This window comes from Sorex araneus, chromosome 1 (genome assembly GCF_027595985.1).
Source record: "Sorex araneus isolate mSorAra2 chromosome 1, mSorAra2.pri, whole genome shotgun sequence".
Taxonomy (NCBI): domain Eukaryota; kingdom Metazoa; phylum Chordata; class Mammalia; order Eulipotyphla; family Soricidae; genus Sorex; species Sorex araneus.
The window spans coordinates 45599139-45671227 of record NC_073302.1 but is presented as its reverse complement, the minus strand read 5'-3'; the positions used below and the strand labels follow the sequence as shown (position 1 = coordinate 45671227).

The window sequence follows — 72089 nt, the reverse complement described above, 5'->3', positions numbered from 1 at the left end:
CACACAGATGTCTCCAAGCTCATGGAGAGTTGATATTAAGTTGAAAGGAATCTTGAGACCCCTTTTCCCTCAGCAAGTAGTACAACTCCATAGTGTTCATAGGAGATAAGAGGACAGAGAATTCACATTTATGGAATGTCTATTATGTATTTGGAACTGTGCAGGACAGGTTTTTTTTTTTTTTTTTGCGTCACACTCGGCAATGCACAGGGGTTACTCCTGGCTCTGCACTCAGGAATCACCTCTGGCAGTGCTCAGAGGACCATATGGGATGCTGGGAATCAAACCCGGGTTGGCCGTGTGCAAGGTAAATGCCCTACCCGCTGTGCTATTGCGCCAGCCCTGTGCAGGACATTTTCACTTAATCCCCACCTTGACCTTGGACTAGCATGATGACTCCCATTTTTGAGACTTAGAAACCAAGGTTCACAGAAGTTCTTTGATACTCTCATTCCCAACTGTATGGGAATTGAAACCATCAGCCCTACACAAACTGAGACTAATGTTTAGAGACTAGATCTGGTATCATAGACATCCATGCTGTCTCTGGTCACACCTCTCATTTCAGTGCACTGATGGTAGCTCATTTCCCAGATCTCAAGCATGCACTAGGGATTATTCTGCTGTTTGTTTCAGACTGTGTCCTCAGCTGCAGGAGGAAGCAAAGCAGTATCTATGCTGCTGGGAGGGGACAAGATAATGCCCCTGGAGGATGAAAGGCCATACATAAATGATCCATACTCTCATCTCTGTGGTGGACAATGATGGGAGGCATTCTTTGGTTTCTTAGAAATCCAAGCCTGCAGTAGCCACTTGACAATTCATCCCTCTAGTCTTTTAGTCAGCCTGCTCTCTCACTAGCTGAAAACATCTCCTATATAAATTCACTGCACTCTAGTCTTTGTCTCAGGCTGATTTTGCAAGAACCCAAACCAATATGCCTCATAGGAATTGGAATCTTCAATTTTTCACAGCCTGGGAATAAAGATCACCTTGGTGCTAACTCATAGGAGGAAAGTTTATTGTTGTGAGGTCCATAGGAAAATAAGTTCAGACTAAATGAAAAAGGGATCTTGAAACAGAAAAAGTAAAAATGGTAATTCCAAATCGGGAACTTGATTAGGAAATTTTATTCTAAGTAGAATTACATTTGAGAAGATAGGCTTACTCTTCGAGCCTGTTTTCCCTTGAACATGTATCTTGCTTGATTGTATTTTCCCCCCCTTGCCTATTTCCACTCTGGAAATGCCTGCATTCTCTCTTGAACACACACACCTTCTTTCCTTTCCCTTCACACAAAAACCAAAAAAAAACAAACAAACAAACAAACAAAAAACAAAACAAAACCAAAAAACCAAAAAAAAAATACTCACAATGCTCATTAAACATCACCTAAATGAAATAAAGGTATTTATTAACTGCTTTTCTTTAATGAATTAAATCTTCAGCAGAAGTCTTTCTGATTTTTTCTTCTGTTTTCTGTCATTAGAGATAATGACTCTCATTTCCTTATAGTAAATATGAGGAGAACTATGAGGATCTCATAAGAGAAGTTATCACTCTCTACCTAGAAGATACAGAGCATAGGATGCCAGTTCATAATATGGTATGGGCAATGGAGTTGTAGTACAGTCAGTTTAGTTTGAGATTAAGTTCTACTCAATTGGTCTATCAGAAAAGTTTTGCTAAAAAAAAAAAAACCCTAAAAATCCAGTGACTTAAAACTGGAAAGGTCAATCAATGTCTCACTCATTTAACATGCTCATCTTGGATTGATGGTGATGGGGAAGAGGGCTATTCCCCATTTTAGCTCCCACTGCAGGAGTTATGTGGTGGATGAGCCACTTACCAAGTGTTAACGTCATTACGGCAGAGTGAAATGTAGGCAGAGCTCTTACTGGGTGTCTAAGCTTCTCTCTCAAAGTGATCTTTGCTCAGATTTCATTGATTTTAGAAAGTGGTGTGGTCATGGTTGAGTTCCACTGAAAGGGAAAATAAAGTCTCAGTTCCGGATGAGAAAAGAGAAGAAAAAAACTAAGCAGCATATTTGTGAAATTGCCTATTTCGTATTTCATTCTCTTTGTTTATTGTGAAAGTTTAGTGAAAAATTGTTCCTAAGGGCTGGAGAGATAGAACAATGGACTGGGTGCATGTTTTGCATGCAAGAATCCTGAGTTTAATCTCCATCATCTCATTTCCAAAACACCATTGTGAGTGACCTTCAGCACTAAGTCATAAGTAGTCCCTGAGCACCTCCAGATGTGACCACCAAACATAAAACAAATTCAAACAAATCGCCTCTAGAATGTCTGTTATATAGCCTTTCCTCAATAAATATTTCTAATTTGATCAGTGGACTGGAGCGATAGCACAGAGAATATGCCACCACAGGGCAGAGCCTGGCAAGTTACCAGTGGCTTATTCAAGATGCCAAAACCAATAACAACAAGTCTCACAATGTAGACATTACTGGTGCCCGCTCGAGCAAATCCATGAACAACGGGACGACAGTGCTATAGTGCTACAGTGCTAATTTGATCATGATTCTCTGTATACTGAAAAAAGATTCAATAGTGCCTAACTCTAGGGATAAAAATAATAGCAAAATTTTTAATACTTTGACCTAATAGGCATTTTCTGGATTCAGAGTTCAGAGTGCTAACCATTACACCATGGAACCTCACATGGCATTTTCTGGCCTAATGGTTCCTGTGTCATTTCTTAGTTTCTCCAAGTTGTATTTATTCTAAAGTCTAGATCAGCATTTCCTAACTGGGGTGTGTGTGGGCAAATGGCCTCCTATGAGCCCTTAGGATATTCCAAGGTGTCCATAGATGAAAATCACATAAATTTGATAGGGGGTGGAGTATAGCATGAGACTAAAGGCCACAGAATGGAAATGATATCAGAAGGGGGCCAAGATGGGAAAACATTTGTGAAAACTGGTTTACATCATTGCAGTGAACCTCGTAAATGTCCTGACTACTGTGGAATAAGGAAACCCTTCATCTTGAAGTATTATAGACATATAAAATGATGACTTTATTATAGCAAACATTATTTTGGTGTATAGATACACTTAGCATAAGCTCATTAGAAAGGACACATTATTAAGCTTGAATGACAAGGTTTGGATAAGAAGTCACTATAATAGTATGGGCTGCAGTTTCAAAGAAACCATCATCTTGTTCACAGAACACATAGTAAAACCTTTAAGGCTTCCTCTAACTTCCTGAGTGGATACTGAAGTTTCCCAAGAAAAACTCAGGTTGTCAGACCCTACACTCTCTCTACCCCATCTGCCTAACTTTAAGTTTGGAAAACTGACATTTCGCATGTCTAACCAGGGGACTCTAGAGCACTGTTCTTGAGTTGCATTATACCCCTTCCCACTTGTTCTCACATGATGGTCATCAGTTTCCTAAAATGTTCTTTATTCCCACAGAATTTGGGCCAGGAAGCTTTTCTGTTTAGCAAGTAGCTCAGTCATGTGGACCCTGGGGTTGTTTACATTTCCAGGGCCTGCTGTTGCGAAACTCTAAAGTTTATTTTACATAGCTGGGTTGCTTTTGCCAGCATGAATTCATTTGCTCAAGTTATTTTTAAAATGTTTTTTTTCCCCCTTAGCTTCTTAGAGAAGCTCTAAGCTCTAGTCTGCTCTTGCTCATATGGGTCTAGGATAGATTTTAAAAAAAAAAAGTTACAAATATCTGTAGAAGTCAGAAAAAAATGTCTAGCCAAAGTGGAAAAAAGTTCTCAGCTTTGAACAGGAAGCTTCAACTACTGTCTGGTGGTTCTAATCGCGGATATCCTGGAGTCTTCTAGAATCAGGATGGTTATGCAAATGAGCCTCACTTCTACAGGTGTGTGGGGAGATAGCACAAAAGGATATTCGCTGCTCTCTGCCCAGACGAGATCCGGAGCAACCACACATGAAACGGCTCCTCTGCTCTTTAAAGACTATGATCCTGGAGGGCTTCTAATCACTTTGAGCACCCAGTGACTTCTTATAGAAATGCATCTAGACTGTGAATTGAGCTACAACCCCATGCTGCCCTGGGAGGGGAAAGGTTTTTCTCTTTCGACCGTTTCTTTCGACAGGGGTGGTGGCAGTGCCCACGTGGCGACCCGCCATCTTCTAGAACCCACTACCCAGAGGTACGAGTTTGCAGTGAGGTGTTGCGCAGGAGATCTTGGGATGGGGGTCTTACCGGCACGCTCTCCACCCAGACGAGATCCGGAACAGCCGCACACGAAACTGTGAACTGAGATAAAATATGAGAAATCCAAAACCGCGCAGCCACTGTGGCAGCCACACGAGCTCATATATTCTTCATTCTCAGCAATGAAAGACAAATGATCAAATGATACCTTTTCAGCAGGTTTGATTGTTGGGGGGAAATTATAAATAATAATAGTATTCTGTTGAAATATTCTGTTGAAATTATAAATAATAATAGTATTCTGTTTGAATGTATTCAAAGCATAGAGAGAATAAAGTGAAGATCATTAGCCACAGAGGTGGGGGGATGGGAAGGGGGCATACTGGGGCTCTTGGTGGTGGAACATGTGCACTGGTGTAGGGATGGGGATCTGATCATTGAGTGACTGAGACTTGAAACTGAAAGCTTTGTAACATTTTTTTCATGGTGACTCAATTTAAAAAAAAACAGGATATTCACTTCATTGTAGTCATTTGGAACAGTTCAGTCACTGCAGTATAGACACTAAGGCAGAAACCCTCTAACTTATCAAATGGGCAAATGGGCTACATTTATCTAGGTACCTTGCAATCCTTTTTACAACTGTTTTTTCTTAAATTTGTAAGTTTACAAATGTTATTACATAGCTTAGTGAACATGACTACAATAGTGTCAACATTGATGGTTTTGATATACAAAGTTACTGCAGTTTTACCACCACCAAAATGCCCAAGACTCCCCACCACCATCCTTACATGGTCTCTAGTCCCTCTTCCTTCCCCCTCTGCCCAACTCACGTTGCTTGGTAATCTCAGTTCTATAATGCAAGGTCAACGGTATTTGTCATCATTTGATACTGTCAGTTTATTTGTTTTCACAACTGACTTAAAAATAACCTTCCATTGTCAATTGGGACATAGTTTCCTACCTTTTGAGGGAGACAGAACTCCCTTTGAGAACCTTATGGGTGATGGCAGGAAAAGATAGAGAGGTCTGCTGAGGTCCCTATGGGTCCCCTTGCTTTACCATGGACTGCCAGAATCATATTTTGTCAACTGTATCCAGGAGTAATTTTTAATTAATTAATTGATTGACTGTTTTAATTAAATCACTGTGAGATACACAGGTACAAAGTTGTTCATAATTGGGTTTACGTCATACAATGTTCCAACACCCATCCCTTCACGAGTGTATATTTTCCACCACCAATGTCCCCAGTTTCCCTCCTTCTACTCCCAACCTCCAGTTTGCCTCTACAGCAGGCATTTAGGTACTTTTCTTCTCTCCCCCCAACTCTTCTCCACCCCCTTTGACCATTATGATTTGTAATACTGTCACTGTCACTGTCATCCCGTTGCTCATCGATTTGTTCAAGTGAGCACCAGTAACGTCTCTCATTGTGAGACTTATTGTTACTGTTTTTGGCATATCGAATACGCCATGGTAGCTTGCCAGGCTCTGCCATGTGGGCGGGATATTCTCGGTAGTTTGCCAGGCTCTCCGAGAGGGGCGGAGGAATGGAACACGGGTCGGCTGCATGAAAGGCGAATGCCCTTCCGCTGTGCTATCGCTCTAGCCCTGAAAAGTTATTATGTTTTACCTAGTTTCAGCACTCAATTCTTTTCCAGACTGACCATGTCCAACAATTACTGTCTTAGTGGTCCCTTCTTTATCCTAACTCCCAAACTTGTTTCAAGCTACCAACCCTGGACCGGTCCTCCTGGCCCTCTTCTCTACTGTCCTTGGGTAATAGTCTCAAAACGTGCAACTTTTATATGCCACAAATGAGTGCAATCATTCTGTCTTCCCTCTCCTTCTGACTCACTTCATTCAGCATAATAATGAGTACTTTTTTTAAAGTTAAAAAAAACAAAAAAATAAAAACAAAAATTATAAATTAATGGATCAGGGAAGATCTTTGGGTAAAACCATAAAGACCAGCAGGGAGAAGCAGTTGAGTTAACCTGCATGGGGATTGGTGAGCTTATAGTATGAGAAGCTGAGGTATTTTGATAGCAGCATGAGGGCTCTGGATAGCACCTCACATGTACATCCCGTCATCCCCAGAAATGATTTTCCTCTAAGAAAGGTCTCCTGCTTTGTGCAACGAAGTAATGAGAGTTGGTTAAAGATAATAAAATCCTGCTACCTAGACGGAATTACCTAGAACTGTGGCTAGAGAATTTCTGTGGTTTAAAATCAGAAATGGAAATTCCAAAGTTAGTTGCTTAATGATGATAATAACCGCAATAAGAGCCCACGACTAAACTTTATGGCTTATTTACTCTGTACCAGTTACTTTGCCAAACATTCAGTATGTGCTCACCTACTTAAAATTTTGTTGGGCGGAGAGCTGGGAGGCACCAGGGTTACATCTGGTGGTGCTCTGGAAGCATTTGGTGCTGGGGGACCAAACGTGGGGTACCTGAATGCACGGTATGTCCTTTAGCTCTTGAGCTATCTTTCCAACCCCACCTACTTATTCCTTAAACAATCCTACAGTGGTTCTATTCTTAATCCTATTGAAGCCATGAGGATGTCCAGGCAGTACAGAGAGGATGAATACCTTGCTCAAGGTCACCCAGCTAAGAATAAGAGACAAGACCTTGAGCCTTGGAAACCTGGCTCTCGGATCTATATTCTTATAATCCCTACTGGTGACAGGAATAAGACTCTTCTAAAAAAAGATTCAGCATGATCACAGAAACAAACTTTTTCAATTTGCTCTAAATACTTAGGGCAATCATAATAGAAAGTTTCCACATCACTCATTTCTCTAGAAGTGCATTAGGAGAGGTACATGAAGCAAAATGCAGGGCGTGAATGTTTTTGCAGATTCAGGCTCCAAAGAGCAGAAAAGCAGAAAAAACAAACAATGGTGTTTTAAAACAATGAACGTTATTTTCCTTTAGCCACAAGGGAGTTTTAAAATTTGACAAATCCATTCAGCTTTCAAAGCATTCCACATTCTCCACCCACCAGCAAATGCCAGCAGATGCCAGTTTGAGCCAACTCTTGAGTTCAGGAATGATTTTTCTCAATACTGGATTTGGTTTCTTGAGTGTCCACACTTAACAGATGGATACTTACCATTTCCTAATTGGACTGATGAAAACTGCTTTGCAATTCATCAAGCTGTTAATTTAGAAAGAACATCAGAGCAAGAGATAAGATAGTTAGGCACAAAAGCAGGAAAAAGATAGTGAGAAAACTTCCAAAAAAAATTGAAAATCATTGACTTCAAGTCTGAAAATTTAGAGCTAATTTACATAGGTTCTGTGTTAATGAAGGACTTTCAGGGAAGAACAAAACAACTTTCTGATTACATAAAGAGAACAGCTTCCTTACTTGAGTCTTTTTGGTGAGAAGAAAGAAAATAATGTTTAGTATAATCATTCTATTCATTCAATTAATGTTTTCTTGGAAGTGCGTGCTGCGTCTAGCACGATGTTAGGCATTGAGAGAGAAAAATGAGGGGCCTGGACGTACCACAGTAGTTAGCAACATAGATGCACCATCTGTGGCACCACATGGCCTCTTGACAAGCGCTGAGTGACAGAAGCCTTGAGCACCGCCCTTGAGTACCTGGTACCTGGTGTTCCCTGGCCTCAGCACTGCAGGAAGGGCTGGAGTAGCACTACATCTCGTTTGGGCACTGAACCCGTACTTGGCCTTGTTGGCTCACTATCACCAGTGAGAGGCCCTTGGTCTTCCAGAGCACTCTCCGTCCGCTGTCCCCCTTTTGTCCCCGACCCTCATGCTCCCCACAAAAGAAAAATAAAAAAAACATGGATCTTGTTCTTTTTTTTTTAAGATTGATTCAATTTATTTTTTTTATTACTATTTTTTTCTTTTTGGGTCATACCCAGCGATGCTCAGGGGTTACTCCTGGCTCTGCACTCAGGAATTACTCCTGGCAGTGCTCAGGGAACCATATGGGATGCTGGGAATCGAATCTGGGTTGGCCGCGTGCAAGGCGAACGCCCTACCCGCTGTGCTATTGCTCCAGCCCCAGGATCTTGTTCTTTAGTCCAGCAATGAGGTAGGGAAGCAAAAAAAAAAAAAAAATGTGCAATGAAAGCAACAAAGGTTGGGCTGGAGTGATAATACAGCAGGTAGGGCACTTACTTTGCAAGCACCGACCTGGGTTCAAAGCCTGGCATGCCATATCGTTCTCTGAGCACTGCCACAGGGATTCCTGAATGCAGGGCCAGAAATAAGCCCTGAGCATTGTTGGTGTGGACCCCAAACCAAAAAGTAAAAAAAAAAAAATTAAAGCCACAAGAGTATGAAGTATGAGGAAGCCAAGAAATGAGAAAATGGTAAGTGAAGTTAGAAGGATGAAAAGCTGTGCCACAAAGATTTTGGACTTGACTCTGTAAATGATAAGCAACAAATGAAAATGATAATCAAAAATATTAAAATTAATATTTTAACATTATTTGGGCAAAGAGATTTTGTGGGGACACATTGAAGGCAGGAGGCATTCTAGTTTTCATAGTAATCAGTCCAGAAAACCAATACCTCCCTTATGTTTCCTCTTCTCTAAATACACATTATTTCAAAATTACGTTTTTTGGGGGGGGACCGGAGCTTATCCTGTGATGCTCTGCACTTTCTCCTGGCTTTGCATTCAGCGATCACTCCTAGTGGTGATGGGGACCATGCAGGTGCTGGGAATTGAATGTGGGTCCACTGCATGCAAGTCAAGAGCCCTACTGCTGTACTAACTCTTCAGCCTCCAAATTACCTATTTTTTATTTTTATTTATTTATTTATTTATTTATTTTTTGCTTTTTGGGTCACAGTGGCCCACGTGATTTTTTTTTTTACACTGGAGTATTCTTTTTAAACTATTTATTGTAATTTTATTGAATCACTGTGAGATAGTTACAAGCTTTCATGTTTGGGTTGCAATCACACAATGATCAAGCACCCATCCCTCCACCAGTGCACATTCCCCACCACCAATATCCCCAGTATACCCCCCCTTTCCCACCCTCCCCCTGCCTGTATCACTGTAACACTGTATCACTGTCACTGTCACCTCTTTGCTCATCAATTTGGTGGAGCGGGCACCAGTAACATCTCCATTGTGAGACTTGTTGTTACTGTTTTTGGCATATCGAATACACCACGGGGAGCTTGCCAGGCTCTGCTGTGTGGGCAGGATACTCCCGGTAGCTTGCCGGGCTCTCCAATTAGCAGACAATATTCCCCATACTCTCTACTTTTGGCTCACATGATCTTGCAAAGAATGTGTAAGCCACTTATGTTGGCTGATACCTGTAAAAATCTTCTGTCTCCTTAATGATTCTCTGTCTTTTTGTTCTGTTAAACATTGAGAAGGTCATTGAGAAGGTCACGGGTGTTGCACAGGGCTTACTCCTGGCTTTGCACTCAGGAATTACTCCTGGAGGTGCTCTGGTAACCATATGGAATGCTGGGGCCATGTGGAAGGCAAACGACCTACCCACTGTACAATCACTCCAGCCCCAAATTACCTAATTTTTAAAGATGTCACTAGTTTCCAAGTATTAGTGGTGTCCTTCGATATGTTTTTAATTCCACTGCGGTCAGATAATTAAATTCTGTATGATTTAAAGTCCTTTTTTGGTGGTGGTGGTGAGGGAGTTGGACCATACCAAGCAGTGTCCAGGAGCTATTCCTGGCTCTTTGCTCAGAAGTGACCCCTGGTGGTACTTAGGGAACCATGTGCTGCATAAACCAGATCTGGATTCTTATGATCTGGATCCACAGGATCCACAGTCAGTGGAACGCAAGGTAAGTAACTTGACCACTATAATTTCTATCTAGCCCCTGACCTGTATTATTTTAAGTTAATCTAGAATTATTGATGGTTCATAACATGGTTTATTTTGGAAAATGTACCACATGCTCTTGCAAAGAATGTGTAATCCACTTTTGTTGGGTACTGCTATGCTCTCTCTCTCTCTCTCTCTCTTAGTTATTTCATGTTGGCAGATACCTGTTAAAATCTTCTATCTCCTTATTCATTCTGTGTCTTTTTGTTCTATTAAACATTGGGAAGGGTTTTCAAAGGTCCTGCTACAATGATGTTTGTCTATATATTTAAAGAGAATTATTATATCTCTTTAAATGATAATATAAATTTTTAAGCTTAAGTAAAAATAGTAACAATAAAGTGTAGAGCTTACTACCTATATAGAAATAAAATGTGCGGTGAGGTCATAACAGCATCAAGAGGGAAGGATGGCAGCAATGAAAGTATGTAATTGTTTCTTTCTTTCTTTTTTATTTATTTTTTTGCTTTTTGGGTCACACCCAGCGATGCTCAGGGGTTACTCCTGGCTTTGCACTCAGGAATTACTCCTGGCGGTGCTTGGGGGACCGTATGGGATGCCGGGGATTGAACCCGGGTTGGCCATGTGCAAGGCAAACGCCCTACCCGCAATGCTATCGCTCCGGCCCCAACTGTTTGTTTCTTATACCATATGTAAAGTGGTATACCACTTGAATACAGAGTGACTGAATATACCTTAGCTTTAAAATAATCACTGATACAAAAATACAGTTATACAGCTAATAAGTGACAAATCCTAAAGGTAAAAAAACCCACTACTCTAAAAGAAAGCTGAAAAAGAAAGCCCTGAAAAACAAATTGGACAGAAAATAAATGATAGATTTAAGCTGACCAATATTAATAATCACATTAAAAGTAAACACCTTGATTACTCCGAGTAAAGACGTCAAATTTAGTAAAAAGTGAGTATAGAGCAGTGGCCAGGATCTGAGATAAATACCTCGTAGTCTATTAATATCTCAGAAAAGACGAAGTGGGGGGCACAAAGCAAAAAATCTCTGATCATTGGATAAGACTATGCTCTCATATCAACTATTTCAAAAATGAGCCTCAGAAAGGTTAAATAACTTTTCCAAATAGCACAGCAGAGAATCATGCTCCCCTCCCTTCAACAACACTGAGCACCTGAGACACAGAGGGGCTATGGGGTACTCTAATGCATGGACACTTGTGTGACCATCTGGGATGAAATTCAATTTCAACAGTTGAGTGACCATGGGCTACACATCATGATTTCTCTTCCTCTCCTCTCCTCTCCTCTCCTCTCCTCTCCTCTCCTCTCCTCTCCTCTCCTCTCCTCTCCCCTCCCCTCTCCCCTCCCCTCCCCTCCCCTCCCCTCCCCTCCCCTCTCCTCTCCTCCCCTCTCCTCTCCTCTCCTCTCCTCTCCTCTCCTCTCCCCTCCCTTCCCCTCCCCTCCCCTCTCCTCTCCTCCCCTCTCCTCCCCCTCCCCTCCCCTCCCCTCTCCTCTCCTCTCCTCCCCTCTCCTCCCCCTCCCCTCCCCTCCTCTCCCCTCCCTTCCCCTCGTCTCTTCCCTTCTCTTCTCTCCTCTCCTTCCTTCCTTCCTTCCTTCCTTCCTTCCTTCCTTCCTTCCTTCCTTCCTTCCTTCCTTCCTTCCTTCCTTCCTTCCTTCCTTTCTTTTTCTTCCCCTTTCTTTCTTTCTTTCTTTCTTTCTTTCTTTCTTTCTTTCTTTCTTTCTTTCTTTCTTTCTTTCTTTCTTTCTTTCTTTCTTTCTTTCTTTCTTTCTTTCTTTCTTTCTTTCTTTCTTTCTTTCTTTCTTTCTTTCTTTCTTTCTTTCTTTCTTTCTTTCTTTCTTTCTTTCTTTCTTTCTTTCTTTCTTTCTTTCTTTCTTTCTTTCTTTTTCTTTCTTTCTTTCCTTCTCTTTATTTCTTCCTTTTCTAGCCTTTGCTCCCTCCTTTGTAAGGTAGAAATAACAGGGATTTAGTACTTACTACCTGCTTGAACCCATTGCTGAAGCAGGCAATAAGTACTAGACACCTGTTGTTGCAGTGATAACAGACTACATAAAGTCCAGTAAGTGGCATCTGTTAACTGGAAAGAATCAATAATTTTTAGTGTTTTTTGGCTCTATTTCTCAGGTTACAGGAGAAATGTCAGTTTGCCCAAGACACAGTCTAAACCAAAATAATGTAGAAGAGGAATAACATTTATTATCTACTTGGTAAGTGGCAGCATTGCAGAAATAAGCTATTTTTTACTTTACAATATTAATTATATGAATTTTGTATTTCTTCTTTGAGAATTTTAGAACTGCAATAAAATAGTCTCTAAAAAAAAAAACCTTTCAACTTAACTGCTAGGTGGAATAAGAATGTCAGTCTTGCACAGCGGCCACTCAACACCTTTATTGCAAACCACAACAGCTAATTAGAGAGAGAGAACAGAAGGGAATGCCTTGCCACAGTGGCAGGGTGGGGTGGGGGGGAGATGGGATTGGGGAGGGTGGGAGGGACACTGGGTTTACGGGTGGTGGAGAATGGGCACTGGTGAAGGGATGGGTTCCCAAACTTTGTATGAGGGAAGTATAAGCACAAAAGTGTATAAATCTGTAACTGTACCCTCACGGTGATTCTCTAATTAAAAATAAATAAATTTAAAAAAAAAAAAAAAAAAAGAATGTCAGTCTTATTTACCAGATGAAAAGGTTTAAAGTACTGGCATTTTCATTTTATTTTAGACCTGGACAGAATCTGAATAAAATAGGTAGCTTGAGTTATATTGATACTATTACAATAAAAAAATAAAAAAATAAGTTTATTGAAGCATTATCATACACTTAAAATGTTACTATATAAATTTAAGAAATAAAAATGTAATCCTGGGAGTTAGTAGAGAGCTCTGTTTTAGAAGACTTTTTTTTCTTTGCAGTGCTAGCAAAGTGCTAGCTCACTTTGCTACTGAGTGCAGGCCCCGAAATTTTTTTTTTTTTTGCTTTTTGGGTCACACCTGGCAATGCACAGGGGTTACTCCTGGCTCTGCACTCAGGAATTATCCCTGGCCGTGCTCAGGGGACCATATGGGATGCTGGGATTTGAACCCGGGTCGGCCGAGTGCAAGGCAAACGCCATACCTGCTGTGCTATCTCTCCAGCACCCAGGCCCCGAAATTTATTTAAAAAAAAAACACACAAAATGACCGAAAAATTCCAGTTAATATGGAATATTTAAATATGTACTTCTTAAAAGAAAATCAATAAAGATAGATTAGATGCAACATGAATATCAGCTGATGAGGAAGCCAATCTCTCAATACAGCATTACTTTTCTTTAGAAATAACTGTAAGACAAAAGTTCAAAGATATTTTATTCAAAATTCTCCATCTAAAGATATGTAACAGTGTTTACACATGCTTTAATAACTTATTTCACTGTACAACTTGTATGCTACATAATACAATAAACCAGTTAAAGAAAACTGTCAGCCCACACTGTGATGTAAAAAGCACTGAGTAAGGAGTCCCAAAGACGGCATAAATGTTTTCATTCCAGAGCCTCAGTCATTTGATTCAGTGTGTCTAAGTCTAAAAGTCAAGAAGTGTCACAGCTTATTTGGTGATGTGAAAGGTTATAGGGATTTTTGTTTGGTTTTGTTTCTGTTTTCAGGCCATACCAGTGGTGTTCATTCAGGGCTGTTCATCCCTCCTGGTCTGCACCTAGGGGTCACTCGCAGATGGCTCAGGGGACCATATGTGGGGCCAGGGATAGAACCCTGGTCAGCTGCATGCAAGGTAAGCACTTTACTAGCTGTACTATGTCTCTAACCTTGGTTCAAGAAATTTTTAAGAATAGACAGTTTCTAGCTAAATTTGGTGGCCAAGGGCTCTGGGGCTGTCCCTCTTATCCCTTTTATAAATGTCTTTTTCCTTTATCTTACTTCCACTGATGTAAATTACAAATAATTTTTATGCTGTTTGCATGACTATATCCACACATAGATTATATTCTAGCACAGAATCACATTCACCAGTTATTTCATAGCTAGAAAAATGGCTCAAACATATTACAGAAACAAAAGAAACAGACCACTTGATTTTGTAAAGGTAGCACCAAGTAAAACTACATGTCTGTGAAGTTTCTCTGCTCTTCCTTAAATGATGCAAAAAGCCATGGCAACAAAGCAGGCAGAAATGTAAGAAAGTATGACACCATTCTCTGTTCAGGAAATTTTCTTTTTTCGTATATTCTAACATAGTTAGCATGTGCTCTAAAAAATTTAGTAACTTCAGAGTTCCTTGTGATTGCCAACTCAAGGTGAGACCACAAGTAGAAAACAAGATGAAAGTGATGGACTAGCAAAATCTGAACTTATTCCAGGTAATTATATTTTCCAAGAGGGGGAAAAAAAGGCACAGGAGGCACAAATTTCAATTTGGTTCAAAAACAATTAATTTGATTTTAGAAATTGGCAACAACTACTAAAACATAAAATCCAATTTCCTCTATTTTCTTTGATAGAGCACAATGAATAAACAATATGCCCACTGTGGTTCATCATAATAGGGAATATACATATCACAATCACAGACATTTCCAAAGACTGATACGGTGGGCAAAGCCCATGAAGAAGAATCTAATACTTTTAATTAAGCATTCTTCACCAAAGACTTATTTCTGAAGCTTAACCATTGAATTAATTTCTTTCCTTTTATGATGGGAACTGAAGTTACTGAGATGCTCTAATTTTCGCTTGACTGTAAAAGCATTAGAGTAATCCCATAAACCGAGAAACACCAAGAGATAGAAAGCCAGCCAGTATTATTTAGTGAAAGCTAATCCAGATTTCACTTTGGTGCATGTAAACCATACGTTTCCAAAAAAAAAAAAAAAGTTACAGTAGTTATGGTCATATGGTCAGTTTATATTTAATGATTACATATTTAAAAGAGTGATAATTTTTTGTAATTGTAAACATAAGTATGTATCCCAAGAAAAGCATATCAAAGAAAAGATGCACCCCTTGTAACGATGCATCTGATGCCATTTTCCAGACTTCTTGTGACAACTGTAGTGTACCTAGCTTTAACTGCCATGGCTGATCATGACTCTAGGGGTATGACCTGAGGGAATAGTTCCCATATATACCACTGAGCTACTTTAGCCGCAATCAGGATTGCAATAAAATATAGCAAAGTCACACCTTTAAAAAGTCATCAGAACATCTCGCTCTTGTACACTAGTATAGAAAGGTCTTCCAAAGATAAATGAGTGTAGTCCAGGTTTAATCTTCTCAGCTAGAGCCATTATTATGTTAAGATCGCCCTCTGCTGTTAAATCAAGGTCTATCTTCAGGTTCCTCAGAGATTTAAAGGGCTTCTTCCCCTTCTGCCTATAATGAAAAAGAAAAAAAAATGTCCCAAGGCCACACAAGAATTAACCATGTACAGAGATTTTCTATCCATTTAGCAGTTTTACGTACGTATCATCTTCTATGTATTTTATTAGCGTCAAGGCTTTTCTGTGAAGGATAAGTAGAAACTGTGCCAGGAAAGTACTCCTGAGAGATAATCCAGGCTTCAGATGAAAAATCTGTAGGAAAATGAAAGGTCTTAATAAATAAACTTCTCCCATTCAAATTTATGCATTATCTTTTGTGTGTCTGTGTGTGTATTGTATGTGTGTGTTTGTTTTTTGGGTCCTCACCTGGTGATGCTCTGAGTCTACTCCTGGCTCTAGTGCCCAAATTAGGGCTTGAACCTGGACCTGGATTTGAACCTGAACCTGGGCTTGCCTCATATAAAGCATGTACTCAGACCACGGAGCTATTGCTCTGGCACCTTACAGCACTTTCCTATCACAGTAATGGAAGGAACATCCAAAAGAGCAGTTCTCAGCATGTCCACTGACGCCCCCTGTCACAATCCAGTGGAAGTACTGGGCCTGAAAGCAGTGACAATTCTATTTCACCTTTAATAATGGACTCATATTTACATTCTGTCTCAGAATATATTGATATTTATTTTTATTGCTAAGAGTCATGGTGACGTTACTTCCAAGTGCTCCATGTTTTTCTGTCGACACCTTAATCTTCACATACATTGATAAACCCAGAAGTTGAACCTCATACAAATTATTTTGAGATATATTACTCTTGTGCTATGGGGGAAGAGGAGAGCGTACATACAATGTGGTTGAGGATTTTATTTCAACTTGAGAAGTGTGGAATTACGTAACCATGAATTGTCCTTGAACTTTACAAGAGGTCACAGACCACACGGACTTCAATACAAAATTTGTAGTCAACATAAGGATCTCATTTCAAATCTACATTTATGACGGTGCTCTCTGGCATTATCCCCAGAATGATGTCATGACAAAGTTCTGCTATAATAAGAAATAAGTCCCATATAATTTTCTTCAGATGTTTAATGATGTAATTTTTTTCAAAGAAATGAGACAATAAAGAAACTATCATTTAAACAGACAATACTTGATTTTAAAAACTCTGTGGCTCCATTGAGGTGAATTCACATCTTCCCATCCCAAAGCCACCCTTGATATATAGGTTAATGTTAAGAATTAAAAAAAAATTGTGAAATGCAATGTGCCTAATTATTAAAGTATAGGCCACTATCCATCTATAATTAAAAATAATAATTAAGCACTTTAGAAGGACCAGGGATACTACACTACATATCTACACTATTTCATGTGTGTGCATGCACATGCTTATATACGAATAGGAGAATATATTGGAAAAAAGAACATAACATATGATTTGTTATTACAATCTCAGGCTTAACATTTACCTGATCCAGGAAGGCTTTTACTAGAGTGTCTCTGTGTAAAACATCTTGAAATATATTCCTGTGCAAGAAAAGGAAACAGTGCAAATGTTGAAATGGCTATACAGTGCTACTTTCTACAATCAGCTCGTATCAGTCATAAATCAAATACTTTAAAATGAGGTATCATATCTAAATGTTTTTATAATGATCAGAAATATGCATTTAGAAATATGTATTTTCACATAAGGTTGTATCTACATATTACTGGAGTTTGTCAGGACACTATGTAATGATTTTTATATAAGCAATCTTAAGAAGGTTATGTAGGTATCTAATCAAACTATTGCTTAATGCTGAACATATTAAGAAGTTAATAAATATAATCACCATGTCAAAAGAACCAAGACCAAAATAACAGGGCCAGAGAGAGGACAGTGGGGAAGGTTCTTGCCTTGCATGTGGCTGACCTAGGTTCAATCCCCAGAATCTCATATGGTCCCCATCGCACAGCAGAAGTGACTCAGTGCAGAGCCAGGGTTAAGCCCTGAACACAGCCAAAAAAATACTCAACAACACACATCACTACATCAAAACCAAAAAAAATCAATTAAAAAAAATTAATCTTTTAAATTGAAAAAGTGAAAGGATCTGGCGATGTGGCTCAGTGGAGAGCATCTGCCACATATATTTGAGTTCTTGTGTTTGATCCACAGTACTGCGAGGGAGGGGGGGAGATTTGAAAGTAAAATTTAAAAGAGTTACATAAAAGTCTAACTTGTGTTAGTTATTATACATAAACAAGTTGTAATAAGCAGTTTAGGAAGAAAAAAAGGATAGAGCTCAAAAACAATAGAATGGAGGGGCCGAAGTGTAGGGTGCTTGCCTTGCATGTGGCTGACCTGAGTTCAATTCCTTTGCACCAAATATGGTCCCTGGAGGGGCTGGAGCGATAGCACAGGGGGTAGGGCATTTGCCTTGCACTCGGCCGACCCGGGTTCGATTCCCAGCATCCCACATGGTCCCCTGAGCACCGTCAGAGGTAATTCCTGAGTGCATGAGCCAGGAGTAACCCCTGTGCATTGCCAGGTATGAACCAAAAAAGAAAAGAAAAAAAAAAACCAAAACAAGTATGGTCCCTGGAGCCCTGTTAGGAGTAATCCTTGAGCACAGGGCCAGGAGTAAGCCTGGAGCACTGCCAGATGAGGCCTCCAAATCAAAAAACCAAACCAAAACAAAAGACAAAAAAAAAAAAACCCAAACAAACCAACAACTAGAAGTCAAAAACATTGGAGCAGAATTACAGACCCACTTGGATGATAATCTGCAATGTTGGGACCACTGGTTTGCATCAACAAGGCTATCATCTGGCAAAAAGAAAAGAAAAAAGAAAAACTGGGGGAGGGCCCAGGGATATGGCTCAGTGGGGACATGGCTCACCTCGAGGTTGAGGGCCCGCCCATACCACCACGCGTGATCCCTGGCATGAATCCTGTGATCCTGGGCACACTGCAGCCGAGTGAGCCTCGGGCATGATTGCAGCAGCACAAGAGTAAACAAATGCTTGATTCATCAAATGTCTCTTTAAGCACTGTTCTAGCACTGTTTTTTTTTTTTTTTTTGCTTTTTGGGTCACACCCAGCAATGCTCAGGGGTTACTCCTGGCTCTGCAACTCAGGAATCACTCCTGGCGGTGTACAGGGGACCATCTGGGTTGCTGGGGATCGAACCTGGGTCAGCTGAGTGCAAGGCAAACGCCCTACCTACTGTGCTATGGCTCCAGCCCACTTCTTTGCTTTTAAATCCAAACTTGCTTTACTGGTAAAAGTGCAATTGTGCATGACTGCTTGACAGAAATGTCCAAAGACGGGGCATGACATACAAATCGGGCGTGAAACTTTCGTCGGTGTAAATGATCGTCTCCTGAGCCATGTCTTCTTCTGACGTGGCTCTCCAGAACGCCGTCAGCTCTGATCTCATGTATCTGCGCTGGTTATAGATGTGCTCGTGACAGGGCGGCATCTGCTTGACTGTGTTGACATCCACGTCGATGTGTGTGGTGGGATAGGGGGCGTACATGACTTGCCGGAAGGGTAGGACGAAGCTTCCAGTTGAGTCCTGTCATGATAAAAGAAAATGCTTCCTCCTCACGCGTGGAAATGTACAAAGAATTATTTTTCCAATAGAAAAACAAAACGGGTTTTGATTAGCAAATCCATCTCTAGAAATTTACCCTAGGAAATTAATCCTGATAGTGTGCAGCTTTAGCAACAGGACTATCCACTATTGGGCTGATTTTGATAGCAAACCTGAAAAGAAAACCTAAACAGACAAATAGAGAATTAGGCTATGTTTTTGAGGAGAGGGCAGGAGATAGGAAAAAAATACATACAGACAAAAAAGAAAAATGACCAGAAAGATATATGCCAAATATTACTAATGCTTATTCACTGGACTATTAGATTTTCCTCTTGATTATTAATATGCTTTTAAATTTTAATGGATAATTTATGATATGCAAAAAAATACCTTGTTTATAGATATAGTCAGTCAGGTAGCCAGTTGTTATGAAACAAGTACTTATCATAAGGCATTATGCCATATACTATAAACAGAAGACGAAAACTAATTTTAACTTTTTGCTTTTACAATGTGTTAATCTTTTTTTTTTTAAATTTTTAATGAATCACCATGAGGTACAATTACAGACTTACAAACTTTTGTGCTTATGTTTCAGTCATATAATGATCGAGTACCCATCCCTCCACCAGTGCTCATTCTCCACCACCAATGTTCCCAGTATCCCTCCTGCCACCTCCTATCACCTCCCCCTCCCCCTATCTCTATGGCAGGCACATTCCCTTTCAAGTCTCTCTCTCCTTTTGGTCATTATGGTTTGCAATACAGCTAGTAAGTGGCCATCATGTTCAATCTATAGTCTACTTTCAGCACTCAACTCCCATCCTGAGCGACCCCTCCAAGCATCCTTTACTTGGTGGTCCCTTTTCTATCTGAGCTACCTTTTCCCCCAGCATGTGAGGCCAGCTCCTAAGCCATTGTTAATAATGTTTATAAGTAAGCCTTTCCCTATATATAATAGCTTCTGTGAAAAGATTTCCAGAAGTCGAAATACTATGTTAAGTCTTAGATCTCTTAATATATGTCTTGATATATGTCTAAGTATTTTTTGGAAGGCTATACAATTTATACTTGTACGGGAAACTCCTAATATATTTTTTCTGTTAAATTATAGTTTCAGATTTTTCTCATTGCATCTGGCAGAGTTTCCTTTCAAGGATAAAAGTACATAGTTAAAAGGAGTGATGTTGAAGAAATAAAAGCACTAAGTATTATATCTTTGATAGGAAGAAGTTTTAATGTTCATATTTGCACAGTTCAAATAAGAAGTGAGTTTTTCTCTACCAGCTTTTATATTGAAATATATTATTCTGAGCTCAGAGTACAGTTTTAAAACTGCAGAAGCTGAACATAATTTTTATTTGCCATTTCAAATATTTTTTCATTTTACCATGCTTGCATTCTCAAGAGAGTATTGACTAAGAAAACCATATAATGATGAGGCAAGCTACTTCTTTGACTATAATTGAAACACTAGTAATAGATCCAATACAGTCACAGTCACTTCACTGTCTTCTCCCTAATTCTTGAAAACTGATTTGCATGGATCTGTTTTTGTTTTTGTTTTTTGGGTTACACCCAGCATTGCATAGGGGTTACTCCTGGCTCATGCAGTCAGGAATTACTCCTGGCGGTGCTGGGGGAACCATATGGGATGCTGAGAATTGATCCCGGGTCGGCCGCATGCAAGGCAAACACCCTACCCGATGTGCTATCACTCCAGCCCCTGCATGGATCTGTTTTTGACCTTTGAAAAAGACTTAAATAAAAGAAAATCGTGAACTGATTTTTTTTCTAAAGTTGTCTAAATTACTCAAATTCTGTACCTTGTGTTTGGTTTCTTCTGGGATACTCAGGGCTCAGTGCTCAGGAGGTCCTCCAAGCAATGAGGAACTGGCAGTGCCTGGAGTTGGATGGGACCTCTAGCATTCAAGCACCTTAAGTTTTTGTTGTTGTTTTGCTTACATTTTTATTTTACTTTTTAAATTTTTAAAAAAATCATTTATTCGTTCTGATATTTGGGCCACACCCAGCCATGCTCAGGGGTTACTCCTAGCTCTGCACTCAGGGATCACTCCTAGCGGCGCTTGGGTGACCATACTGGATGCTGAGGATCGAACCTGGGTGGGCTGTGTACAAGGCAAACTCCCTGCCCTGCCCGCTGTACTGTAACCCGGTCGATCTCTTGCTTACGTTTTTCACTTCCTCTCTCATTTCACTGAACAAAGACGGGAGCTAACCACAGACCAAGGTTCAACAGGGACGGGCAGTTGTTGGCTTTTTGCTCTAGTTACACTCAAACTCCGTGTCCCCAACTTCAGGCATGGTAGCTACTCTTGCTTGATGCCCCTTTGGAGGTTCAGCCCTGGGCACATTTGGCATGGTTCAGAAGGCAGCAGGAGCAGCACCTAATTTTGGAGGAGGTGCATTTGCAGTCTTTACACTTGCAGGCCCCAGCACATATGCAGGCACCCCCAGTGTCACAGGAACACTTAGGATCCCTTTTGCAGTCCAAATATGTGTATTTGGGGCCGGAGCGAAGTATAGTGGGGAGGGCATTTGCCTCGCACACGGCCGACCCGGGTTCGATCCCCAGAATCCCATATGGTCCCCCAAGCACTGCCAGGAGTAATTCCTGAGTGCAGAATCAGGAGTAACCCCTGAGCATCGCTGGGTATGGCCCAAAAAGAAAAAAATACCAAAAAACCCCCGAATATGTGTATTTATGAATATACTACATAAACTGTAGCACTGTCGTCCCATTGTTCATCGATTTGCTTGAGTGGGCACCAGTAACGTCTCCATTGTGAGACTTGTTACTGTTTTTGGCATATCAAATATGCCACGGGGAGCTTCCCAGGATCTGCCATGTGGGTGGGATATCCCAATACATATACTATAAAATAATAACTTAAGAATTCAAATCTTTTTGGTAAAATAAAGGTTTTCTAAAAGCATGTATTTAAGAAAAGGATGCTGTGGCTGACCCAGGTTCGATCCCCAGCATCCCATAAGGTTCCCTGAGCCTGCCAGGACTGCTCCCGTAAAGAAAGAAAGAAAGAAGGGAAAAAAATAAAGATCCTGAGGCCAAACAGGCAGATATACAAAACCAAAGAAAGCTACTCTGCATATTTCATTGAAACAAACGATATGGCATATGATGTTTTGCTCAGGCACTTGAAAGAAAATTGGCCCTTAGATATAAAAATGAGATGCATTAAATAATTCAAAATATATTTAATTTAATGAAATAGGTTTTCATTAAACATTCAAAATATATTTATAAGACACATCACAATGATGTTTAAAACTGGTTTCATTTTTGATGAATGAAAATGTACCTTTAGTAGACCTTGTACAAAAAGTCCCGACTCATATTTAAATGATGATTCTGCTTCACATAATCTGGAACATTTTCTCTCTGTTGGAGTCAGAAAAAGGCATAGTGTTTTCACTATCTGTAAAAAGAGAAGATTTTAGTGTGAAAATATGAAGTTAAAGGCCACTGGTTTACTTATGAAAGAAATTTGAATAAAAACTTTACTCATGGGACTGGAGAGAGGGATAATAAAGTTATTTACTTGCATGCTGCTGACCCAGGCTCTAGCCTGGGTACCCCACATAGTACTCTATGTTCTGCTAGGAGTGAGCCCTGAGCACAGAGAAAGGAGTAAAGCCCTGACCACTTTCAGGTGTGGCCCTCAAGCCAAAACCAAACAAAACCTTTAATTATTATTGTCTATAAAATATAACCTAAAAAATTGTATTCCTGGGGCTGGAGAGATAGCACAGCGGGTAGGGCGTTTGCCTTGCACGAGGCCGACCCGGGTTCAAATCCCAGCATCCCATATGGTCCCCTGAGCACGGACAGGGGTAATTCCTGAGTGCAGAGCCAGGAGTAACCCCTGTGCATCGCCAGGTGTGACCCAAAAAGCAAAAAAAAAAAAAAAAAGAAATTGTATTCCTTAGTCAACTTGAATAGTCTGCAGGACAGACGTTCCTTAATATAAGGATTCTGAGGTCAATGTATTTCCTGGAGGCCAGTTAGTTTATTGTACATATCTTAAAGCCTGCAACACTGAGTACATATTCTAACCTTCTGGGTGTGTGACACAGATCTTTCTCAAACTCAAGGTGAACTTTTTACTTCAGGAATTAAGAGGCTAGGGAAATAATGACACAACATAATTATTGATTGCTATTTTCATCCAGCAAGTGCTTTTCAGTCAAGCATTTTAGAACAAGAAAAAAAATGCAGTTAGTTAGCAACGGGATGACAGTGGCAGTGACAGTGACAGTACAGTTAGAATTTCAACTTTCATTCCATAGTAGCACTGTTGCACTGTCATCCCGTTGTTCATCTATTTGCTCAAGCAGGCACCAGTAACGTCTCCAGTGTGAGACTTGTTGTTACTGTTTTTGGCATATCGAATACGCCATGGTAGCTTGCCAGGCTCTGCCGTGTGGGCGGGATACTCTCGGTAGCTTGCCTGGCTCTCCGAGACGGATGGAGGAATTGAACCTGGGTCAGCCGTGTGTAAGGCAAACACCCTACCTGACGTTATATCGCTCCAGCCCATAGTAGTAGAGGTGAAATCCTATTGTAATAAATAGCATAGACTGCCCACATTCTTCAACATAATGAGAATTCCATCAAGGTCGATTTAAAATACATAAACCATTGGTTGGTATTTAGAAATTTCAACTTCTAACTAAATTTGCTCTGTAGTTCTATTAGGAAAAATAAAAGCCATGCAATATTAGAATTCACATACTATTTAGTCTTTATGTTAAAACAGCAGTTTTTATTCTAGAGGGGTATCCACTTTTTCTTTAAGTTAAAAAATATAAAAGGGCAGATGATGAGGATGTGGGATTTAAAAAAAAAAAGAAAGAAAGAAAAACATGTTTAGAAACAGAATTCCAACCATGGAGCCTTTTCACCTCCAAGAGAAACTGAGAATTTCCTTGTTCGACCTTAAGACCTCAGGGAATATCCATAGAAAAGTCACCTTCCTGGGGTTTAGTGACACTCAGATAGAGTGTCACTAAAAGCAATATTCTAAGACAGGTACACAAATCTCTTATAAATGGCTGCATAAATGTAATTTTGGCAACTTGAGGCTTATGTACATATAAAGAGCATTTCATTAAAGGAAACAACAAGATTATCAGTATATAGTTAAACTAATCACTCATAAAATATTTCCTGCACAGAACTTTAAATATGAGTAGGTCGACCTCAGTTTCCCCCTCCTCCCCCATTTTGGGGCTATTCCCAGCAGTGCTCAGGGCTTACTCCTGGCTCTGTATTCAGGGATCACTCCTCAGTGTGTTCAGGGGACCATATGCAGTTCTGGGATTGAAACAGGGCTGGTAGCATGTAAGGGAAGTGCTCAAACCCTATACTATCTCTGGCCCTAGAAAATGAATCGGTTTATTGAAATTGGTTGATGCATACACTTATCTCTAATTAAAGTTTACTGAAAAAAGTAAACAAAATTCCTTAGTTTATTAACTGTCCGGAAACATTAAAAGTATTTTGATTTTTTTGGGGGGGGGTTGTTTTAATTTTTTTTTTATTGACTCACATGAGATATAGTTACAAGCATTCATGTTTGAGTTACAATCACACAATGATCAAACACCCATCCCTCCACCAGTGCACATTCCCCACCACCAATATCCCCAGTATATCCCCCTTTCCCACCGTCTCCCTGCCTCCATGGCAGACAATATTCCCCATACTCTCTCTCTACTTTTGAGCATAATGGCTTGTAATGCAGATACTGAGAGGTTATCATGTTTGGTCCCTTATCTACTTTCGGTACATATCTCCCATCCTGACCGATTTCTCCAACCATCATTTTCTTAATGATCTCTTCTCTATTCCAGCTGCCTTCTCCCCGCCCACTCATGAGGCAGGCTTCCAACTATGGAGTGAATCTTCCTGACCCTTATATCTACTGTCCTTGGATGTTGGTCTCGTGTTATGTTATTTTATATTCCACAAATGAGTTCGGTCCTTCCATATCTGTCCCTCTCTTTCTGACTCATTTCACATAGCATGATACGCCCCCATGTCTATCCAGTTATAAGAAAATTCCATGACTTCATCTTTCCTAACAGTTGCATAGTATTCTATTGTGTAGATGTACCAAAGTTTCTTTAACCAGTTGTCTGTTCTCGGGCACTTGGGTTGTTTCCAGATTTTGGCTACTGTGAATAGTGCTGCAGTGAACATATAGGTACAGATGTCATTTCTACTGTACCCTTGGGACATATTTCCAGAAGTGGTATTGTAGGGTCATATGGAAGCTCAATTTCTAGTTTTTGAAGGACTGTCCATATTGTTTTCCAAAAAGGCTGGACCAGTCAGCATTCTGGGTGTTGGGGGAGGAACTGTTGCAAAGGTGACTCCAAAGGTGACTCTGGGCATTGAACCCAGAGCTTGTACTATTATCACCTGAATCCCAGCGATGACTGCCCTCCCCCCCATTAATTCTTGTTCATTCATGTAATGCTGACGTAAATGGTCACAAGCATTACTGAATAGAGTAACCTCTGTTGAACACTTAATAGCAAGAGGTTCTTAAAATGGATAGATAAGGGAAAACTAGGTCATGAAATAAATTTGAATTATTAGATAAAATTCATTTGGAATTAGTACACAGCTTTTTGGTTTATTAAGTGGAACATCAAAATTACAAAAAAATAAGTCAGTAACAAAAATCTATTTTTGGAAAGCTTCAATTCTACCATTTCATCCAGATTAAAATAAAATTATGAGCTAAAAAAAATCAAAACTAGAAGATAAGTATGCTTTTAAATATATGATTTTAACATACACTAATACAACTTACACTAAATTTTGAGACAAGTTTTTATACTGCACTATGTGTAATTACATAATTTGTTATATTTATAATATGAGTAAATATACATTATTTATAATACAAATTAGAATATATAATAAGACATAATAGTCCCCTTTGTATTTTTGTTTGTGTTTTATTTTGTTTTGGGGCCACACCTGACTCTCAGGGTTTACTTCTGGCTTTGCACTCAGGGATTACTCCTGGTGGTGCTCAGGGGACCATGTGGGTCCCAGGTCAGAGGCAAGCAAGACAAGTGCCCTACCCATCAAACAATCTTTCCAGCCCCAGTAGCCCCCTTTGATCTGAGTGGGATACATTCTAAGACCCCCTGGAGATATCTGAAACTGTGGATAGTACTGAACCATATATGTTCACATTCTAATTTTTTCTATAGGTATGTGCCTAATGATAAATTAGGCACAATAAAAGATTAACAACACAATGCAGAACAACACAAAGCCGAAATATATACTATAATCAAAGTTATGTGAACATGGTCTCTGTCTCACTCAAAATATCTTGTTGCACCTAAGATTTTCAGAACAAGGTTCGGTACAGTAACTGAAACCATGAAAAGTCAGACTGCAGATGAGTCTCAAAATAAATAAATAAGGATAGTGGTTGTCAAAAAAAATTCTTACTTAATACATAAATATTCTATGTATTTGATCTTTTCACTTGTTTCTGGCACAGAGTTCCTAAAACCTCCAGGATCCTGAAGAACAAAGGGGACTTTCATCATCTTAATGAGGTAGCTTCTGGGCCCCATTTAAGAATGGGGGGTGGTTGTAAGAATAGTGAACCATGTAATTAGAGGGTAGGGCCTTTCATTCCCACCCTTCCACTCTATGCTTCGCTGGGGAGGAAAGAAAGGCTGGAAGTTTAACTGGATAGCAATGATCAATAATTGAATCATCATCTATATGAAGAAGCTCCCATGAATAGCGAAAACACATGGTTCAGAGAGCTTTTAGGGTAAAGATGTGGAGATACAAGGAAAATTTGGAGAGAGCAAGGATACTATAACTTCTTTCCCCATATTTTGCTCTACACATCCCTTCCATCTTTTCCTATATGATAACTTCATTCCTACTAAGCCAGCAATCAAGTAAATAAACAGTTTCCTAACTTCTGTGGGTTGCCCCGGCAAATTAACACCTAGGAGGGGGTTATGGAAACTGTCAGCAAGGGAGAGGAATGTGAAAGTGGTTGTGACAGGTGGGGTGAAATATCACAAGACTAATCCCTTAGATCTGCAGCCCTCTCAAGAGAGATGTGCAAATCAGATTTGCAAGGAAAGGCAGGATACCCTGTAGCTGTCCAAGGTATTGGTGGTGGTATGGGGTCTTATCTCTCAAACTCACACTGGATTTGGGCTAGAGAGGGTGCATTACAAGAGGTAATGCACCTGATTTGCATGCAGGCGATCTTTGACATGGCGTATGAGCCCCTGGCCCCAAGCAACACCACGGGTCACTGCTCAGCAGAGAGCTGGGAATTTCCCCCTTAGCACCACTGGGTATAGTCCAAAAAATAAGTGGGGGGAATAAGAAGTTATTCAAAAAATTTCTTCTTACTCATTGATTAATTATCAAACTGGAACTGACAAACACCTTCAATTTAGTTCAAACCAATTTATTAGTGTCACAGTAACTTTGGTCAGATTTATACTTATATTGTATCCTTATTCTGTCAGATGATCTGGATTGCAACCTAATCTTTAAACTATAATTTGTGATAACCATGTTATGCTAACAGAATTAACAAGTTTAATTATTTTTTAATTATAAGGCAAATTACCTTATTTACTTTCTCTGCGCTGCTACCTACGACGACAGAACAGCCACAGGTTTGCAAGTGTGAGCTAATGGCACTATAAATTGAAGAAAAAAAATTGAAAATTTTAGTTGTACAGTTCCCCAAACCAAAATAATAAATGAAGACAAAAAAAAATCCAAGTACTTTAGAAACTTAGAATAGTTTTCCATGATAAACAATAATGCTATAAGTATAATGCTAGCTGCTATTTCTATAGAATTTTATACTTTCCAGATGCCTTCTTTAGAGATTCTCTCATTTGAGTCTTAACATCTAGTATTAAAATATCACCATTTTATAGTGACAGAAACTGAGTTGCTGAGAGAGTAAACTATATGAAGTCAAATGACATTAAAAATAAGTTATGAATAATTAGTAGTGAGTAGAATCAAGGCTAATTCTATATCTTATTCAATCAATATAAACTTCCTAGTTAAACACACTCCTTTTTCTTTTTTATTTGAATCACTGTGAGATACAGTTACAAAGCTTTCAAGTTTGAGTTTCAGTCATGCAATGGTCAAACACCCATTTCTCCACCAGTGCACATTTTCTACCACCAATGTCCCCAGTATGCCTCCCACCCCACAACCCTTCCTTTGCCTCTAAGGCAGACAATTTCCCCCATAGTCTCTCTCTACTTTTGGGCATTATGGTTTGCAATACAGATACTGTGAGGCTATCACATTTGGTCCTTTATCTACTCAGCAGACCTCTCCCATCTCGAACTATCCTTCCAACCATCATTGACTTAGTGATCCCTTCTCTATTCCAGCTGCCTTCTTCCCCAGCTCATGAGGCAGGCTACCAATGATGGAGCAATATTCCTGGCCCTGTCTCTACTGTCCTTGGGTGTCAGTCTCATATTATGTTATTTTATATTCCACAAATGAGTGCAGTCATTCTATGCCTGTCCCTTTCTTTCTGACTTATTTTGCTTAGCATGATACTCTCCATGACCATCTACTTATAAGCAAATTTCATGACTTCATCGTTCCTAACAGCTGCATAATATTCCATTGTGTAGATGTACCAAAGTTTCTTTAACCAGTCTCGGACACTCAGGTTGTTTCCAGATTCTGGTTATTGTGCTGCAGTTCTGCAATGAATATACAGGTGCAGATGTCATTTCTACTGTTTTGGTTTTTCTTTATTTTTTTTTTCTTCTTTTTGGGTCATACCCGGCAATGCACAGGAGTTACTCCTGGCTTTGAACCCAGGAATTACTCCTGGTGGTGCTCAGGGGACCATATGGGATGCTGGGAATCAAACCCGGGTTGGCCGTGTGCAAGACAAATGCCCTACCCGCTGTGCTATTGCTCCAGGCCCACTACTGTGCTTTTTTTGTACCCTCAGGATATATCCCCAGAAGGCTAAACACACTCCTGTCTCTGAGATTCTGTCCTGAACCTAGAGAAAAAAGACTTCAGGGTTAGAAGATAATACAACGTTTAGGGTACAGGTCGAGCATGTGATAGACTCAGGTTCAATTCCTGGCAACACATAGCTGGGTACAACCCTGGAAGTCACTGAGCTATGGGGTGTACAGCTATGGGGTGTACAGCACTGTCACAAGGTGTACCAGGTGTTCCTGGCACCATGGGGTCTAAATAACATTATATCCTCAGGCCCTTGCAATTAAACCACTGGCGCAGGTGGCTTCCATTCACCTGTGGGCTTCCCTCTTTCCCTGTCCTACGCCTCCTGAGCACTTTCTACAGACCTAATTAAAAAAATTTTTTTTAAAGGAAAAGCTTGCAAAATGTTTACATGAAAGAACTGTTAGTGATCCTTTCACTCATTAAATAAATAAATAAATAAATAAATACGAATGCTACTCTGCAAATGTCAAGAAACACTCAAGAAGTAAATGAGGCTACAGCTGTCAAGAGGGCTCTTGCTTAGCATCTGGGATTTAGCACAGGCACCTGATAAATAGTGACTACCATTATTGTCATTTTTTTCTGAGAAGAAATGCAAGTAGAAAATATTAACAATTAGCTATGTGCTTTTCCATGCCAGATTCTGTTTTAAAAGGGTTTATTTCGGCTCTAGGGAGACAATGGGTAGGGCACTTGCCTTGCACAAGGCCAACCCACCATTCAACCTCCGCCTACAGCCCTTATGGTCCCCCAAGCACAATCAGAATTGATTCCTGAGTGCAGACCCAGGAGTAACATGTGAACATCTCTGGGTATGTCCCCAAAGCAAACAACAAAAAAAAGAAAAACAACAACAAAAGAAGTGTTTAACTCCAATTTACCTCACTGAATGAGTATAACACTCTTACGAAATGGGCCCTATTATTAGACCCATTTTACAAATAAAGAATGTAGGTTCAGAGATCAGGTAGCTTACCAGGGCTATACCAAGTATGATTTTAGGAAGTCTGATTTTATTTTTTATTTTATTTTTTTTTCTTTTGCTTTTTGGGTCACACCCGGCAATGCACAGGGGTCACTCCTGGCTCATGCACTCAGGAATCACCCCTGGCGGTGCTCAGGGGACCATATGGGATGCTGGGATTCGAACCCGGGTCGGCCACGTGCAAGGCAAACGCCCTACCCGCTGTGCTATCGCTCCAGCCCCCGGAAGTCTGATTTTAAAATCCACACTCTTTTAAATATTAAAATCTGTACTAGAAGAAAAAGTACAAATCTGAATAATTTTCTTCTCTAGCCTAAATGATATAATCTGAGTACTTTGAAAGAATCCTTGCAGTTTCAGCTATAATGAGAAGTGAAACAAGAAACTAGAACCAAAAATGAGACCAAAGTTCCTTGCCTGAACAATATAAAAACTCAGCATATCTAAATATTTACAGAGTTAAGTCAAGATAATATATATATCTCGGAAATATAATACAAAGTTAAGCAAAAGTCGAAAGACAGAATGTTGTCGCGGAATAATCTGGGTTGGTATTCTGTTTTTTTCTTCCTCCAAATCTGATCATCAGTGAGCATAGAATCATATCTACTTTATGCCACTTTAAAGAAAAGAAACATAGTTCTTACTTGAGAAGAAAGCCTTCATGACAGCTGTCACCAATATCATCATCATTGAGGACTGTATCAGCTATCTGAAATGCACCAAGAGAAAAAAGAGAGAATAAAAAAAAAAAATCAAGGCTCTTAAGGCACAAGTTTTCTAAAGTTGAGCTTCAATATACATTGCCTTCATTTCTGAGCATCAAAAATGCCCATAAAACAAGATCTGTGCACTCTCATGTAATATGTACTAAACATGCAATAAATATGTAATAAAGTATAATGAACCGTTGAACACAGGAGAAAGCGGTCAGTCAGGTTAAACAACAATTTTTACAAGAACAATTTCATTTCCTTTTCAGACTTGCCAGAGTCAAGAGAAATTTTTTCTTTGCTGTATTTACTTTAGTTACAGTGGCTTACAAAGTTCATAACATAGCTTCAGGAATAAGAGACAAATCTTTAATTAAGAGTAAATTAAATTAAATTAATTAAATTAATTTAAATCTTTTAAAATTTAGATTAAGAGTTAGAAAGCAATAAATATAGTTTTCTAAATATACATAGAATTCAATTCAAAATATTCCCAACAATTAAGGAAAGTTAGTGAATATAAGTGTACTTCCATTAAGAGCCAATGATTTGTACAGTCTTATTATAAAAAATAAAACATTAAGTGCTGCTTACTTTTTAAAATCTTTCATTTTTCCCACTTTTATGGAAATGATAAAATCATAATTATCATGAATAAAGACTTTCTTTGGACATAGAATTCCAATTTTTAAGTATGTTCATTAGAGAGTACCTAATAATTTATGAGTAGTAACATGTAACAAAAGACATAATACTAATATGAGGATATTTAAAAAATACAGAACATTACCATAAATCAAGGGAACTGATAAAGAATACCATTTCTCCAATTCAATAATATAAGAACTTACATCTATTTCTTCAGGAACACTATGTGATTTCATAGATGAAAGCAATTCCATTACAGGAATTACTTCTCCGGTAAGCATTGGAATAATACTCTGACCCTATGGGAAAAAATTTGCAAAATGAGGTGAAGAAAACTATGTAACAATATGTGTAACAAGCCACTCAATAAAGAATTAAAAAACTGAAAACAAATAATAACAATCATTGAAAAAAAACTTGATAATTTGTTCAAACACAGCCCTGAGTTTATGACTCTGAACATTTCTGGAGGATTTACCAGTTATTTAAAGCTCATTTTCATTCATCTATGAGCGATTTTCTTAGTCAGAATCAAACCACTGATACATCTTTTACTATTACTTGCAATAATTAAATCATGATGCCAAATTTAGAAGGGCTCCCATTTTTTAAGCAGAAATATAAACACCTGTTAATTCGGTCTCGTCCCTGATAAACTGATTGTTATGGCTGCAGAAGGATCACAAGTCTATGGGGCTGCCCAAGAACTGTTAAAAGTCAAAGTCTGGGCCGACATGTGATCCCGGGGGCCGCACGTGTGCAGCCTCTCTGCAGCTGCACGAGCATGACTCCAGAGGCCAGCTAAACTACTTTTGGTATGGGCAGCTCATTGCAGAATGTCTCCAGACTGAGAACTAAGCCTCGGCCCCATGTGTGCCCAGGAGGGGAAGGTATTTCTCTCTCTGGCCTTTTTCCTTGCCGGGGGTGAAGGGTGTGGCGACCCCCATATTATGAGGACCACAGCTGAGAGTTACAAGCTTGCAATGGTCCAATATCTGGAAGAAGTTTCCCTGGACTCAGTTGCTAAAATATAGAAATCCAAAACCGTGCGGCCGCAAGCGACCTCATATCTCTTCACAACAGGTCTAACTCTAGTGGGGAACTTCTAACAATAATAGTGAGGTTTTTTTTTTGAAATATTGAATGTAACCAAAGTAAAGAGAAAGTAAAGTGAAATTTAGCAGTTTGGGGGGGGGGCAGGATGGGAGATGTACTGGGTTTTTGGTGTTGGTTTTTTTTTTGGTGGTGGAATATGGGCACTGGTGAAAGGATGGTTGTTTCAGCATTGCATAACTGAGACTTAAACTTGAAAGCATTGTGATTTTCCACATGGTGATTCAACAAAATAAAAAAATTTAAAAATTAAAAAAAAAAGTCAAAGTCTGTGTCTGTTTTGAAGAATCAACTTTAACTTCCACCTTCTTTGAAGAAAGAATAAAATCCTTCAAATTATTATTATTATTCTTTGAAGTAAAACAGATTTTATTTGGAGGTTTTGAAGGAAAGGAGGAAGAGAAAGTGGGAGAGGGTGGAGAGTAATGTGCTCAAGAGAAAACCCGGGCTTCTCCAGGGGCGGAGAGAGCCTCTATACACCTCCCAGCATTAGACAGGTAAGCAGGAAAGTCCCCATCTCGAGAGAGGAGATGCGGGCAATACAAGTGCTCGGGCACCACATGTGCTTGGCTACTTGGACACAAGCCACACATGGGCTCTGGCAGCATGTTGAAGGTAGCAAAATAGTTATTTGTAGATGCAATGACTCTTACCCTTTAACTGTTTTAGGACTGAGATAGGAACACTTTTATCCAGTTTAGTCCTTATATTTCCATAAAGGTTCTGTTCATTCCCAGGCTCATTCTGTCAAACTATTTTGTCTTGAAGGTCTTAAAAATGTTATGTTCTCTCTTATACATACATATGCCTTTAGTTTAATACTTGGTAGTATGTGATATGCACCTTACCTGATCCTCCATTCTCTCTGTGCCTTCTAAAATAATCTTCTGGACGTTTTCTTGCCTTTCCTAAGAGAAAATTAATTAAACTTAAGGAAAAATAAGACCTCCTATTATATTATTTATTTTTTCACAACACAAATGGTAAGAATGTTTGGTTTAATTTAGTCTAATTTGTGCTGCTTTTCATGAAAAAGTACTTCCTACTTGAGGACACACAAAAAAAGGATGTGGCAGGAAACTCAACAAATCCATGCCCTCAGAAATAAATCCAAATAAAATATTTTTTCCCGCAGTTAAAAAATATAGTTTAGCCAAAAACAGTCATTAGAACACATATGATTTCACAAAAGAAATGAATATTGTACTTTTCAAATTAAATAAGACCAAGTTGACTCTGGAGAATATAGAACTTCCTGATTTTAAATGATTTTCATAGACATGAGAGGAGGCACACCTGCAAACACACACAACAAAACCTTTTTCTTCTTTTTTTGTTTTTTTTTTGGGTACACCCGGCTGTGCTCAGGGCTTACTTACTCTGTGCTCAGTGTGATCACCCCTGGCAGGCTACGGGGACCACATGACATGCCAAGGACCAGGCTGGCCACATGCAAGACAATGCCCTACCCATTGTATTATGTCTCCAGCCCTGGGAAAAAATATTCCAGAGCTGAAAAATACTGTAAATATTTTTCAGTATTTACCACTGAACCAGGGATGTGGTTCAGTGGTAAAGTGTCTGCCTTGCATGACTGAGACCACAAGTTTGACTCCTGACCCCATCCCATGACACTGAACTCAATCACCAATCACTGGCACTACTGATGCAACAGCTGGTACCATAACACGTCTCACATTTGGTGTACTACCACCAAGTATGTGTGAGCACCCCAGCTAAAGTGTACAGAGTGTACAGCCTACATTCATTGGAAGAATAACAATGGGAAGGAAAGGCAGAATGCTCTTTCACTAAGATGCTCTTTTCTCTCTTCATATGGTAAAAGCCTTACAAAATTAATAATCCTTCCATTTCCAGGTTAGTATTAAACAGCAAAGTGAAATTAAATTTGTTCTTCTGAGATGGCAAAGCTATGTGAAAACAGATATGCCACAATCCAGTGAACTATCGGACTTAGGGCTACCAATAATTCCCTCTAGCTCAATTAGCAAAATTAAAAGGAAGGATTCAGCCTCCTCCTTTTCTTTCCTCACAAATTTGGAAATCCGACAAAGAAGTGAAGGGGGCCAAAGACAACATGAGAGCAATTATTCATGAAATCATTGTTTTGAATTATTTTAAATTATTTTAATTGGTAGTTAAAACCAGGGTTATGGCAAACTAAAAAACAAAAACCAAAACCAAAAACCAAAAAGGTGAGTCAGAACGTTTTCATGGCAAATCCAGACTCTAAAATTTAATATGATTCCCTTTCTTTAAACTTTACCTTTTCATTTGTAATGTGGAATTTGTACATTCCGTGGTTATGAAAATACTAACATCAGACTCGATCAATCGAGTCACTCAACAGGATAGATAATATAACAATTATCTAATAGCTAATAGGTTGAAAAATAACTAGTGTTAACTGGTATATAATTTCTAAACATTAGATTGCTGCATTAAACTCTAATGGCAAAGTTGACATGAGTAAAAAGCTCAAAAGTCACTCACCTTATGCATCCATATCCTTCCTTTCCGGATAATATGTGTTAACCTGTCAACACATACTCTGTGAAGCGGGAGATAGAAGCTAAGTTCCGTCTGTGGAAGTATAATTGACAGTCCATATGTGCTTCTATCCCCATTCCAGTTGCCATCGAAGATTAACGAAACAATAATGACTCCTTTTTCAGACAAGACAAAAAACTTTACATCTATAGCCCCACTCTCTGCATTTCGGAGGATTTCTCCATTGAGGGTATGATTGGCCAGAAATGTTATTTCTCCATCGCTGAGAAGTACCTGTTCAGTCTTTGGAGCCCAAATGTGCCTGACCCTAGGACCAAGAATATTGTCCCAGTACGCAAAGGTGGCTGCTAATAAAGGAGATTCACCACTTAAAGCAATCTCTGTCTTGGCAACAGCTGGCGATGGTGGCGGACAGAGAGTCGACATCACTGCAGCCCAAGTGTCACATTATCAGAATGCTTCATGCGTACCTAAGGGACATAGAAAATCCAATGGTTATTTTCAGCATTTTTATAAGTAATGAGCAAAAGCTCAAATGTGGGCCAGGGAGAAAGCACAGGGACGACATCCCTGGCACCATAGGGCACCCCTGGAGCACAGCTGGGGCTAGTCCAGGAGGCCCGTGAGCACTGCGAGAGCGGCCTGGGTGCAGGGCTCAAGCAGCACTGCATTCTGAGGCCTTCACCATCGCTACTGGACATACAGGACCATCTGACTTGGCTGGCAGAGTGTCACTGGAGTGGTCCCTGGACCTCTCCTTTGGAAGGGCTGGGGTCAGAGAAGGTGATTCAAAAGATGGAAAAGAAAAAATACAACAGCCTTGAGTCATAACAAATAATGAACAAACAGTTCATTAATTTTTAGGTTTCTGAGTACTATCTGGAAGTGCTCAGAGGACCGTCTGATGCATGCAAAGCAAGTACTTTCCCTACTTTAATTATCATCTTTCTGGTCACCTTACTCTTCATGGACTTTGATTATTAGGTACATAGACCAACACGAATGTTTTCAATGACAGTGAAATAAGCAAAAATAAATATGTTTAATATATTGCTCAAGAAAGTAGTAGAACATTTTTTTCTGCTGAAGATTTATATTAATAGCTAAAATAAAAAAGCTTCAGTTATTTATTTAGAACATGCCAAGTATAAAATAACAGGATGGATCCTGATCAAGCCTATTAATTTACTGAGAAAACAGAGAAGGCAACTACAAGGTCACAGGATCGTGCCAGAATAGGTCTTTTAATACACTCAAATGCATCATTGTAAAGGTGTACGTTATATATATTAGTGTAAAAAAATCATTTTCCTAATGTAAAAATTGAGCATTAAATAGAAAGACTATATATGGAAAAAAATGATAATTTTTTGGTTTTGTTCTTGGGCCATGCCCGACAATATTCCTGGCTCTATGCTCAGGAATTACTCCTGGTAGTGCTCAGGGGACCATATGCAGTGCTGGGGGCTAAATCCTGGTATAATATGCATGCAAGGCAAATGTCCTACCCACTGTACAATCACTCCAGCCCCAAGACAATCTAAACAGGTTTAAAATTATAGGCTCAATTCCTCCTTATGGCAAAAGATAGCAATTAGTGAATCAACTACAATATTCTTATCTGTGCTTGTATGATTACTTTGGGAACAACACTTGCTCTGTAACTAAACTCATGCCAAAGTAAATCCTTCTATTAAAATAAATTTAATCTACATCTTGTCAAGAGAATTCAGAGACAGATGAAAAGCAGCAACTTCTATTTTTAGAGTATTGTATGAGTACTTGTATCACAGATGTTAAGAACAGGGATTCAGAGTTTGGCAAAAACAATTACAGTAAGTACACAGAGAAAACATTTAGCAGAGGGTTTTGGGGGATTTTTTTGGACAGGGATTGGGGTGGGATGGAAGGGAGTGCCTCCCAAATAGTGCTCAGAAGGTCCCAGGGCTCTGCCTATGATTCTCAATTCTCTGGCTGGTGTTTCAGCTTAAAGGACTACAAATGGGATGCTACTGGGGAAACTGAGGTGCCAGAGATACCGGAGCCACCTCTATAGCTCTGGGGAACCTCTAGAACCTCTAGAGCTGCACCCAGTAACATTTGGGGGACCATGTGGTACTGGAATCAAATGCAATCAAGAGCAAGGTAGGCAAGTGTCCTAACACTGTATCATACCCCTGAACCCTGGAGAACAATATGGAGTGTTGGTGATGGATCCCCTGGGTCAGCTTGCAAGGCAAGTGCCCTACCCGCTGGACTCTCTGACTCAACACAGAGGTCTTGAGTATGTAATTTTTATTTCAGAAATTCATTCTTATTTATTTTAAATAAGATATTCACGTTTACTTTTTAAGATGTCACATCAACTTAATGGTCTTACGAGACTACACTGATCACAGCCATGTAGCTTGTTTTAAAATAGCCATGTTTGGGATACAACTTCAATAGTCAGTTTACAAAGACAGAATAAAGACATGTAATTGGAGTTGAAACTGTAACGAAGCTACCTGACATCATAAATAAGAGCAAACTGCAGACCAAGGAGATGCAGTAAGAAAAAACACAGTCATAAAAATTTATTGCAGAATATTTTCCTTTGTTCTTCCCTTTTGGATAAGAGCAAAATAATCATAAAAGTAAAATTGTAACTTAAACATCTATTTCATCACTACATTGCATTTCCGAATACTGAATTGCATCCTAGTGCAAAATCTGGTTGGATTATGGAAAACTTTTACCTGGCTATGAAAATCAAACTATTACAAACCATTAATTACATTGAATCCAACTGCTAGTACCATTAGGAAGAAGATAAAAGACAGAACTGATGCAATGTAAAGACGTAACTTGAAAAATGAATGTCTCACACACACACACACACACATACACAGAGAGAGTGAGAGCGAGTGAGAGATCAGAGAGAGAGACAGAGAGAGAGAGAGGGAGATGGACAGAGACACAGAGAGAGTCAGAGACAGACAGAGAAACAGATTGAGAAGAGTTGTTTTAGGATTTTTCTACCAAGCAAAAAAATCCATACACAGAAATGTAGCTGAAAAGAAATCACTTTGAAATCAATATTCTTGCCTTTTTATCTACATATCTTGTTTACATGTAGTGCTGGCTACTCCGGTGGATTATTAACATTAGCCTTAAGAGTTCTAAGGAAGATAGGACTCAAACTGGGTAACAAAGCATAGAGATGAGCGACAGTACAGAAGGTAAGGTGCTTGCCTTGCAAGTACCCCATCCAGGTTCAATCCTCACCACCCCATAATGTTCCCCAGTATGCAACAACAGGAGTGATCCCTGAGCACAGAGCCAGGAGTAAACCCTGAGCACCACCAAGTATGGCCCTAAAATCAAAACAAACGGAACCCCAAATTGGGTAACATATTTTTCCATTCCTATGAACAAAGAACAAGGTTCACAAGAATAAACGTTCAGGAAATAATCCAATATTTGGATCCAATAATCCGAACATAAATGATCATCTCTTAAAAATTATCAAGTGGTAGGTTTGAAGCCTCGCTATTTCTCAAATCTTTGCTAAAAATGACCAACGCTTTCCTGGTGTTTAGAAAAGAAATTGATGCAACTGCTGTTGCAAATCAGTATTTTATCTTCACACACATTTTATCGCCGCCCATATTTTCTAATCATGCTTTCTGTTTGGGTCCTAGGCCAGCCCTCCTTCCAAAACAGAAGCTTTCTAAAATTTTCTAAAACTTCCTAAACTTTCTAAACTGTCTCCCGACAAGACTCAGAGATAAAGTTCATGTTTGCTATCAGGTTGTGTCTCAGAGACCCAAATCTTTCCAGAGGCTGGTAGGCTTTAAAAACTCATTAATTAACATGGGTCCCAATAGCAGGAGTAAAAGGGGGGAGGGGAGGTCTTCATTAAAAAAAAAAAAATCTGGACAGGTACAGAAACTGTCTTTTTTATGGAAAAGAAAAGATTTTAGTCTGTACAGAACTGTAGTGGTTTGGTACATAATCTGCAACGTGCTCTGTAATTTCTCTTATTTTCTTTCACTTGTTTGCAGAGCACAGCTATTATGAGTTGCTTTTTTTTTCTTTCTTTAAAAAAAAAAATAGATTCAGGGTTTTCTTAGAGAGGCCGAGTTTGGCCCGGCTACTGGCAAGAGTGTCAAGGCTGGCAAAGAGTGTAAGGCCATCATACTTCAAGTTTTCTGCCTGATGGTAACATTAATATCCCATGTATTATACACTCTTGCTTCTGCGATGGTCATTTATGCTAGAAAGCTGTTAAGGCTTAGAAAGATCATCTCTCCGTGCCCCGTCGCAGGGGCATAAGTGGAAAGTCATGGCATCAGTCAGTACTGTGGTCCCTTGCTCCGCCTCGTACCGTACGTAAGGGATGGAAACAGCCCCTTAACGTGAAATTTACCCACTGGTCCGGACTTTTGCTCTGGAAAGCCTGCCAGTCTCGACGGGAGAAGGGCCAGCTCTCTTGGCCAAGGGCTCCACCTCCCTCCATCTCCTTAATACAGACGGCCTGCTATGTCCACGGGGCCCAGCCCGGGTCTGTGTGGACACAAGCGGACGGGGAGTAAGTGCACCTCGTCGTGCCACTGCTACGACCACGCGAGGGATGCCAACGATCACTTCCTTTACGTGTGTGTATATCCTCTGGGCTGCGAAGCAAGCAACAAGACAACCCAGTTCAGACTGGCTGCGCAATTTTTGGAGGCGATCAGAAACCCTTAGAAACTTCTACCGAAAATCTCCAGGGGGTGCAGCAGGTCGGCAGCTCCCACACCACAGCGCGAAATCCTTTCCTAGCGAGCCGGGCAGGGCCGACGCAGCGCGCGCCTTCTGCCCTCTTGGCTCTTGCTCCGGGCCAGGCCTCTGGGCGCGCGAGGCTCCTTTCCCAGGAGCTACTGGCGCAGAGGGTCCCAGGAGACCCTCGTAGCCTCACGAAAGGGAGCCCCAGGCTTTGGGGGGCAGCGCGGGGAGAAAGCCGGGAGCAGGCCGGACTCCCATCCCGGAGTCTCTGCACCCCCCGCTGCGGAGAAGCCGGGGGCCCGGATGCACCGACTTGTGGGAGTGGAAAACCCGGAGCACGGCGTCCATCAGGGAAAAAGAGAGAAACAGAATGGACGCAGCGAGCCTTGGCTAGAAGCTTCGCCGCTGCCCCCGCGCGGCCCCAGTCCCCGAACCCCAAACAGCCGCTCGCCAGCCGGCTCCTCACTCACCCACTCGCCACCGCCTGCGCCCCAGCAGCCGCGGGCACCGGGACAGCAACCGCCGGCCCCGCCCCAGCCCCGCCCAGCCGCGACCGGGACCACGCCCACCCCGGGCCCAGGCCCCGCCCAAGACCGCTCAGGCTCGGCCCGATCCCCGCCCAGGACTCGCTCTAACCCCGCCCAGACCCCCTTACTCCCGCTCTAGCCCCGCCCCAGCCCCGCCTCCGAGCCCCGCCCCTCACGCGCGTCCAAATCTCGGGTGCGCACCAGCTTCACGTACGTTTCCCAACTTGTTCTTCTTCTGTTTGCATTTCACCGCGTTTCCCTCCTCTACCCTCAGCGAATACTGTGATAGCGAGGTGAGGGAGGACAGGAAATCCCCCAACACGATTTCCCAAACACATATCGCTCGTTTTCTCCGGGCCCCGCCCCCAAGGAAGGACGAGGGCGTCAGGGAGGGCTGACGCAGCTAGCGCCATCTTTAACGTGGGCAGAACCTGTCGCCGCAGCTGCGCCTCCGTTTCCTGTTTGGGAGCGCGTTTCGTTCAGGCGTTTCCCGTTTGCCTAGACACGACAGCGTCCCTGTTTGGGCACTGTGCAAGCTGTGCATGCGGGATGACGTGGGGAGATCCGGTAGCCTGGAGCACCAAGCTGGAGGAACCCCTGAACAAACAAATTTGTTGCAAGTGCCAACTGAGCCCGCGCCGCCCTAGATTATGGGAAAGGCTGGCTTTTAGGGGGAAACGAAAGCAGAACTAGTAGTGATGTGTGATTTTTGTGCGTGTGATTGGAACGTAGTAGCACTCAACAAATCTGGGTGAACGAAGGATTTTTATTTTTTAATTTAGAATTTTTTCCAAGATTTTTTTTTTTAATTGACTCACTGTGAGATAGCCCCTTGCAAAGTTGCTCATGATTAGTTTTCAGTCATACAGTGTTCTAACACTGTTCCCTCCGGCCAGTGTGCATTTCCCAGCACCAGTGATTTTTTAAAATGACACTGTAAGTTTAGTTAACAAATAAACGGTAAGTTCATCCAGAGTCCTGTTAGGCAGTTTTCTTCCTCCACAATTCTTTGTAACCCCAATTTGGGCTTTGGGTGTAAAGTCCCATACCTTTGAACATCATTTTTACTAGTTGCACAAGGGTCTTTTTTTTTTTTTCACGTTTTCTTTTTTTAATCTTTGAGGAGGTAAAATCTGCTTCACGTGCTATTTTAAACTTTGTGATTTTAGAAAAATCTTCAGATAACCCTTTTGGTCTACAAGTGATTCTCAACAAATTAAGTAGCACTTAATTTTTTTGATATTTAAAAATCTGGAACAGTAGCACAGCTGGTAGGCATTTGCCTTGCTCAGGGCCTACCCTACCCCGGTTCGATTCCTCCGCCCCTCTTCTAGAGCCTGGCAAGCTACCAAGAGTATCTGGTGCACAGGGCAGAGCCTGATAAACTCCCGTCAGTGTATTCGATATTCCAAAAACAGTAACGAGTCTCACAGTGGAGACTGGTGCTCGCTCAAACAAATTGATGAGCAATGGGATGACAGTGATACATCTTTATCATTCACCAAGGAAGAAAGAATTGAATAATATAATACAGTATGTGGCCCCCAGACAAAACTAGACCTTTTAGTTGCTACACTGATTATTACACCAAAAAGCTACTGTTTGTCCAATTTTTTCTGTGTGTTTGGTATTATGCACCTCAGTGCATAATACCAAAATAAAGAATTGCACTTAATCTTCCTGACATATTTAGAATGTAGATAATGTCATCTGTTTTACATAGGAGATATGTGGGGTTCAGAGTAAAAGTGTTTAAGACAAGATCTCTTCCTGGCTGGTTTAGACCAGTTTCCTGCAACTCCAGAACCCAGTGAATCCTGAAGTTATTAGGCTGGTATTGAGGTGGGGGATCTGAACAGATAGCACTTAGACAGATAGATTATAGTTGCACCTCCAGTTTAGAGTAAGAAGAGGACTCAGAATAAGAAATAAAGGCCAAGAACATTTTTTCCTTACTTCACAGTTTTGCTTAGAAACAAAATAATTGCCCTGCCTCCAATATGTCCCTAGAACACCAATACTTCCTAAGGGAGAAATAAATATCAAGGCCTAAATTTTGTGAGAGAAACGAGGTAAGAAATGGATTTTGCTATAGAGAAATAAGGTATGTAATGAATGTGCTCTGTATGTATGATGTTTTATAATTAATAAAGGTGGTACCTTTATTATAAAGGAATAGCTACTTGAACTATAATTTGGACATTATGCAGTAGTAGCTTATATGAGGACTGGAGGGATAGTGCAGCGGGTAGGGCATTTGCCTTGCACACGGTCAACCTGGGTTCGATTCTCCATCCCTCTCGAGAGCTACCAAGAGTATCCTGCCTACTTAGCAAGCTTCCCGTTGTAAAAAACTATCTGCCAGGGGCCGGCCGGGGGAGAGCCCCAGCAGCTCTCCCTGTTGGCTGCCCCTGGGTTTGAGGAGGGTTTGGTCCTGGGCCGCTCGCCCAACCGGAGCGGCCCGGGCCGTGGGGTTGACGGAGGAGGAAACGAGGGCCAAGCCGGTTGCTTGATCAGTTGTTGTTTATTCAGTTCTTCTGTTTCTCTCTCCGCTTCTCTCCCGGCTCTGGATCTCTCTCTGAATCTCGCCCCCCAACCCACTCTCACAGCCTAGTTAAATCCCCCCAGCATGAGGGGTTGGGGCTTACACATAGGTGTGGTCACAATCAATAGGGGTAAAGTTCTTTCTCTTCAGGGGATGCTGCTTCTAGGACAGATTCTCCTTCAGCAGGACCATCCACCCAAGGGCGGAGTCCCATGAGTGTGTTTCTCCTCTCCTCGTCCAGCAAACATATAAGCATTCATATTATTAATCATTTTGTATGGACACAATAAGAGATGCACTAAGTCTTATAGAATTGCTCTCCTGGGGCCATCTTGATCTCAGACTACAGTGCTCAGGCCAGATTAGTCTTTCCTATCCCTAGCAGGGTCCTAGTCTCATCGTTACTTTTGGATCATGACATCATTTGTCCACGATCAAGCTCTTAACTTAGAGTTAAACATTAGGCACTTTGACCAGGCCCATCTCAATGCCAGGGTAGCACATAACTCACCGCTTGCCCTGGGTCCATCCTGTCCCTCGTCGGGACCCTGATTTTCGGGTGCTAGGAACTAAGGGCAATTGAGGCTTAAGTGGAGAAAGCAGATGCCCAGGAATGAATAATATTTGAAGCCAATTAAATCCCAAGTTACAAAAGTATAATATTGTCTTCTTGTGTCTATACAAAAGAGACATTGCTTGAAAGTAAACTATTCAAAAGACACAAGGAGAGGAGAAAGGCAGTATTAACTTACAATATAAGTTCAGTGACCTAGAAAGATCTGACCTTACAAATTAACAGTCTGATTAGGGGGAGAAGCTGATTAACTGTTTGGGGAAGAGAGCATAGAGAAGTGGTTACAGCTAAACAAAGGGATGGGAGTGACTCGGGAGCACTTTGATGGGTGTGACAAGCTAAGCTCCTTGTGGCAAAGGGGGAAAAGACAAAGCAATGTCATCCTACAACCTGTGGCATATTCAATATGCCAAAAACAATAAGTCTCACAATGGAGACGTTACTGGTGCCAGCTCGAGCAAATTGATGAACAACGGGACGACAGTGCTACAGCCTATATGAATTTCAATATATCAAAGCCAAAAAGTAAGGAAAGAAAAATGCAATGATGACTCAGTATTAGTCATCATTTGTACAAAATATTCCAGCACAGATCTCAGGGAACCAAAAAGAAAAAAGTTATGAATCCTTATTGGCAGCACAAATATGATGGCTTTTGAGGGTTTTAACTTTTAGCCTTTCCAAACTTTTGTTACTAATCCTAATAACCTGCCACAAATAATTATACCATCTTGGTGAAATTAAGATTTTTATTGAAATATATATTCAAACATAAGCCCTGGTACCCCATTTTCCAATAAGAATAATATCCTTAAGGGACCAAAGAGATAGGACAGTGGGTAAGAGCGTTTGCTTTGCACGTGGTCAACTCTGATTTGATCCCTAGCTACCTGTATGGTCTCCAGGAATGATCTTGTGGTCCAGAGCCAGGAATAAACCCTGAACACCCCAGGGGGTGTCCCCCCAACAAAGCATAACAAAAAAAGAGGCCAAATACCTAACTAGAAAATAAAAATAATATCCTTAAGATCTTATTGGAAATAATTGAGCTGTTTGCATACAATAAACGAACTGTCATAGAAAGAGGTTCTGCAATTAGAGAGTAAATAGTTTATAGGTTGGGGTCAGAACTGTTATAAGTACTAGCTCTGCCTTTTGTTATGAGACTTTGGATAGTACTTACCTTCTCTACTTCAGTTTTCTCAGATTCAAAATGATAAGCAGAGGAGGCTGGATATAGTGTAGTGGGAAGGGTGCTTGCTTTGTACGCAGCAGATCTGACCCCTGGTACTCCTATGGTGTCTTGAGCTCACCAGGGGTGATCCCTGAGCACAGAACCAGAAAGATTCCCTAGTTCTGAGCAGAGCTGGGGGTGGCCCAAAAGCAACAAACAAACACCCAAACCCCAAAACACAAAACTCAAAAAACCCCCACTAATTTCTCATAGGATTTTAAAAAATAAGACTCATGTGTGATCAGACAAGCTAAGAACTTCAAGAAATCATGGCTCAAATCTCATTTTTCCTAACTCTACAGAGATAATGGAAGCAAAACCAAATGACTTAAAAACTTTTTAAGCTATGTGCATATTTATGATTCCAATAATTATGTCAATGCAGGGAACCTTCTTGCTAGCTACATCAAAAAGGTCAGTTATTGTTGGAAGCCTTTCCTCCATCCTCCATTAATATAGTTCAAAACTGTATCATGTGCTGCCTTGGAAATGAATCTGAGAATTTGTTGATTACCTCCCATTTACCAGGATTAGGCCAAATTATATTTAACTGTGATTGACATGGGAAATATCTGAGGTTGGATATGGATGAAAACTATTGCTATGAAAATCACAGTGTGTTTAATTTCTTCTAAGTAATGAGTTTTGTGTGGTACATATTCCCTTTGGTTAGAATGAATAAGAATATACTCAATTGAGGTGCTTTTGGTCAGAATCTTGCTTCCTTTAATATATAGTTAGTTCTGGGACTGGCGTAATATAATTTAGAACATTTTATTGAAGAGGTTCCCAAATTACTTGAGCTTCTGCCCCCCTTTTTAGATAAGAAATCACCTAGTGCCTGCCTGGAAACCTGCTTTTCTTAAGTGACCAAACAGAGAGTATCTGAGTTGCAACTGAGACTACTGCTATACTCTGGATCATTCCGGTGGTACTGGGGAAGAGGAGAGGGTAGTATCACCCACTTTGGGAAAAACTGTCCCAGTAGATCCATGTCTATAACTAGCAGTTATCATTCTAACAATGTACTGTTTTGTCATTGTTCCTGTGAGAGAGCATCTTTAGGATTCTTCAGTATGTTTTGCTTTTTAGGTCTTCCTGGACTTCCAGTTCTGTAAACAATAAACTAATACTTTTTCTTTTTTTTTGCTTTTTGGGTCACATCCAGCAATGCACAGAAGTTACTCCTGGCTTTGCACTCAGTAATTACTCCTGGTGGTGCTCAGGGGACCATATGGGATGCTGGGAATCGAACCCGGGTCAGCCGCGACCAAGGCAAATGCCCTACCCACTGTGCTATTGCTCCAGCCCCAATAAGCTAATACACTCTTCAATGAAAGGACTTACTTCTTTCACCAGTTCTTACCTCTGTTCCTTTCATGGTGGTGCTCTGCATCTTGCAAGCAACAGTTAAAAAAGATCAGACTCTAAATAGAATCCCAGGAGGAAGTATTGCACACAACACAAAGACACACACATACACATACACACACACACGGGTAGTAGAAAAATTAACTTTCCATTTTCTGAAATAATTTTTTTGACAGGCCCACAGCCTGTCAGGGCTTACTACTGTCTCTGCACTCGGGGATCACTCCTGGAGGGCCTGGGGCTTGGGGGACCATATGGGGTGCTGGAGACCGAACTTTTGGGCCAGTTGCATGCAAGGAAAGCACTGTATGTGCTGTACTATCTTTCCAGATCCTTCCTGTAATCTTAGACAAGAGAGTTAGCTAGGTGTTCTTAGAGGATAGATTTTGAACTCAGACCTTGATAGGTAGGTCATCATTTGATGGAATTTCAATATAAGCTGTAGCACACCGTGATGGGTTTTTTTTTTTCTTTTTGGGTCACACCTGGCGATTCACAGGGGTCACTCCTGGCTCATGCACTCAGGAATTACCCCTGGTTGTGCTCAGGGGACCATATGGGATGCTGGGATTCGAATCCGGGTCGGCCGCATGCAAGGCAAACGCCCGCCCTACCCGCTGTGCTATCACTCCAGCCCCAACCGTGATGGTTTTGATGCGTCCCTTCTCTATGCAAGAGTCAGGGTGATCAGATGAGCAGCACTCAAGGACAGGGATTCTAACTTCACTGATTTACCTTAGACTGTCTCCCTGGGCTCAAACATCTCCCTTGCCTTACATATCTGCTTACCACACTCAACATTTTGCAGGTTTACTTGTACATCATCATACTTATTTTTATGTTACTTTGTAAGTAAGTAGGTTCTTGAGTTATTTTGCGTGTGATTTTTCTACATTCTCAACGTTGTCAAAGCAGGGTTTGACAATGATAGCAGGGTTTCCTGACACTTGTTTCTAGTACATTTCAGAAAATTGGCAAGCTCCAACTACTTAGAATGACAGTGCTTAGACTGGCTCCTATGACGTAAGTGGTTTTTGTTTGCTTAATTTTTTTTGACACCAGTGTTTGTCTTTATGAAACCAGGTCACTTGCTTTAAGGATCAGGAGGACTCACTGCAGTTAAGTGGGTGAAGAGTTGTATAGGACCTGGTTTCTTGGTACTGGCCTCCTTCTCCATACCATTTCTTTATTTTTTAATATATATATTTTTAATTTTTTAATTTGTGAGTCACAGTGAGGGTACAGTAACAGATTCAAACATTTTGTGCTTGTTTTTCCCTCATGCAGTGTTCGGGAGCCCATCCCTCCACCAGTGTCCATTCTCCACCACCAATGAACCCAGTATCCCTCCCACCCCCCAATTCCATCCCCCCCACCCCACCCCGCCTCTGTGTCAGGGCATTCCAATCTGTTCTCTTTCTCTCCTTTTGGTTGTTCTCATACCATTTCTTTAACCCAATAATGAAATGTAAAACCACACCTAACATCTCTGGGCTAATTTGGGAGCACTTCATTTAAAAATATTTTGACATTGGGGTAGGGGAGGTGGTTGAGATTTTTAAATTTTCTTTTTTTGAAATCATTTTGATCCACGTGGCCCTGTCTCTTCCTTGTGAATATGAAGACTAACTGGCCTAAATCAGCTGCACAAAAAAATCCCTTGTGAGATTTTTTTATTGGCGCTTCATTGAATAGCTCAGTTTATTGTCTTCATTCCTCAGTATGATGCATTTCTCTCCTTAACACTTCTCTTGTGTTATGTAACTTGGTATGATAATTTTCTCAGGAAAGACACTTAAAATTAAAAAAAATCCTCTTTGTATTTTAATTAGTTTGCTATTGAAAATAGTTTCTTTTAAAAATGACAGTTTAAAATTATTTGTTGCTAGTGTTTTGTCACTTAGGCTTTTTGTTCTTCATGTACATGACAACCTTGTTAAATATCCTTAATTGGTTGTAAATACTTTTAAACAACAAAATAAAAGCAAGTGACTTAGCTACAAACCCAAACCTCACTAAGCACAACCTTTAGTAATTGGACTTTAGTTACACTGTTTAGGGCCCTTAGTATGATTCTAAGGGTTCTCTATAGCCTGGTGCAAGCTGAATTTTGAAAGTCTTATTCTTACTTCCTTTTCCTCTTTTCTTTGCAAATTTGTGAATGTTTATTACTCTTTGACCACAAATATAATTCTTTTATTATGGAATACTCATACTCTTTTAGTTTTGTGTGAGGAAATCTTATTAACTGCAGCCAAAAGTTGCCTTTTCCAGGAAGCCTTCCTGAATTTCTCCAGATGAATTTAATGTATCCTTCTACAGCTTACCCTTAACCTTAACTGTCAGTATAAACACCAAACTCTCTGTATTTACACTTTAGTGTGTGAGGTGAATAGACTGGCTTCATTCAGCATGATATCCTCTAGTACCATGTAGTGGCAAATTGCATGATGTTCTCCTTTCTTAATCACTGCACAGTATTCTTCCATTGTATAAACATTGCACAAGTTATTGGTTCATTCATTAGTAGTTGGAAGTTTGACTTGTTTCCATATCCTAGCTGTTGTAGTGAACATAGGTGTGTATACATATATTTTTAAAACTTTTTTATTAGTGAATCACCATGAGGTAGAGTTACAAACTTATGAACTTTCGTGTTTGCATTTCAGTCATGTACCCGTATTTTTGAATGAATGTTTTTGTGTTTTGGGGTAGATGCCAAGAAGTGGTATCTCTGGGGCTGGAGTGATAGCACAGTGGGTAGGGCGTTTGCCTTGCACGTGGCCGACCTGCATCCGATATGGTCCCCTGAGCTCTGCCAGGAGTAATTCCTGAGTGCAGAACCAGGAGTAAAGTAACCCCTGTGCATAGCCAGGTGTGACCCAAAAAGCAAAAAAAAAAAAAAAAAAAAAAAAGAAGTGGTATCTTTGAGTCATATGGGAGTTTCAACTTTTTAATTTATAATTTTATTAATTTTTTAATTGATTGAGATTCTGTAATTTACAATATTACTAATGATGGTTTCTCATGCAAATAATTCCAATATCATACCCATCACCAGTGTTTTCATATCCCTCACCCAAAAACCCTGACACCCTTCCTTTTCAAACTGGCCCCAAGCTCAATTGTTTCGATCAGTTCTCCCATTATCTTGCCTTTATCTCTTTGTTGCTACCTGTGTATCTTTAGGTCCTACATAGAAGTGACCTAATTATTAACCTGTCCTTTTTGTTATATATCACCTAATTATTTACCTGTCCTTTTGTTTATATATGTTAGGTGTGCATATGTTCTTTCAGATAAGTGTTTTTGTGTTTGGGGGGCACATTCTAAGAAGTGGTATCACTGGGTTGTAAGAGAGTTCTGTTCTTCCTTTTTTTAAAGAAATCTCCATGATATCTTTCGTAGTAGCTGAACCACATGATAGTTCCGCCAACAGTGAATGAGGTTCCTTCCTTACCACATCCTGCCAACACCGGTTATTTCCAAACATTTTGATATATGCCATTCTCACTGGTGTATGATATTTTACTGTTTTGATTTTCAGTTCCCTAATAATAAGTGGCAATGTGCACTTTTTCCATATACCTACTGCCTACCAGCCAGTCTATATATCTCCTTTGGAAAAGGTTGTGTTCATCTCTTCTTCTTAATTTTGGATTGGTTAACCAGAATTTTTCTTGTTGAATTTTATAAGTACTTTATAAATCTTGGATATTAGTCCTTTATCTTACATATTGTGTGCAAATGTTTTCTTCCACTTTTGAATGGTGTCTGTTTAGTTTAGGTAGAGTTTCTTCAAATTAAAAATAGATCTGACTTTGCAGAACTTTACCAACTTCCAGATATGGTACACAATTATCAGACTTTAATATGCAAAAGCTTCATTTCAATTTGTTGCCTTTTTATGTGAAAAAACAACTTGCCACTTAAATCATCAAGTTATCAAGATAGGCATTTCACATACTTCTAAGCAAAAGGGATCAGAAATTCAGACAGTACTTAAACCTGCATTGTACCCGTAGTATTACTTATGAGCTTAAAATTTGATTGTAAAAGATAAAAAAATACTGCTTCTAAAGAAGTAATGTAATTTGATGAGTTGTCATGAGGTTAATTAATATTCTTTGTGAGAGGAGGTAACTGAGTCACTGGCAATAAATCTTTTTTAAAAAATGTGAAGTGATGGATTGTCATCATTGTTTTTCATCTCAAAATATACAGAGATTCATCCTTTTTTTCTAGCTTGCCTGAGAAATTACAGAATGTCTTCCTATAATTAATTTTTTTGCAGTTTTTCACCAAATTAGAAATGGAGGGCCATGCATAAATAATTTAGCACAAAGCAATAAACTAGATAGATAGGTGAGAGGTAAATTATTACTACCAAATCATAGTATTAGTTCTTTTAAAATTTATTTTCCTCCTCAGAAATGACTCATTATTCGCTTGTCCTCATGCTATGCACAGGGATATAAAAGAGAAGTAGTGCTTTAGCATCGCCGATCACATCTCAAATCTGTCACTTGCCTTTGCCAAATTGTGGTTTAAGAAAAGAATGAAACTTCTGCATGGGAGGTGGCAGAAGGAGCTAATGCTAAAGCACTTTTCACACCAATGGAGTATACTTTATAAGTCAGGAGATGGGCACATTTCTTTTCTGAGCACGGGAGAAATAAAAGGAAAACAAGTGGTCTCTTTGATGAATAGCAAATACCTAATACCCTTCTAGTTGTGCTCTGCCAAGATCCAATTATCTCCCACATTTCTTAACTGTTTCTACAAGCTGTTTGTGTATTCAAGTAGAATTTTTAAAAAATGAATAAAAAAACATTCCAATGAAATAATGTTGCAATTCAGATCATTTAAAATGCCTAAATGGTATTATAGAGGAAAAAATCCCACTGTACAAAGTCTGGTTCAACTTCATATTTGGTCAAGGGAAGCTTGTATACTGCCCAGCTTAGTTTCCCAAATTCTTGTTAAAATTAATTATCATACATCAGCTTTTGCTCTCTAAGTAGAGCCTGCTGAAAATATGCTTGGAGTGGAGAAATGCAAATTGGGCTGTGAGAAAATTTTATACTCTGGGGATAGATTTTTTTTCTTCTCATTTCACATCACTTCGTGGGAAAAGGTTCATTATTATTTATAAAGCAGAACAAGCCCCAAAGCCAATCCATTTCCAACCTCATTGTCACTTTCTGCTTTCCAAACATCACTAAATTCCCAAATGAGTAGGCTAATTCTTTCCTTATAGAGCCATAAAACTTGCTTGGGGTATAACTTGCTTAGGTGACAGCAACTTATTAAAAATAATTTGTATTCTCCAGGAAAAATGTTAAAACACCTTATTTCTACATAGCATAACTTTGGTGGTAGAGAAGTAGGTTTTGTCTCTTGTTTACCATTATTAATTTTTTTCTTTGGGCATCTTGAGCCTATAGTAATGGGAACAGCTGAAATACTTCAGAATGAGTGCTTAGTAAAAAGTAATTGCTAATTTTACATATTTAGGATGTAGTCTTAACAGTATTATTTTCAAGTGAACTTGATCAACTGGATAATTACATAATGCATTCAATAATATACTGTAATCTCCTAATACTTTGCAATTAATCTAAACATTACCACCTAACTAACTATTTTTCAAAAATGATAAAAGCTTGTTCTATTTTATTTTGGGGGGGCCGTTCTTAGACAACACCTAGTAGTGCTTAGCATTTACTCCTGGTGGACCACGTTGAACCCTGGTAGGCTGTGTGCAAGGTAAGCACCTTACCCGCTGTACTATCACTCCAGTTCTGATAAAGGGTTAATTTAGATCCAAACTAACAACAACAAAATATTATTCGTCCTCCCTCCCACCTTCCCACTAAACCTGACTTGAGATTAGTATAAAGCAAAGTGATTATTCTGGAGTGACAGTTTAATTTGTGTGAGATGAGCCTGTCTTGTCTTCAGAGTTTTGAGGCTAGCTATGGAATCAATAGGTTGGAGATAGGAGATTTTACATTTCAGCGTAAGGACTTCCTGATTATTACCGCATCAAGAGGAACATGGTGAGTGAGTTCCTGTGAGGAGATGCGTGCGGGTATTGGCTAGACTCTGATCCCAAATATAGTGATATGCATTGCTTCTGGGGGTTTGAATCTGGGTGTTTCTATTGGTGTGGCATTGTCCTTTGGGGAGAATGCCATTTCTTAACTGCAGGGTCAGATTTACTCATTTTAGGAATGAGAAGAGAAACTGGGGCTTGCATGCCTTTGTTTCTATATTGATGCTCAAGGGATGATGTGGTACAGTAGGAATTGAACCCTGGCAGGTGTAGACTCAGCATCTATTGAGTGCTATGTACTGCTCTACTTCCCTACTATCCTCTGTATGTATTCTTTAAACCTTTTAAATCAAATCACCTGAGATGTCTCCCCACCTCCTCAGGCCTCCCAGCAGAGAGACAGAGAGACAAGGGGGAACCACAGCCTGATGGTGAAAATAGCCCATTTAATGCAGTGCTGCTAGCATACTCATAGAACATTTGAAGGGGGTCGATGTACGAACATAGATGTGATTGATCATTTACATAGATAAACATTTGGCAGAGGAAATTCTCTTGGAGAGATTAACTCAAGAAGACACTCTCTCCCCGGGACATCTACATTGCTTTTATCTCTCCTTCTAGTTGTATATGTTATCAATTGAATAAATTGATCAATTGTATATGTATCAATTGAAATTGTTTGTATAAACACAATAAGAGACAAAAGTTCCAACAGTTCTCTGGGCTCAGAGCAAGCAAGGCTTTTACAGTAAATCCCAGATTAAGTCCTTAGACCAGTTCAGCTTGTCCTATCCCATGGGGGTCCTGTCTCTTAAATTCTAACAGCTTGCATCAAGACCATCCATTTGTGCTTTCTAGAATGTCCCATTTTGATGCCAGGTAGCTTTGCTACTCACCCTGGGTCCATCCCAGTCTCACCGCAGGACCTCCCTTTTGTGGTGTTAGGAACTATAGCTACTGAAGCCTGAGTCAAGTCATTATGACCAAGTAATTATGCCTAGGAGTAGATATATTTCAGAGTCAATCAACTCCCAAATGTTAGGAGCACAGCATTAATGGTCTTTCTGTGTTTAACCAAAGAACATTGCTCTCTAGTAAAATATAAAAAGGCTATTGGGGAAATAGAAAAGCAGGTGCAAATACACAGCACCTCAAACACAAAGCAGTACAAATACAAGATCAAAATTATCAGAAAGTTTTGGCTTATAAGGAATCAAGACTGACTTTGGAACTGTTACAATGAAAGGTAAAATACAAAGGAAAGGTTAAAGATAGGCTTTAAATTAGGGATGCCAGCAAGGGAACGACAAGCTTCTCTGGGAGGAGTAAAAGGTGCAACTCACTGATGAAGCCTAAAGCACATAGGGTTAATATCCAACACCTGAGTGCTTGGGAGGCTACTCGCCATGAAAAATTAAAGATAAATGAATATTGGAATTTCTAATTTGTAAATTATTTGCTTCTACTTGCTCTAATTTTTTGATAGTAATTCTGGTCCCTGGGATGTTGGTTCTTCTGATTATTTTAATTATTTTTATTAAGATTTTTCTTTAGATTCTTTGATTTATAATACTGTAATGATATGATTCATGTCACTGTCATCCTGTTGCTCATTGATTTGCTTGAGCGGGCACCAGTAACGTCTCTCATTGTGAGACTTATTGATACTGTTTTTGGCATATCGATTACACCACAGGTAGCTTTCCAGGCTCTGCCATGTGGGCGAGATACTCTTGGTGGCTTGCTGGGCTCTCCGAGAGGGGCAGAGGAATCGAACATGCGAACGCCCTACTATGGTGCCATCACTCCAGCACAATGATTCATGCATGCAGTGTTTTGTTGTTGTTGTTGTTGTTGTTGTTGTTTGCAGGGTTATTCCTGTATCTGTACTCAGGAATCACTCCTGGCTGGCTCGAGGGACCATATGGTATGCCAGAGATGTAACCCAAGTCAGCCACTTGCAAGGCAAGCTCCTTACCGGCTGTACTATCTCTCTAGTCCCCTGTTTCATGCATACAATATTTCAACACTAGACCCTCCACCAAAGGTCTCTTGTTCAAATGCAGATTTCTCTAAGAAAATGTTTTAGTATTTAGTGGACTGGAGAGATGGTACAGGAGATAAAGCACTGGTCTTTCAAGCAACAGATGCTGGTTTTAAATTCTTGCACCACTGATAGTCCTGTGAGCACTGTCTCAAAAATGCTTTAATATTTAATAGTTTAAAAAGAAAGTGATTTTGAAGCTACTCCTATATGTAAACGTTTAGATTAGATTACATACACATAAGATTATGAGTGGTACTAATTCCGTGGGCTGGAGCAATAGCACAGTGGGTAGGGCGTTTGCCTTGCACGAGGCTGACCCAGTTCAATTCTTCCATCCCTCTCAGAGATCCTGGCAAGCTACCGAGAGTATGCTACCCACCTGGCAGAGCCTGGCAAGCTACCAGTAGTGTATATGATATGACACAAATAGTAACAACAAGTCTCACAATGGAGACGTTACTGGTGCCTGCTTGAGCAAATCAATGAACAACAGGACGACAGTGCTACAGTGCGACAGTGCTACTGTACTAATTCCACGAGTGCCTGTTATCATTATATTTACTTAATTTCCTTAAATCAGATATGGTGTGCAATGAGGGAGGATAAAGAAAAGCCACATTAAATGTACAGACAGGAATAAGGGTACAATCCAATTTTAGAAAGTGAAACATTAGGGGAAAGTTCCTTCTTAAATTTCAGGAATCATATTAGAGCTACTTGCTATGATATCAGAATGATACTGGCGAGAGGTGGTTTAATGTGATAGTATTTCTTCTGAAAAATAATTCTTTTTTTTATAAAAGAAAGTCAGGAAGTCACTGTTTATTATCATTAAAGTCATTGCTGTCTATCTGCTGTCATTTGGACATAGAAATGAGTTACTCTGTGGACGTAAAAGGGACATTTGTTACCCCAAGGAGGTAGTATGGGCATCATGTAATTTAAGGCATTATGTTAAACTCCACTCATCCTCAACATTTGTCCTATGGATCCTTCCTACCACCTTAAACATTTCACTTTCTAAGTCAGGTATTTTGAGAAGTGTTTGTGTATAAAGTCCAGCAAAGCTTACTAGCTCTTGGATTTCCCTGATAGTTTTTGTTTGATCATTTGCATAACTTAATTATATGTTAGCTAATTGTCACTATTAAAAGCGCACAGATCCTGACCTTGAGGGAATAGCATGCAGGACAGACACCTCTTAATTTCCCAACTGCAATCTCAGTTTACTGAGAATAGAACACTGCCTCCAAGGCCCGTGACTGCTTAATTAACAGAGAGGGAGTTTCCCAAGAATGTAGTGGGGAAGCCCAACTGTCGGAGTTAGCAATTTTTCCTCCTTGTATATCTAAGTTTGAATACATTTCAACCTTACATATCTAAGTTTGACTTTGCTTTTGCATTAGATATAGGAGTTGTCCATAAAAATCACTTTTTTTCAAACAATTTTACTTTGATTTACTAGTATGTGGATTTAATACAGCATCATTTTCTTTATAAATATGAGCTATTACTTGATATATATTACATAAAAATTAATGCTTTTACAATGTAATTTAAGTGATATTTTATGCTTCTATAATTCAAACCATTATAGTGGTTTTTCCCGCCTGCACGGCAGAGCCTGGCAAGCTACCCTTGGCGTATTCGATATGACAAAAACAGTAACAATAGGTCTCATTCTCCTGACCCTGAAAGAGCCTCCAATCGTTGGGAAAGACAAATATGGGGAGGCTGCTAAAATCTCAGGGCTGAGTGTAATAGAGATGTTACTGATGCCCGCTCGAGTAAATAGATGAACAACGGGATGACAGTGATAGTGACAGTGATAATTCAAACCATATCAAGTCCCATACAGGAAATATAAATATAAAATGAGCGCATACCTTTAGATTTGTTTTTACAAAAATGGTTTTGCCCTGAAGTAGACTCCTTGGGTATTGCTGGGTATTAAACTATTATTGGGTATTAAAACTATCATAAGCATATCCCAATTATTATGATATTAAAGTCTACTTTTGAACAGTTTTAGTAGGTCTAGGTGTCCCTAAGTTCAGACTCTCTCTCGTTTATTCCCAGGCATAATGTCACACTCCTGTCCTCTCACTATTTTCTCTTTCCGCTGTAGAGCATTACTTGTCCATCCCCTTGCTGTTGTCTGCTTGGCAATATCTCCTTTGCAGTGAATGATTTGTCTAGTACCCTGCTGTCTTTTCCAGTGTTCAACATCAGCAGTCCTGTTCCCTGCTGTGTTCTTGGTCTTAGGTCTGCCGATCTTTGTCCATCCCTGGGGCTCTGCAACCTGCCTCTCAAGGTGCACAGCCCCACTGCTGTTGGCCTCTTTGACTTTCCTTTGTTCTCTGGCCACATGCACAGGGGTGAAACCGGTTGCTTTTCCTGTCTTCTGCTAGGGCACAGGTGAGGATCAGAGGAAGTTACCTGACCTGTGTGCCCATTATAAGTGTTATCTCTGCCTCTTATCTCTGATTGTATGACTGGCTACACTTCATGCAAATGACATTTAAAATGACCAACTAAACTGAAGAGTTGTATTTAACTAGATTGCCCATTTTCCTCTCTTCTACTTCTACCATAACAGACCAGCTGCCATTTTGGGGAAATGACTTAGAAGCATGAACTTTAAGTTAGAATGAAATGACCAGAGAGATCATCTCAGCTTTGCAACAAGAGTTCTCTTTGGGAAAGTCACTTAACTTCTCAGAGTCCAAGTCTCCTGATCAAAACAGGAGAAAGGGAGGAGGCAATAATAATTCCAATGGGGGGTAGAGAGATGGTGCATGGACCAATGTCTTGAACCCCATCAGGAGTGAACCTTGAGCACAGAGCCAGGGGTAAGCCCTGAATACCACCAGGTATGGCCTTCAAACAAACAACAAACAAAAATGCCCAATGCAAAGCATTGTTATAGGGATTAGACATGACATTTACATATCTAGCATATTATAGGTATAGAGAATTAGTCTCTAATTTTATTTTTAAACTTACATCCTTAGAAGGTATTAATTTATTCATGTTTCTTCACTCTTCTCTGGAATGTTTGCCTTCTTACTTTGTTGAAATGACATTGGATAAAGTGATAAAGCAAAATGGGAGGTTCATTTTCTGTTCAAACCTAAAAGACAAATATGATACTTAGAGTTCATCTCAAGTACAAATGGAGGGTGATGGATTGTGGTTCCTGGATTCCTTTATTAGACGAGTTGTGCTAGTAGTGCTGTGACTGAGTGAGTTGTCTACTACAAGCATGTAAGGGAAGAAATCTGGCAACACTTAACTTCCATCCTCCCTTCACCAAGCCCTGCTCAACATTCTGCCACCTTGAAAAGATCTCCAGTTCTGTATGGTGTTTTGCCTCAAAAAAGCTATTCTCAACTGGGGCTTGGTGCTCAGTGGTAGATTATATGACTGTATTGAATTATATGATCGATTGTATTTTGCATGTATGAGGCCCTGGATTTAATTATAGGTAGTTCTAAAAAAATGATAGCAAGTGAGCAAGAGAGTCCTCCCAGTCCCAACTGCCCCACCAAAAACTGCCTTTAGTAAATCATTATCAGTAGGCCTTCTTTTCACCTTAAATATCTATCTCCTAACGTCAGGTCCTCTCAGACTTTTCTAATTCTGTAACTGTCTTCTCAGGACCCAAGAAAGGACTCTCTTTCCAGTTCAGCTAATTATTTTTGTTTAGTTTTGTTTTGTTTTGGTCTCAACTGGTGGTGCTCACAGTAGACTCCTGCCTCTGCACTCAGAAATTAGTCTTGGTGGGGTGTGGGGGACCGTACAGGGTGCTGGGCATTGAACTCAGGTTGACCACATTCAAGGTAAGTGCTCTAACAGCTGTACTGTGTCTCTGACCCATTAATTTATTTTTTGTTTCATGGGCCACACCCCCAGTGCTCAGGACTTCCTCCTGGCTTTATGCTCAGAGATCACTTTTGGCGGTTCTCAGGGGGCCATATGTGGTGCTAAGGATTGATCCCTGGTGAATGGTGCAAGGCAAGTGCCCTATTCACTGCCCTATTGCTCTGGTCCCAGTTCAACTCATTCTTGTTTAGAGAAAGAATTGGTGCCTATATGCTAGAGGCTGTTTTATCACTTTTTTCACTCCACCTTATATCATAAAGGTTTATCAGGAACAACCTGAGGAGCCTAGGGTGAAGAGGTGTGAGGCTCGTGAGCACTAATAAGTGCTGACATCTCCGTGGAAGCCAGCTGAATGCTCATTTACTAGGATCTACAAATAGTCTTGGCACTGGGAAGTGCTATCAGTGGTGACACAGTGGAAAATCATGGGACATACAAGACTGCTTATGACACTTCCCGTTTTTTTCTAGCTCACACTCTGGATCGAACCAGTAAACAAATCATTAAAACAAGACTAAAATTATCCTTCTGGAGTTTAAGGCTCTGTCCTAGTAGGAAAAGAACTCTGTTGGAAAAAAAAAAAGTTGCCAAAGAGCACTTAGAAGAACCTAACTTTTAAATGATGTTCTGATGCCAACACATTCTAAAAGCTGACATCAACATTTCTAATATTTGTCCATTACTATTTAATACAATAGGTTAAGTGTTGCTTCAGGGAGCTCAGAATTGTTCACTTCCAAGAAGTGAGAAGGCTGCTCATTATTTCTCTTATTATTTCTCTTTAGAATTTGTATTGCTCTTTTCATCCACAAAATGCTCTCTGGTAATTTTATTGCTAACAAACCCATAACTGCATTGGCTTCTCTTAAAAATAGAGGGTGTTGTGAAGTTACTCAGGAAATAGATATGGTGCTGATGAGATCAATTAAAATGAATGGTAGCCGAGGGAAAGGTGCTTTGTGGAGCATTAAAATGTGACAAAGGTGATTTTAGAAATAATCACTTATTTTATGGGCACATTTCACAATCTTGTTCACTCAGATGTTTGTGACAATCACATTTTGGACTAATATAAAGGATGAGATAGAGGGAGACAAACTGGCAAACATTATGATTCAAAAGAAATTGATATTTATCAACAAACACTTCATTATTTCAAAGAATTTTCAAGAAAAGACATTTTTTTTACTACATCCAAAGGCTGCCGTTAATTCAGAAAGCTATCCCATGACTCCTATTTGTTTTACTTCCCATTATTTTATTTCTATTTCCATTAGAAATCATGGCACCTCTTTATGATACTCTAAAAATCACCAAAATCAAAGAATGCCCTCCTTGTCGTCAACCATAAAAAACAAAACAAAACAAAACAAAACATCTGAACTTCTACTAGTGGCAAAGGGTAATTGAATATGGGTGATCTGTGTGAAGTATAAGTGGTTTTTTTTTTTTATTGAATTCAGTGGCTGAGTTGTATGGTTTTGCGGCATTATTTGGAATCTGAATTTAGTGATTGTATAAGAACTTTTTAATAGAATGGGAAGTTTAAATAAATCACCACTGCACTTTAATTTTTTCTTTAATTAATTCAGCTTCCAGCCAAATCTCCCTTACTCAAACTCTTTCATTTCTGAGGAACCCAAAACCTCCGCAGGTTTTTAAATATTCCTGTCTTGCGCTTCCTGTTTTCCCCCTTTTCTGGTCTCATCACGATCTCTTTGTATTCTCCAGTCTCCGTTGTCTCCCTGTTTTCCTAGTTTTTGCCTTTTTCTCCCGTCTTCATTCTGTTTGTCCATTTTCCACACTTTCCTTCTCTTTCCTCTCTGCCTCTCCAACTTCAGCAAGACTTATTCAAGGTCCGTTTCTTCCCAGAGCCCAACATGACTTCATTCTCTCCCTATGTTCCCCTTCCTCTGAAATGCCATGGTAGAAGTCAAGTTCTCAAATTGAAATAAAATACGAACCATATATATATATATATATATATATATATATACACACACACATATATAATTTTTTCTACAAGTAGCTCAATGCATTTAAACATTTTAAATTTAATATTGCTAAAATATTTTTATTTACTCAATTAATTTAAGACAATGCTGATATTATTTTTAAATGTATTGATTTTACTGTGGCTCCAACCTGGCTCCTTGGGTATACAAAGCAAGTGCTCTGCTCGTGAGCAGCATCCCTAGCCTCTCTTTTTAAGATTCTTAAAGAGATAGGTCCAGTTTTTTTCTAATCTTTAGAAATACATTTTATATTTTATTCTTACAGCACACTCTGAAGTGATTTGGTATATTGGAAGTATAAATGTAGCTAGGCACTATTACACTCAATGTTATAGGGTAGAATCTACCATATATTCCCCAGCTTTCAACCATATTTTAAAATTTCGTATCTTCTCACCGAGATCAGATTACAAAAAACTCTTTGGAGTTGGAGGTCATAATTTAGAGTTCTCTTCATATTTCACTGCTGAGTGTGTAGCAGACTGTTAGGAACTGTAGCAGGCTGATAGTAGATTGGTAATATCATTTGTACCTGTGACTTGTGAAGTAATTATATTGTATTAAGCATATTTAAATATATTAAGTAAGTAAGCATGCTAACTCCCACTATAATATCCTAATGCTGGAAATTTCCCTTCTCTTTCCCATCCTTCCATTAGAATTTACTTACCATGTTACCCTATTTTGTTAGCTTTAAAGCTTTGGAGATGTATTGGATTGAGATTATAAGAAATGAAAGTATTTTATTGGCATGGAAGGATAGTGTGTCTGAAACCCAGACATGAATAACATTGTAATTCACGGTAACTAAATAGAAAAAATAATTTATATTTATAATACATTTTCTGTATTTAATTATTAGTCTGCTCTCGGTCTATGTATCAGTTTTAGTGCTAGTAACATGATGCTTGATTACTGTATTTTGATATCAGTAAGTGTTATGCTTCTTGTTTTATTCTTCTTACTCAAAATTACCTGCTAGAGTCAGGATCTTTTGTAGTTCCATGTTAACTTTAGAGTTACTTTTTCTGTTTCTGTAAAAAATGTTACTGGGAGGGCTGGAGAAATGGTACAGCAGGTAAGGAGCTTACCTGGCTCACAGCCAACTCAGTATCAATCTCCAGTACCATATATGGTACCCCAGGTTATGCCAGGGGTGATCCCTTAGCACAGATCTGGGAGTAAACCCTTAGCACAGACAGGGGTGCCCCTCCTCCACAAAAAAATAAACCACAATGAAAACACTAGTGGGATACTGCTAAGAACTACATTGAATCTACAGATTTGTTAGGGTCTTTGGTATTTATAATATTGCTCTTTAACAGTATTCATGCTTGCAATAATACACCTAAGATGTTAAAAAAAAGATGTATTTTATTGCAGTTCTATTGCACTAGAGAGCAGCATTTTCACAGAATTCTCATCATTCAGACAATTCAAACAAAATAGGATTTATAGCTGAAATCAATGGAATAATTGCCTTCATTGTTCTTTTTTATTTTCCTAACAGGCACTGGCCAAAGACTCACAAGAGTCTCTGGGTCATGGGACACAATTTAGTCACACAATGATAAAGGCACCATTTTAGCAAGCCGAAACCAAACCACCAGGACAGAAAAAGCGTATAAAATTACAGCAAGGAAAGGTTGTAGGGAAGAGAAGGAAACCCTAGAGAGTAAAGGATAAGTCATGAGAGTGCAGTAAAGGACCAGGTAAAAATGGTACCAAACTGCCAGGGATGCTGAAATGGAGAATCAGGAGATCATCTTACCTGTGCCAGAGTTTATGAGGATACACTGATCTAGCTTTCTCTGTAATCTAATTTAAGGCAAATATCTCAAAGACAGAGTAATGGAATTATTATTCTAAAACTGTGGCAATAAACAATAAATTCGTGGTTTTTCTTATCACATAAAATTATCAGATTAAGATTATAGATGTTTTATCCATATAATCTAGTGTTTAATCCTTTTTACAGTATTAATGGACTGGAGCAATAGCACAGCGGGTAAGGCATTTACCAGGTTCGATTCCTCCGTCCCACTCCGAGAGCCCAGCAAGCTACCCGTGGTGTAGTTGATATGCCAAAAACAGTGACAAGTCTCATAATGGAGACGTTACTGGTGCTTGCTCGAGCAAATCAATAAACAGTGGGATGACAGTGCTACAGTGCTACAATATTAATAATCTATCGATCAGTACACAAATGGCCAATTTGCTTAGTTTTAAAGTCTTGTTTCAATTTCTTTTTTTTTAAATTTTATTGAATCACCATGAGATAGTTACAAGCTTTCATGTTTGGGTTACAATTACACAAAGATCAAACACCCATCCCTCCACCAGTGCACATTCCCCACCACCAATATCCCCGGTATACCCCCCCCCCTTTCCCACCCTCCCCCTGCCTCCATGGCAGACAATATTGTTTCAATTTCCTACTGGTAGTATCAATTTTGGTTCCCTATTAGCTTTCTTCCCAAATGATATTAGGTAGAATATATTTTGTTCTAGAAAAAAGCTGCTTAACCTGCCTTGCTTTTTCATGTAGAGAATGTAAAAATTTAAACTATGTTTTAAGCCTTTGGTGCCTTTACATGTTAGTAGAATTTTGACATTTTAATATGACAGCCATTCAGTGAAAGTAAAGGTACATGTCAAGACCCACGTTGCTTCAAATAAGGGGCTTGGGAGTTTACTGTTATTGCATTGTGAAAATTCTGTCAAACTCTATTGTTGACATTTTTCCTTCTAAATCTCTGCTTGTAGCCCCATACCCCAGTCAACTACTGTGATGTTGAGTTCAGGCCTTGACTATGCACACAGACTTCTGAGGGTCCTGGGAAGTTTCCCTGTACCACATGTACTGTTAGAAAGTGGGTATTTAATATTCTTTATGTTTTTTTGTTTTGTTTTTGGCCCACACCCATCAGTGCTTAGGACCTACTGCTGGCTCTGTGTTCAGGGATCACTTCTGGTGGGCATGGAGACCATATGTGTTGCTGGTGATCAAACCGTAGTCAGCAAAGCAAGCACCCTACTGTCTGTACTATTTCTCTGGTCTGGATACCTGATGTTCTTAAAGAAGGGATAGAAAGCAAGCAGCCAACTCTCCTTTTATTTACATATTTTGTCAATGGAAATAGAAATGCCTACAGGTGAATGGTTTGCTTTTCAGTGATTTATGACAGTGCTTGGCAAAATGTAGTCAGCACAGTGGGCCAGCCTGTGATGCTCAATTTTTCCTATATTATGTTTGCTTTGATTTTACTTCTTGAAATGTAATTTTAAATCTCTTAAAGCAATAATAAAAAATTAAGACTTGCATTTTGTATGTCTTTGATTTTTAAATTTTATTTTCTGGTAATTTGTTTTTATTATATTTTCCCAAAGTACTGATATTCAGTGTCATAGATAGTTTGAGATATATTAATGCTATTCCCTTAGTGTCTAGAGTATGCTTGGAAATTTTTCCCCTACAAGTAGATTTTGATAGGGTGTAGGAGAAAGGAAACCCAGAATTTAGACACCAGAGAGAATAAAGGGAGTAAATAATTCCTACAGTGCTAAACATTGTTGTTGTCATTATTTTGCCTGGGACTTTCTCTTTCCTCTATTAACAAATCTATCATCGTACAAACTTTTATTGAATGTAGAATGTACCCTATGTCCAAGACACTGAACTTGGTGTTGAAAGAATAGGTAGTACTTATCTTCCTATTGTTAAAGGACAAGTTACTGGTTCCCAAATATGACTGATCTCTATCAGAAACATATGAAAAACTCTATATTTTCCCTGGACTCCTTCTAAAAGACTATAGAATTAACATTGTGGATGACATCTTCCAATCTATATTAAAAAAAAAAGTTGAATAGACCGAACATAATGGTCACTGAATACCTCTATTGCAAACTACAACATCCAACAGGAGAGAAAACAAAAGGGAATGCCCTGCCACAGAGGCTGGGTGGGGTGGTGGGGGTTGGGATAGGGGTGGTGGGAGGGATACTGGGAACATTGGTGGAGGAGAATGGGCACTGGTGGAGGGATGTAAACCAAATACAAACATGAAAGTTCATAAATTTGTAACTGTACCCCATGGTGATTCACTAATAAAAAATAAAAAAACAGAAACATTTAAAAAAAGTTGGGTGAGAACCCAGAGCGATAGTGGGCAAGGCACTTGTCTTGTTTGTGGCTGACCTGAGTTTTATCCCTGGCACTCCTTTTGGTTCCTTGAGCCCACCAGGAATGATCCTTTAGCACTGATGGGTGTGACCAAACCCACTATCCCCCACCCTTCCATGCACAAAAGATTTTGGGTGACTTTGATGCCCTGCTGGGGTTGAGCAGTAATAGTGGGTTGAGTGGTAACACTTGATCCTTTGGTCACCCTTTGGAATGAGTAAAGTGGAGTTAGTAATTAGTGCTATTTGCTCTAACTGGAACACTCTATCTTAATGCCTCAATATAACAGAAACCTAGTTTTTTGTTCTCACAGGATCAATTTAAGATATTCCTGGTCAGGCTGCTATTCTGGTGAGTTCTCAAAATAATGAGTCTGAAATACAGAATCTCTTAGGTTGGTACTCAGCTATCCCTATCAGAAGTCCTCTTGCTTGCCTGTGAAAGAGAGGAAGGTCATGAGGCCATGCCTGATTGAATTTTTAGGTCAGGCCTATAAGTAGTTATGCATACCTTCTTTCCAGGTACCTGTTAGAAGTAGTTTCAATTAGACATGTGTTTATGGGGCTTGAGAGGAGGGAAGAATTTCTGGAGTCTGCAAGAAGGAAATCATATGTTTTGGTGAATATACAGCATTGTCTTTGCCAGAGGCATATGAAATATGTCTGCTAATCTTTTTAAAAATTGTTTTTCTTGGGGGCTGGAGCGATAGCACAGTGGGTAGGGCATTTGCCTTGCACACAGCTGACCCGAGTTCGATTCCCAGCATCCCATATGGTTCCACAGCACTGCCAGGAGTAATTCCTGAGTGCAGAGCCAGCCAGGAGTAACCCCTGTGCACTGCTGGGTGTGACCCAAAAAGTAAAAAAAAAATTGTTTTTCTTTTTGGGTCACACCCAGTGATACTCAGGGGTTACTCCTGGCTCTGTATGCAGGAATTACTCTTGCAATGCTTGGGGGACCATATGGGATGCCAGGGATCGAACCCAGGTGGGCTGCAGGCAAGGCAAATGCACTCCCCATTGCACAATCACTCTGGCCCTAGTCTGCTAATCTTTTAAGTAGTTTTATTTCCTCTAAGATAGTTGGAATTAAGAACATTGAAGAAAAACAGTTTTCACAAGTACAAGTTTATTTCTAAGGGACATGCAGAGGGTGTTCTGCTCATAACTTGTATTGTAAGGAGTATTTGGTAACAGAAGCTACTTTGATTAGCCCCCCTTGATAGTTCACTGCCTCATTGTGGTGGAGGGTGGCAATGGTGCCAACCGGCGAAGAATGAACCAACATGTGCATCGTTACAACATGCCAGTTGACCAAAAGCTTGCATTCAGTAGTCTGGGAGCACCTGTAAGGGCAATTGGAGGCCTCTCCAGAAGCCTCCGTCCCCCTCAGAGACCCCTGCAAGCTACTGAGGGTATCCCGCCCGTACGGCAGAGTCTGGCAAGCTACCCATGGCATATTTGATATGCCAAAAGTAGTAACAATAAGAGCCTCATTCCCCTGACCCTGAAAGAACCCCCAATATGGCAGGTTGGGAAGGATGAGTAAGGAGAGGCTGCTAAAATCTCAGGGCCAAACTGCTTCTTTGTCAAGGTCCTGAATGAATGGTTTGATGCTCTTTGTGTTCCTGGAGTGATCAGACACCATTGGACTACACTAGCATGCGACAGGGATGAATGGAGACATTACTGGCACCTGCTCATGCAAATCAATGAGCAATGGGATGACAGTGATACAGTGATACTTTGATGAGCAATACTGGTAGAGAAATCAGGGAGCCTAACTCTAAAATCTGACTGAACCACTTAGAAATTAAACCCTGAACTGGACTCAAGAATCTTGTAGTTCCTACACTGCTGGTGGGAATGTCGACTGGTTCAGCCCTTCTGGAAAACAATATGGTCGATTCTCAAAAAATTAGAAATTGAGCTTCCATTTGACCCAGCAATACCACTCCTGGGAATATACCCTGGAGAAGCAAAAAAAATATAGTCAAAATGACATCTGCACCTGTATGTTTATCGCAGCACAGTTTACAATAGCCAGAATCTGGAAAAAAAACGAATGCCTGAGAACAGATGACTGGCTAAAAAAACTTTGGTACATCTACACAATGGAATACTATGCAGCGGTTAGAAAGCATGAAGTCATGAAATTTGCATGTAAGTGGATCAACATGGAAAGTATCATGTTGAGTGAAATGAGTCAGAAAGAAAGAGACAGACACAGAAAGATTGCACTCATATGTGGAATATAAAGTAGCAGAGAGGTACGATCTAGCAAAGATGCAACCTCTGGCAGAAAGCCGTCTGGACTTAGTCACTAAAATACTAAAATACAGAAACCTAGAACCTCACAGCCGCTACTGTGGCCACATGACCTCATATCTCCTCAATCGCAGCAGTGGAAAACAAATTATCAAATGCTTCCTTTCCAGCAGGTCCGACTCTGGGGGGGAAACTCCAAACAATAATAGTGAGGTTTTTTTTTGTTGTTGTTGGTGGCGTTGTTGTATGTAATCAAGGTAAAGAGAAAGTAAAGTGTAACTTACCAACTACACAGATGGGGTGGGGGACCAGGGGGCAGGGCGGGGTGGGGTGGGAGGTTTACTGTGGTTCTTGGTGGTGGAATACAAGCACTGGTGGAGGGATGGGTGTTCGAGCATTATGTAACTGAGACTTAAGCCTTAAAGCTTTATAACTTTCAACATGGTGATTCAATAAAAAAATAAATTAAAAAAATTCAACAGAAAAATAAAGAATCTTGTAGTATTTTTAGGAGACAAATCATCACATTAAAAATATTATAGGGGCCGGAGCGATAGCACAGCAGGTAGGGCGTTTGCCTTGCACGCGGCCAACCCGGGTTCGATCCCCGGCATCCCATATGGTCCCCCAAGCACCGCCAGGAGTAATTCCTGAGTGCAAAGCCAGGAGTAACCCCTGAGCATCGCTGGGTGTGACCCAAAAAGCCAAAAAATATATATATTATAAAAATGTAAAATAACAGAGTAGGAGACTAACACCCAAGAATAGTAGAAGTACCAGGAGGTTTGCTCCATGGTCTCACATGCTGCGGGAAAAGGCAGCTCAGATAAAGAAGGGAACACCAATAAAATGTGGTTGGAGGACCCACTCAGGAAGGGAGATGCGTGCTTAAAGTAGACTATAGATTGAACACGATGGCCACTCAATTGCAAACCACAACACCCCGATTGCAAACCACAACACACAAAAGGAGAGAGAGAACAAAAGGAATGCCCTGCCACAGAGTCAAGGTGGGGTGGGGGGGATGGGGTTGGGGATTGGGAGGGATACTGTGTTCATTGGTGGTGGAGAATGGGCAGTGGTGGAGGGATGGGCTCTCGAACATTGTATGACAGAAACACAAGCACGAAAATGTGTAAATCTGTAACTGTACCATCACGGTGATTCACTAATAAAAAAATGAATAAAAATAAATAAATAAAAAAATATTAAAGTGTGTATTTTGTATATGGTAAAATATTAGATAGAAAAGGTGGAGGATCTCAGGATCTCAGAAGAGCTTGAAGAATCTTTGAAGATTTCATTGACGATGATGCCTGGGAACAGTGCAGGAGCAAGCTAGGTCATATTTTATATCTGAAATAAAATAACAAATGAAACGCTTTTCCCTACTTCATGCACCCTAGTCTCCTCAAGATTCTAGCCTTGCTTATTACCATTATATTCTGTCTTTTGCAATGTTATTCCCTAATGACTGAATGCATGAGAACACTATGGGCAGACAGACTTTCCATACTGAACAGTACTTGGCTTCATGTGAGTCCATTTTACTAGTGCGGTGATTAGTATTTTGTCTAAGAAGCTGGAACACACAATATAGTCTTGACCAAAACAAAGAACATAAAGTTCACTGACATTAGGTGATTTAAGTCACCAGTTAGATAGTTAAAATGACACCTATAACAGTAGTTGAAGTTATGACCACCAAATGGGTTCTAAATCCAAATATAAACTTTTTTTATTGGATAATGGAGACTGGCTACTTTCCCACTCCCTTATTAGGATTATGTGCTAAATCATTACCTTTCTGAGTCATCTTTGGTAGAGGGGGTGCGGGGGGGTAGTTGGGGCCCTATCTGGTGATGCGCAGCTTATTCCTAGCTCTGTGCTCAGGGGTCACTCCTGGTAATTACTTAAAAACATAATTACATCCTGGCAGGTATCCCTAGAAAAGAACCGAAAAGAGGTTATTTGTACAAAATTGTTCATTGAACCATTATTCAAAATAGCAGCAATTTTAAGTGACCTGGTGTACAATAAATGATGAATGGTGAAATAATTGATGATGTACCCAAGTGATAAATTATAGTAATAGTTAAAAATAACAGTTAATGAAAGGAACTGAGATGCAGCTTAAGTGGTAGAGCACATGCCTTGGACGTGTGTGCCTAAGTCCCCTAAGACGCTGTGTGCAGTCTTAGCACATGGCCCCCCTCGAGCATGAGCACGACCAGGTATCGTAGTGGTAGATCCTTAAGAACCGCAGGGTGTGGCCACCACCACAATAAAAAAAATTATGACCTTATGGCCACTTACAATAATGTCTGTGATATAGTGTGAAATTCAAATGCTTGATGGCAAAGATATGTGTTTTTCTTGTCAGTAAAACAGGATTCACTAGGGGAAGAATCAAGGAAAGCAAACAGAGGATGATGAGATAAAGTATAAAATCTGTTGTGCCCATGAAACATGAAATATGAAAGGCCACAGAGACAGGAAAAGTTGTAGTCAACCCATTCATCAACTTTAATACACCTGTATTGTAGTTCCCTTGAGGAAATTTTTTTTAAAAAGCATGATTTTAAACTGTTCCTCTATGGGCACTTGTCTATCCAAGGTCATAATTTCACTGTAACTTTTTGAAAATGGGGCATTTCAGTTATTAATATATTCAGACAATATTTGGCATTCTGCAACAAAGGCCTTTGTAGAACATACATGCATGCAGAGTTACAATATTTGAACTTTAATAGTTTTAAAAACTGCCTTCTATTCTTGAATTGAGTTTTGGTTAAAATTGTCTGAATTTTCTATTGGTAAAGAAGAGAATAAACATATAGCATGGACTCATTTTTCCGCTAACCAACTTGCAAAAATATTTTAGGCTCTTGGAAACATGTATTAAGAACAAGGCAAGTTACTCTAATGATTTTTTGCAAGCAGCATAACTTGGCTTTGGAAGTTGACTGGTGAGGTTTAGCACAATCAAAAGATCAAAGATGACTTAAGAAAACATATTTTATATTCTCTGCCTTGATGCAGTACTACAGCTTTCCCATCTTAGGAAAACAAGACTCTGGTTTTCAAGTGACATCCAGAGAGATGTATTATAATCACATTAAGGAATGGCTTTGTAATTAGACAACATATATGTCTGATATTGGTGTTATTGCACTGGAGAAAAAAATCATGTTGCTTAATTATAGAAAAACTTCAAGGTTATTTTTTCCGTGCCTCTGTTAGTCACTAGCTCAGGATATCACATTATTTCTTAGCAACTCTGTGACCTGTGTGCAGGAAAGCCAAGCAGACACATACTCCAAAGTATGCATACTAATACCACAATTTTATGTTTTTATTAATAAAAATAATAGAGCTATAATCATTTTAGATAAGAATTCATAATTATAGTTTGTTATCAAATAATGAGTTAAGTATTTTCAGAATAGCTCTAATACCTTTAAGAAAACCTATAAGAATTTTTGTTTCATAAATTTATTGGGGATTTTTTGTTGCTGGGAGCACACATAGCAGAGATCAGGGTTTTTTACTCCTGCTTGTGCCCAGAGATCATTCCTGCCAGAACTTGGGGAACCATATGTGGTACTGGGATTGAACCCAAGTAGGCTGCATGCAAGGCAAATGCCTTCCCTGCTGTTCTATTTCCCTACCCACAAGGAGGTTCTTTTATGCACAAAGAGTACTCTTAATCATTTTAGGAATTTTAAATTTCACATACATATACATATTTACTGTATGTATGTACAACATCCATATGTAATACATACATACGTGAGACATTTAATAGTCTTGTTCTCCCTCTTGGAGAACCTGACAAGCTACCAAGAGTCTATTGCCCTCACAGGAGAGCCTTGCAAGGTCCCATGGCGTATTCATATCCTAAATACAGTAACAGATATGTACATACCTCTCAGAGGGCCCGGCAAGCTACTGAGAGTATCCCGCCCACACAGCAGAGCCTGACAAGCTACCCATAGCATATTCGATATGCCAAAAACAGTAAGGATAGGTCTCATTCCCCTGACCCTCAAAGAACCTCCAACCGTTGGGAAAGACGAGTAAGGAGAGGCTGCTAAAATCTCAGAAGTGATTGTAACAGAGACGTTACTCGTGCCCACTCAATCGATGAACAACAGGATGACAGTGACAGTGATACATATTTACACACATACACACATGCGCACACACACAAATCCTTTTCTCAAGTAAGCTTGTGGTTGCAGAGACACTAATATCAGAAACTAAGGAAATATGTAATACAAGATTGAAGGAAGATCCCTTACAGTTTATTAGGGACTTGAATTTGGCCTTATAGGTCAAATTTTCTTCTTGTGTTCATTATGTAAGCAAGTAATTTTCCAATCACCATGTACCCAGCTCTGTGTTCGTAATGAAGAACCAATAGTGAAGAGGTTTTTTAAGACTGTTTTTTTTTTTTTTTTTTTTTTTAGATACAGTGATTTACATGGTTGTTACAATAGGATTCAGGCATACGGTATTCCCAACTCCAACCCCACTGGTAACCTCATCTATATCAATGATCCCTTCCACACCCCAATCTGATTTCTTCAAAGATACATTTTAAAGCTTACTTATTGTAGTTTGGGTCCTATGACCTCAGTAGTGTTGGGTCTAGTGGTTTATGTATATAAGGATAACTTGCCTTTACACCACTGACAAACCCAAGGTCCCCAGCCCTTCTCCTTCTTTATTTCCAGACTTCCTCTTGCTTCCCCTCTCATGTGTCTCCTTCCTTGACATTTTTGTTCTGTAATCTGGAGTCAGTGTTTTGTCCACCTTTGGAACCTTTCAATTCCTAGACATGTCATTCTCTAATCGCAGATTAATGAACATCTTGTGTTTCTCCTTGTGTTTCTGGCCTACTTCAGGAGATCCTCGAGGTCCACCCAAAGTGCAGCAAATTACATCTCATCATTTCTTATAGCTGTATAATATTCCACAGTGTAAAGAAAACTTTGACTCATTGTTCTTCAGATCTTCCTCTGATAGGCATAGATAGGAAAGAAATATTCAGATAGTCAAGATAACATAAAATTATCTCAGGAATTCTCAACTCACTCTGAGAATGAGAACTTCATTTTTTGTTGCTTTGGAGGCAGTTGATATATCAACCATTACACCCAAAGCTGACAAAGATGTAGTTATTTTATAAAATTATTTCTTGTTTGGTTTTGGGCTATACCTAGATGCTTAAGGCTTACTTCTGGAACTGTGCTCAGGGATCACTCCTGGAAGCCTCAGGAGAACATAGAGTTCTTCCTGAGTTGACTGTGAACCCAAGTTGACTGTGTGGAAGGCAAGCGCCCTACCTACTTTACTATCTCTCTGGTCCCATGAAATAAACTTTAATTTGAAAATCACACCAAAGTGAAAAAACTATTAACATTTATAGTACATACAATTTAGATACACTATCATATAAATAAAAATATAGATTTTTATTATCACTTTAATCCAGTTTTATTGATCTATAATACTAGAAGATTTCTTAAGGACAGCTCTATACTTCCATCTGATTAAGTCTTAACCCACTAACCACCAATGTTTTAGGGTCATCACCCTATCAAAATGATTCCTTTTCCCATTTCCTCC

General features: G+C 39.8%; 2 protein-coding genes across 4 annotated transcripts; both read right to left on the bottom strand.

Annotated features, from left to right (window-relative positions):
• Positions 1-13351: 13351 nt before the first annotated feature.
• Positions 13352-40602, bottom strand: C9orf72 (C9orf72-SMCR8 complex subunit). Of its 3 annotated transcripts, none has more exons than XM_055121146.1 (11): positions 40485-40602; positions 34977-35464; positions 33311-33370; positions 31553-31648; positions 30636-30700; positions 27604-27676; positions 22267-22383; positions 18669-18904; positions 16811-16868; positions 15481-15590; positions 13352-15390 (listed from the first exon to the last, which is right to left on the bottom strand). In XM_055121146.1, the coding sequence occupies exons 2-11, from the start codon at positions 35418-35420 to the stop codon at positions 15204-15206; spliced, it is 1446 nt and encodes a 481-aa protein (XP_054977121.1). In that variant the 5' UTR covers positions 35421-35464; positions 40485-40602; the 3' UTR covers positions 13352-15203. The 3 variants fall into 3 exon arrangements, with proteins under 3 accessions (XP_054977121.1, XP_054977118.1, XP_054977120.1); XM_055121143.1 differs by lacking the exon at positions 40485-40602 and adding an exon at positions 40214-40290; XM_055121145.1 differs by lacking the exon at positions 40485-40602 and adding an exon at positions 39406-39623.
• Positions 21065-21688, bottom strand: LOC129400815 (metallothionein-1-like). The gene is made up of 2 exons (XM_055123818.1): positions 21661-21688; positions 21065-21502 (listed from the first exon to the last, which is right to left on the bottom strand). Exons 1-2 carry the CDS (start codon positions 21686-21688, stop codon positions 21285-21287), a joined length of 246 nt encoding a protein of 81 aa, XP_054979793.1. The 3' UTR covers positions 21065-21284.
• Positions 40603-72089: the final 31487 nt, after the last annotated feature.

Bases quoted from the DNA above. Each gene is read 5' to 3' on its own strand.
- C9orf72 (XM_055121146.1), bottom strand. From the start codon at position 35,420: ATGTCGACTCTCTGTCCGCCACCATCGCCAGCTGTTGCCAAGACAGAG. The intron at 33,371-34,976 runs GTGAGTGACTTT...ATTTTCTCTTAG, and splicing joins GAAGGATATGGATGCATAAG to GAAAGGCAAGAAAACGTCCA. The intron at 30,701-31,552 runs GTAAGTTCTTAT...GGTGCATTTCAG, and splicing joins GTGTTCCTGAAGAAATAGAT to ATAGCTGATACAGTCCTCAA.
- LOC129400815 (XM_055123818.1), bottom strand. From the start codon at position 21,688: ATGGGACGACAGTGCTACAGTTTATGTA. The intron at 21,503-21,660 runs GTATATTCATAA...TCGAACCCGGGT, and splicing joins ACAGTGCTACAGTTTATGTA to CGGCCGTGTGCGAGGCAAAT.